The sequence below is a fragment of the Camellia sinensis genome, chromosome 6, assembly GCF_055761805.1.
Source record: "Camellia sinensis isolate YWXY chromosome 6, ASM5576180v1, whole genome shotgun sequence".
NCBI lineage: Eukaryota > Viridiplantae > Streptophyta > Magnoliopsida > Ericales > Theaceae > Camellia > Camellia sinensis.
Window position 1 is genome coordinate 138,501,494 of NC_138966.1, and position 60,948 is coordinate 138,562,441.

General features: G+C 36.7%; 1 protein-coding gene and 1 long non-coding RNA gene across 2 annotated transcripts; both read left to right on the forward strand.

Annotated features, from left to right (window-relative positions):
- Nucleotides 1-39,966: 39,966 nt before the first annotated feature.
- LOC114271993 (uncharacterized) lies at nucleotides 39,967-40,834 on the forward strand (the record flags this gene model as incomplete). The annotated part of the gene is made up of 3 exons (XM_028213666.2): nucleotides 39,967-40,376; nucleotides 40,470-40,673; nucleotides 40,766-40,834. Coding segments are annotated over exons 1-3 (594 nt in total), but the record flags the coding sequence as incomplete, so codon positions are not given.
- Nucleotides 40,835-40,863: 29 nt separating this feature from the next.
- On the forward strand, nucleotides 40,864-42,856 carry LOC114271975 (uncharacterized). Its single transcript, XR_003632507.2, has 3 exons — nucleotides 40,864-41,329; nucleotides 41,601-41,803; nucleotides 42,564-42,856. It is a non-coding gene; the product is annotated as an uncharacterized LOC114271975 (long non-coding RNA).
- The last annotated feature ends 18,092 nt before the right edge of the window (nucleotides 42,857-60,948 follow it).

Sequence of the window (60,948 nt, forward strand, 5' to 3'; positions counted from 1 at the left end):
GTAACATAACACAACATACAATTTTGCTTTCTGAATACATTGAGCTTTGTCTATTTGTCAAGTTTGCTGACTTAGGCATCGGAGAGGTTTCCGGCACACACCCGCCGGCTAGCTCACGTTTGTGTTTTCAGGTAACAAAGCGACGTCGTACGGAGGAGCGTGGACTTAGTCAACAGGATTATACGAGGAGAATTATTTCTTCCCCGTACACATGTTAAACAGAAAGCATTATACATTATTTATACATTCACTTTCATGAACAATGTCAAGGTACACATTAACAACATTTTATTAATTTGTAAATGTTATCAGTTATATTCATATCTACATATGGTAAAACATGCTGGACTTCTCTAGATAGACATGACTCAATTCTATTAAGCTGGAGTTACACTATATAATAAAATTTGTATGTCATTTGATGCCCGAATCAGCCCAATAATATAGTTATTCTAATTGGTCTGGAAAAATTTTAATTCCCAAGTCTATTCATTTAACTTAAGATGTATAATTTTTTTAAGACCTTTGAGAGTTATTAAATGAATTTGGTTGTATTAATAATTATTTAAATTTGTGGCATTACAAGATTTTCGGTATTTTAAAATATGTTTGAAGTTAACTCCTAAAATATGATTATGCTAATTACATTGTTAGGATTATGAATAAAAAATAAATAAAGATGAAATATTTATAATTTTAATACACTTTTTATATAAATTTATTAACTCTTACACACATCAATGCTAATTCCATATATATGCGTATCTTTTTTATTTTGCTAATTTATTATATAATTAAATGAGAGAAAATGATCAAGAATGGTACGATGAACCGCCCATGGGAGATGGGGATGACTTTTACGACCAACTCTCAACAGTAGACCTGGACGACTTCTCTGACAAAATGTATGGGTAAAAAAATAAATAAATAAACAGGGTGTCCACTACAAGACTCATATAATATTTTGAAAAAGACAAAGCAGCAGTTCCTTTTGACTCTTCAATTTTGTAAATATTCCGTGAAGAATCCGCTTTGAAGATTCAGCATCCAAGCGTCAACATCAATAATTGATATTTCAGCAAAAGAAGACAATCCGTAGAAGATAAGGCTTCTCTTCAATTATCAGAAAAATGCGCGCCAAGAAATTCCGTAGATTTTTGTGTCTGTAATTATTTACTTTTGTCAATAATAAGGATTTTTCTTCACTCATTACTTTAATAGAGCAGATGACCCCTACCCTGCTCCATTAGAGAAAGGCTGTGAGAATCCTTACACGTGTCCTGTAATAATTATAGTGTCAAAAATTTTGTCAAAAGGGAAGGCTTGAATGATGTGCGATGAGGTCCAAAGCAGTACCCGGCATCATTATCTAAACCCTTTATTTGTTTTTATCCATAGAAAGTTTGCATATAATTGTATGTATAAAGGTTTGTCTTTATTAGAGTTTTTCAAAATTTAAAGTCATAGGCTTATAGGTTTTGAATTTGGGGAAAAGCCTTTGACGTAGCATAGATTTAGAGTTTCTTTTGTTTTTATCTCTTTTTGAGTTGTATAAATTAGCTTGCATACCAACGGAAGAGGCAGAATAAAAAAACACCCCTTCACTCTGCTTTGTAAAAATTTCCAACCCCTCTCAAAAACCTCTAAGTGTACTAAGTTTTTCAGAATTTCAGAATCTGTAATATAATCTTTGTAAGTATATTTCTTATTAATATGAAGTGTGAGTAGTTTCTCTTTTTCCTTAAATATTTCAAAAGGGTAACTCTTCTATTCTAAAAATTTATTTTCTTTTTGGGAAAACTACGTTTATGGAATGCTTGTTTACTCATTAATATTACATGCTTTGCACCTTCGTAGTATCTGCTATTTTCTATTTTATTAATGAGTGACCTTAGCTGAAGAGCCCGTGTGAACCATGGTTAGGCGTTGGAGGGCAAATTGTAGGCAGAAAGGGAAAAGTAGAAAATGGAAAATAAAAATATACTATGTTGAACGAGACATAGCTTCAAGGTGGGAGTACATGTAATGAAAACAAACATTACCTAAAAATAGTTTTTGCCATAGAAAAGAATTTTAGAATAAAAGGAGAGCAACCCGGGTAGAAATATTGAGGAAATATTGTTCATAAAAGAATTTAAAAAATCAAAATTATACGCCTTTAGATGAAGAACTTAGGATTAAAATCAAAATCAGTACTGAGCTTATACAAGGACTAGAAGATCAAAAATTAAAATATCCGTTTCTTTTATCATTAGCATCTGGCAGATCCTTAGAAAATTACAGTTTAAAAATTTATCAAATAAATAGACAGATAACTGTAAGACAAGAAGCCTTAAAGCTAGCCATACACCAACTTGAAGACCTATTAACATAATTGTAGAATTAGTTAGATAATTCTCACCCCAATTTCAAAATAGTGGTAGGCCACTAACTCCCCAACCCAAATTGGTATCAGAACAGTGTTCGGTTTTAGGACAGTTTAAGTTAGTTTATGCATTTTGCTTATGAAAATAGAGTAGTTTTTTTTTTATTTTTAGACAGTTTAGTTATAAATTTCACGTTATAGTAGCTTTTAATAATTTTAAAGTAGGATTTAATTTTGTATGAAAATAGTAGAGTATCTAGATTTAGAACTCAACAGTCATAATCATCACCTTGACATAGATAAAAATAAATTTCGTTGTAATTTTGAAGGTACTTTTACACATCAGCTCCATAGTGAAAATAATCCTCAATTAAATAATATCATAGATTATCAGATAAATTTTGCAGAAATATATTAAAAAGGATATAGATAAAATTAGTAATCTTTTTATTTCATCCATAGATCATCTCCGTAATAATCGTAGTATAATTAAAGATCAAGATAAAAAATTAGATTATATCCAAGACCAGTGTAGTTCAATTTTACAAAAAAAAAGAACAGATTTAAATTTAGAAAAATTTCCTACTAAGCTAGAAATAGAAACTTTAATTTCAGTTATAAATACTAGCAGCTCAAAACAAATAGAATTAGAATTTAAGCAACTAATTGAAAAAAGTATAGTAAGATAAATCAAATAGTTAAACAAATAGAACAAATTAATCAAATTCAAGATAATTTAAAACAAAAATTAGAAATCTTAGAACAATTAATAAGATCTTAGTTTATGAGTAGTGATAAAAAAGCTAACAGAGATTATCATAAAATTTTAAAACAAGCAGAAGATTTTCATAATATCCCAGAAGGAATCAGTAGCTATCATGGTACAAATCAATCAGATAAAATATCAATAAGACAAAATAACATAGAAATTTTATTTCTAATCAGATTGTGTGAAAAATTTGAAGAACTATCAGAACAACTACATAGCTTAGAAAATCGTTTAGCTTCTCTAGAAAAAAACTATACTTCAAAAAGAAAAAGGAATAGAAGGATCAGTAAATAAATCCCAATCTCAGGTAAACGCGGAAGATATAGCTAGATATTTCGAAAAGCTTAAATTACCAAAGAAACCTGCTTGTAGAATTTACAGAAAATAAAAATGTTTAAACAGCTAATAAAAGGAAGTAGTAGCAAAAAGCGTAATGAAGATGAAGATATTAAGGTGGAAGAATTTATAGATGTAGAACAACAAACAGAAAAATTTAAGAAAGAGAAGTTAAAATTAATTCTAGCTAAATATGTATATAAGCTTGGTAAGGTTCATAAAAAACATTATCTATTTAAACACTACGGTGAACAAATGATTAGTATAACCCAGGAAGATGAAAAAATAAAGCTAAACTTAATAGAAAGAGAAAGCTATAAATATACAGTAAATGAACATTTTAAAATGACTCATTTAGGATTAGTAGTGGTAGGAGTTAAGGTTTTAACCAGAGAAAATTTAGGAACTAAAGTTTTTGTATGTCTTTATGATGATAGGTTTAATGATGTAGAACAAAGTACTTTAGGCAGCTATGAATTAGATATGAATTCAAAATGAGGAATAGTTTATTTTACACCAGATTTCTTATTACCAACCTCGACCTTTCACAAAAAGATAAAAATAGGAATAAAAAGTAGAGGATACAAAATGAAAAAATGATAAAAGAATTTATTAATTTGCACAGGATTTTTAGGCTTAGCAGTTTTAGAAAGTAATACTCACTATAGACTCACAAATGATCAGATAGTTAAGTTATTAGATGCAAAAGGAATAAAGGCACTACCAGCTAAAAAATTTAATTCCGAAGATAATGCAGCACTAGATTGGAAATAAGGAGACTTTTTAGGACAAAAAAGGTTAGCTTCTCTAGATAATTTATTATATCAGACAGCAGATAGAAATTATGCAGTAAGATTTACTCAATATACGTATGTAGCACCAGAGAAATTCAAAGATGATGAATTTAGCAGTATAGATAAGGAAGAAAATCAAGATAATCCTAGTGAAATAAATCAGCTTTATGTAATGACAGAAGAAAAAACAGTATCACAAAATAAAATATATAATATTGATGAGATATATTTAGAGAATTTCACCCTAACTGATATGAATAAAATATTAGATGCCAGATATTATGAGTACTTAGCTAGAGAAGATACCCATGATGAGGCAGTGTCATTTTTAGATCAAGAATTCCATACAAAATATGTAGATGATATCATAGAAGATAAAATACATCCTAGCAGAATATTTAAAATACCAAAGCAATCCAATTTAGAAGATACTTTTTACATGAACACAGAAAGCACCGGAACCAGTAACCCACAACCCACTGTAGAAGATCCCGTAGAACCAATATAGTATGCAGTAGGAGGAAGAAGGCCATTAGCTAGTTCAGGACGTAGTAATGCAGACCCGAATAAAAGTTATAGATTTCATGAAAAACGTAAACAACCAGATATGAGTATACAATTACAGCCAGCTGTAGACGCGCCCTTGGGCCCTATGCTACAGTTCGGACTCGATTTGTGTGTCGGTTCTTAATCTGATCTCACAATGTGTAATGTGAGATTGATAAATCACCAAAGAGTCCAAATCCTGGCAAATCGTTTTGGAAAACAGATTTTTTAGAAAGAAGTGCCAAACATGGACTGCTTTGCCAGATACAGAGTCACCACCTAAATATTTTATTTTGGGAAAATTCAGAAAACCCTGACTCGTTGCCTAAGGCCACGTGTCCGTCATCACTAAAGTTGCCTCGGCTCAGGAACTTGGGTACGATTGGAGAAGGTCAGCTATGAGCACCCCCGCTCGCCCGATCCGAAGATTGGCTTCAACTAACCATGATATCTAGTTTTGAAAACGTTATGTGTTCTTATTCCGGTTATTAGCCTAATCTTACTATGTGATGCGCACAACACAAAAGTATAGACTAGATCGCCTAATTTGGAACAAAGCATCGCATATCCGTTTGGTTGAAAAACAATTTGAAATTTGCTACTCGCAAGTAGGCTAAAACACGGATTTCAATGAGTTGTTCCAACTCAAACAATCGAACCTTCACCCACAAGCATTCAGGCAGTTTATATCACATAAGCATATAGCCACATGGTAAGCATGCTGTCATGTTTAACATTCACACTCATGCGAGATGCTAAAGCATAAAAACACTCACAGTGTATTCCAAGCCAAAACAAGAAACTAGTTAATAATCATGCATGATCCTAGTTCATGTTAAAGTGGCTAATGCATCGCATACAAAATGTCACTAGAATAGGGTCGGCTAATCTATGGATGGCATGTGAAATGTGACAGATAGCATATATTCAAGTTAGATTTGAAATACTATGCAGTTAGCATGATGCGCCGAGCCCGGTGCATGCAATACTGATGAATAATGCATGTATGCATAGCATAAGGTATGCTAAATTGAATATGCCCTAATACTAACCATCAAAAGCTAGTAAATAAAAGGGAGAATGACGTGGGGTTGGAAGACATACACACACTCACGCACGCTTATTACACAATTGCCCTTGCTCGGAGGGTCCAAAAGAATAGCACAAATTAATTAACCTACAAGCTAATTAATTAATTACAGACCAATTAACTAGTTAAGCAAATTAACTAAGCTAATAAAGCGATAAAACCGCTTCGGGAAGAGGGCCCAATGCACGTATGCTCGGCTCCGCTCGGAAACCCACCGCCATGCACAAGTTGCCGTTGTTTTCACTATTTTCCTCCTCTTAAGACTGCACAAGTCCCAAGGTACACCCTCTGAACACTGGGAAATGCCACCGACCATGAGGAATGGTCACCGGCCAAAGGTAAGTGGTCATCGACCATCTATGAAGCCATCGGCCAGAAATGGATAGCCGGCCGGCACTGGAGATGGCCAATCGGCCATATCTTCCTGCAGGAACCTGTTTTGACAGCAGCAGAGGGCAAAACAAGGCATGGCAATGCATTTCAAAGCAATGTTTGTACCACCACATCCCTTATCATGTTTATGACTCAAAGGGGTATGGTACTCGATTCTCGGACCACCAATCGCGCATTTCAATGCGTGATGGCCCAAGAAACCAAGTTGTGCATTTTGGTGTGGAATGAAATACACATAAACAAACAATGGAGGCCCAACCTCTATCATAATCAATTCAAGAGGCAAGGCATGCATGCTTAGTGAAATGCAACCTAGGCATGCAAGCTAAACATGCAACATGAGGATGCAAACAAGCATGCTAAGATGCAAATATGTAACAAGTATACAAGTTAACAAGCATGCAAAGATGCAATGTGAATATGCAAACATGCAAGACATATAACACGTTAAGCAATCAAAACAAGAGGAAATGCATGCCACATGTAATGTGATTCAAACATGCAACACATGTGATAGGCCAAGTATGTAACAACATGCAAGGCTAGTATGTAACAACACGCGAATGAGGGTCTTAGACTAGTTTGGGCAGCTCTCAAATAAGCCCAAAACAGTGGCCGAATGCTAAGGAAATGAAGGCCAAAATACACACAAACATGCATGCACACATGGTTCAAAACTTAAGCATCAAAGAGAAACTTTTAAGCACACTTAAAAGGGACAAACATGGACATATGGCATGCATACTAAGCTCTGAAAATCATGATGTTATAAAGGTGCCAAACCAAGTAAACAAGACAAGCCAAGCATGCAACAATGTCCAAGACTCAAGGGGGCTTAAACCAAAGCTATATGGAGCAAGCCCCAAAGGGCCAGGAGGACCTAAAACAGGTCCAATGCAGGTCTAAACAAGACCAAAGATGTACCTAGATGGCATCTAAATGGTCTAAACATGGAAGCATACATAAAGGTCCAAACATGGAGCATAAGACACAAGCCTTTTAAAGCATTAAAGGGGCATCAAATGCAAGCATACAAGCATACCACAAGGACTGAAATGATGCTATAAGTGGTGCCAAACCACTGAAACAAGCAAGTAAAGCATGCTAGAGGGGTCAACACTCAAGGCTCACAAGGGGGATTACATGGTAGCTATACAAAGCAAAGCATGGATGACCCGAGCAACCAAAAGCAGACCTTGGGCACACTAAAACATGCATAAAAGCTTCACAAATCTAGGCCAAAACAAGTAAGCATAGTGGTCTAAATGCTAAGCACATGTTAAGGCAATTCATGGCATTACAAGACAAGTATGCTAAGCATGCATGGTGTGTCTAAGCCAATTAAAAACAGTGCTATATCATGGAAAAATAAGCACAAATAACACTTAAGACATGGCCAACATGCACTTAAACAAGATGCTCACACATGAGGCTAAAATGGCCAACATTGAAGGCAACAAGGAGAGGGGATGACCCTCTCCTTCTTAAGACCTTAAAGCACCATCCCCACCACTGAAATCCCTTTGGATTTCAGTGGTGAGGAGGCCCAAACAAGGTGGTCTCGGAGCTCACCAAAAATTCACAAAATGGGGACCAAAACAAGGCCTAAGAGGGGTCAAGCAACCCCAAACAACAAAGTGACCTTAAACAACTATTTAGAGCACTCAAAAACAAGACTTTTATTAGTTATACACAAAGTCTAAAAACAGATGCAAGGTAGGTTAAAAGACTATGCAAAAATGGGGAATAAAGAGCAAGAATCTTACCCTTGTAGACCCCTTCAAGGATGGAGCTCCAGCAGACTTCCTTAGCTCGAAACCAGCTCAAAACTTTGAAAACAAACCTTTGGCGCCTCAGAAACCAAGGTAAGGTGTAGCACTAGGTGTTTGTGCACAAAAGTAAGGACAAACACACACAAATACACAAAAAGAGGAAGATATAGAGATAGAATGGATACACAACCCTAACCCTAATCTCAGAGCTCTGGAACTCAACCTTCTAACCCTTGAGAAGGGAGGAGAAGGCCTCCCTTTATAGAGGATCACTCTTGTAAAGCTTACAAAACAAGCTAAGCAAGAGTGAAATCCCTCCATACACGTGTATGGAGGGGGGGCAAAGTGGGTGCCAACTATCACAGCTGTCACAAAATATCTGCCAAAAGCAGATGCACAGTGGTCGACCAACCAAAGATGCCAAATTGGCCAAAACAATAGTCGGCCGACCATTAATAGTGCCGACCGGCCAAACATTTGGCCGATGGCAACAAAACAGTGGCCGGTGGCCTCAAGCCATGGCCGGTGAGGTGTGGGGATGGCCAACAAGCCATTCCTTGCCTTCCAAAGCAAAAACACAAGTGTTTGGTGCAAAACCAAACACAAAACAGTCGAGTCGAGAGATCCTGAGGCAAAGCGCGTGGCCGAGACGTCCGGGAACTCAAGACGAACACAAACATGGATGATTACCGAGTGTTCAAATGGTGATGACCAAGCCTTGAGGACGGTAAAAAATGAGGTGTCTACAGTTGCCCCTCTTTGATAGAACTCGAAAGGTATAACAATGACGGGAGTGAGTGTCAAAACCCAGAGACGACCCATTTTTGACAAGGCCGAAGACTTAGACAAAGCATGCAAGACAATAAAGATATGCGCCCGAAGACGGGGGCAAAATGCAACTAACAATGCACAAAGCCGAGCATAACTTATGATCATGCAAAGAAAGCTGTAACGAAGCATAACATGCGACAGTTTTAAGCAATCAAACACAAATCCAACTACATTATAATGCAGAAAGGATGTAAGAGAATTATGTAATTCTCGCTACGTTTCACGCGGAGAATATGATACATGTCAGGTTCGTCTGGTTGCGCCAGCCTCAAATGAACCGTATATACAATATCGTGCCTGTAAAAGAGAGAAACTTAACAGGTACAATATTGTTTGCAACATGCATGACAATGCAAGTTAAGATCGCGTGACAACGCAAGTGTAGGAGTGCATGACAATGCAACCTATGCGCAAAATGATATGCAATATTTACAAAACTATGTATAAACAATGCCAATGATATGCAATGCATTTGAAACATAATCAAACCATAAGCAGTTCAAAACTACACAAATATCATAAAGATGATGGAGATGCAAAGTCCGTCTACCATAGAAAAGGTGCCGACACCCTCAAACCACAACACCAGCAGTGGAATAGGCGCGTACACATGCAGAACTATGAGTTGTGTAGACGGACACAAGATACAAGTAATTGGGTGAGATAATATAAGTGAGGCATGCTTTGCTGAGGAAAGGCCATGATCCTAAATGCTGGACGCAACAAATTACACTACAATATAATATATACAATGGATAAGGCATGCAGCCAAAACATATCTTGCCTAAGAAAGGCATGGACACATACAAACTGCGTCTAAACACAGGAACGGTGCCATCATCCTCAAACCACAATACAAGCAGTGGAATAGGCGCGTACACATAATATCATAACTGTGCTTCGACGTGAAAAATATGGGCACATACCAAACCAAGCTCAACATGGAAAGGCGCAAGCCATAGATGGATGTGATGCAGTGAATGCATGCGAGCTACAATGCAATATTTACAATATGCAATGGATGCAGCGGATAAGGCCTACGGCCAAACTGTATCTTGCCTAGGAAAGGCATGGACACATACAAACCGCGTCTAACACAGAAACGGTGCCGTTACCATCAAACCACAATACCAACAGTGGAATAGGCGCATACACATAATATCATAACTGTGCTTCGACGTGAAAAATATGGGCACATATCAAACCAAGCTCAACATGGAAAGGCGCAAGCCGTAGATGGGGGTGATGCAGTGAACGCATGCAAGCTACAATGCAATGTATACAATATGCAATGGATGTAAATGTAATATTTACCGTGATGCATGATATATGCACTATTTACAATGGAATGCATGATATATGCATGTTTTTTTTTTTTTTTCAAAAATGCATGAAAATGCAAATGGAGGAAAAATGCATGATAATGCATGTTTTTTTTTTTCATTTTTTTTTTTTAAAATGCATGATAATGCGAATGAAACGAAGAATGCATGATAATGCATGTTTGTTTTTTTTGTTTTTGTTTTTTTTTTTGTAATGCATAAAACGTGCATGATAATGCAAATGAAACGAGTGCGTGACGACGCATGTCTTTGAAACGCATGACAATGCGCATGATTTTGAATGCGCGACAACGCACGTCTTTTGAAATGCATAACAATGCACAATGAATTTGAATGCGTGACAACCCGTGGCTTTTGAGATGCATGACAATGCACATGATCTTGAATACGCGACAACGCATGGTAAGGAAGATGCATGACGCTGCATGTAAGGTGCGCATGACGATGCAGCCTAAAGAAGATGCATAATAATGCGAGCATGATATGCGCTACAATGCACAAGGTGTGTGCATAACAATGCGAGTGAGGGATGCATGACAATGCAACCTAAGATAAAATTCGCCAAGAGTCGTTCGGGCACGACAAATATCAAAGGACTTACACCTTCAAAGGATTTAAGGTCTCCTAGACCGAAATTAAAATGCATAACAATGCAAGTAAGATAATGCATGCAAAGAAGATGCATGACAATGCAACCGGAATGTGCATGACGATGTAAGGGGACTCAAATGCATGACAACGCATGTTCTCTTTGAAATGCACGACAAATTCATGTGAGGTACGCATGATGATGCGTGACAAGGACCATGCATGACAATGCATGTAAGGTGCGCATGACGATGCGGCCCAAGATGAAACTTACCAAAAGTCGTTCGGGCACGACAAACACTAAAGGACTTGCACCTTTAGAGGATTTAAGGTCTCCTAGACCAATATTAAAATGCATAACAATGCAAGTATGATAAGTATGACAATGCAAGTGAAATGACGTATAACTCAACGCGCGTTCGCGACAAAACGTTGTAACGTAACGTATGTAAAGCAATTTCTGAGTCTCTCAAGAGACAAAAGGATACATCTTGCACGTATTTGAGTGTTACGCACAGAAGACACGGCACAGAGACCGGTTAAGCTTCGGAAATACATTTTCTTGCACTATGTTGAGCAATGGAGGCCCCAAACCACATCAAAGACCCAAACAAAGGTGTAAGAGGTTTACAGGCCATATGGGGAGGTCACCGGCCATCCACCGGCCATCTATTTGGCTGACCGGCCAAATATGCCTGAATCGGGGCAGTTTGGTCAAATCGGCACGGGTCTTTAAATATAGGGCTTTTCACTTTCCTCTTGCTCGAAATTTCCTCCTCCTTCTCTCTAGGCTATTTTTCTTCCTTTGATCTGCCATTTTCCTGGGTTTTAGAGCCCGTTTCGACGTTCGATTCGCGAATACCTTCGCGTTTTGAATATTTTGAACCGAACAAAACTTTGTTTTGGCGTCTTTTTCTCGATTCTCACTACTTGGGGTTTGTTTCCCTCGAGTTTACCTCGATTTCTATGCCTTTTCTGCACCCCGACCTATTTGACCATTTTTCACCCTCCCAGGGTTGACTTTTCGATTGACTTTTCATATTCTTGCCCGGTTTTCACTCTTCCGGCCATTTTCGCACCATTCTCAAGATGGCGGACGACATTCCAGGCGGTGGGGCTCCCTCGGAGATAGATATAGACCCAGAGGCCGAGCTCTTGCCGCTTCACATCCGGTCGTCGATCCGGCGGCCTACAGACCGGCGATTCATGTGCTGCCTCCTGACTGACTTCGCCAGTTCAGGAGTTTTGACAGGAGGGTGCCACTAGAGTTGCTTCTGCGCGAGCCAGAGATGCACCTTTCATACGGCGCTTCCGAGGTATATTCTTCCCCGTTTCATTTTCTGCAAAGTAAAATACCTAACTGCCATAGTCGATTCTGTCTTTGACTGTTTGATCCGGATACACTGATATACTATATGCTGTAGTTGACTATGAATACACCTGCATTCGGTATTTGTTTGAATTGGAACACGTGCACATACACTGTGTTTGTCCTGAACCACTCAAACACCTTGACACATCATACACTGTAGTTCACTACGAGCACACCGGCACCCAATGTCTGTTTGAATTTGAACACGTGCACACACGCTGTATTGTTACCAATTCTGAATGCTCTTCAAAACTGTATATTGAATATTGCTTCGCAACTGTTTGCTTTTGAATATAGGGGGATTCTCATGCCTTCCAGGGGTATGGAAATGTTGCTGCCCGCGGATAGTACATGGAGCTACCGGACGCGGTCCGCCATATTGTTGATCAGGCCGGCTTTGGCACTTTCTGTAGGGGACTCTCGCGCCTTACCGCGAGCAGGCCTCTTCTTGCCGCTTTGGTAGAGAGGTGGTGGGACACCACCGACTCCTTCCACTTCTCTGCCACGAGAGACATGACGATGACTCCCTATGACTTCTCGATGCTCACCGGCATCGAGGTAGGGGGTGATCCGATCCCCTTTGACACAGACATGGATGAGTGGGATGCCGCTCAGATATACTTGCTTGGCGACCTACCGCCTCTTGCCCGTCTAGGATTTGCCAGATATTCGTGGTTCGAGGACCACTTCAGGATTCTGCCAGCCTTAGCTGAGGAGGCGCCGATGGCTTAGGAGGAGGCGGAGCAGTATGCATGTGGCTTCCTCATGTTCTTATTGGGGACGACCATCTTCGCCGACCGGGCAAACACCATGCCTCTCTGTCTACTAAGCACTTTAGTGGATGTTACACAGATCCTACGCTACAACTGGGGTGGGGCAGCCTTGGCCACACTCTATGGATACATAAGCTCATCCTCCCAGTGCAGCGGGCAGTTGCTCGGAGGCTACTGGCGGGCTTGGGAGGTACATTTTCTTTCTCTTTTACATTTCTGCTTTACATTTCCTGTACTCTATACACTGCACACACTACGGTCTGCTTCATGTTGACTGTATACTGCACCCACGGTACATATATAATCTGCTTTACACTGACTGTACACTGCACACACTGTACATTTTGCACAATACACTGCACGATACACGATTCTGCGATTTCTGCTTCATTCTGCATTCTGCTTTATCTGATAAGCATACTGATATTTGCTCTACAGTTGTGGGTCTACGCCTACTTCCCGAGGCTTGCGCCAGTGCCAGACGAGGAGACTCCCATCGGCGTTCCATTCTCTCGATGCTTCGACGTGAGATGTGTGCGGAGACCCCGGGAGACGTTCATATTCTTCCGCCGCTACTTCGATACCATTATTGCCGCAGAGGTATTTTCAACTTTAGAGTTTATTTCAAGCTTCGCTTTGCACTGTATTTTCAATAACAGTAGATAACTGACTGCATATCGTTTTCAGATCACCTGGCAGCCCTGGGCTCATTTGCCAGCTGCGGTTCGGGAGCGGTTTGCCGGTGCTGAGGAGACCGCCCGGTTCAGGATCTTGTTGGAGGGACCGATCTGTCAGGCTTGGTACCTGGGTAAGCGCTTCCTGCACCAGACCTTGGGTTTACCAGAGCAGATAGTTCCAGGTCCGCTCCCTGTCCATATAAGGGACACCAAAAGGTTCACCCTTAAGCAGATGGCCGATTACACGATCGGCTGGGATGCTGAGGGCTTCAGGGGCGAAGGCGACTACACAGAGTATGTCCAGACCTACATCATGCGGCTTTTGAGCAGTGGCCGTTGAGCTGAGAGAGAGAGGCCAGCGGCGCCGGCGGTTAGGGCAGGAGCGGGAGCAGGAGCGTCGAGGGTGGCTCGGGTCCATGGCAGGAGTGGGGCCCAGAGAGGACGGGGGGCTAGTTGGCCAGCACTGCCCACGATGATGGCATGCCGAGGGCAAGGTGGAGAGACCTATCAGATCCCCTTCGCTCCCCCTCCGGCTGATCACGAGTTAGTCGGGTTCTACGACTTGCCCTCGGTATGTACTGTTGCATTTTGCATCTTGCATTGTCATTCCATTTCATTTGATATTTCCCAGAATACTGATGTTTCTAACACTTTTGCAGGCTTCCTCCGAGTACACTCGTCAGTCCCTGGAGCTGACCGTCTCTGTGATGGGGATGCTCTAGTGGTGCCTCGACCTGCTGGCCATTTACAGTATTCCGGTATGTTCTTCTGACCACAGTCTCAAACCATACATAAACTGTTTCACATAATCTGATGCATCGCACTGTCAACACAACACTCGATACACGGCCCTCACGGCATCTAATACACTGTAGCCCACAGACTATTCACAGCATTACTCACGGCATTCATACACTGCACTCAGTCGCTGTATTTTGTACCGACACACTATTCACAGCATTCATACATTGTACTCATACACTGCATTCTGTACTGATACATTGCTCACAACAGTCATACACTGTACTCACACACTGTGTTCGACATTCATACCCTGCTTTGCGTAGCATACTGATGCATTTACCATTTGTGCTTTTCAGCCTCCATTCCAGATTCCTACTGCAGAAGGTGCTCCAGCTGGGCCTTCTGTTCCTGTCTGAGATGGCAGAGTATATCCCCGCACCAAAGCGGGGCGCACTCATGTTGGGAGTAGCTCACGGGCACCAGTTCCCGATGATGATGAGTAGGAGGCCGAGGCAGAGACGGAGGCAGAGTCGTTCGAGGAGGAGACTGGAGATGGCTCGGGCTCAGATGACGGTGCTGATGACGATGCTCCTGGACCTTTGTCCAGGAAGAGGACGAGGACAGACCCGTAGGCCTGAGATGATCGATGCTGATCCAGACTTTTGTTGCTTTTTTTCTTTTGTTTGTACTTTTTTTTTTTGCTAGTAGCTTGAGTACCTTGTACTGCCGCGGGCAGGTTTTGTTTTCTCCAAAGCTATGTACTTGAAAAATGGTGAAATGAAACAAACTTTTTGTCTGAAAAAGTGTTACATTGGTACATTTCATACATTGCATCGCATTGCATCATATTACACCTCAATGTAAATGAGATTGATCTCCTATCTGAAAATCAAACACTTGTATTATAATAACTAGATAATGAACCGGCCAACAGCAAAACAACTCAAACAACCCACTGCTCATTCTGAACACTCGGCTCGTAACACAGTGCTTGGTTTAATCTGCATACAGCCCATACACACAGCTCATACAACACGCTGCTTATTCTGAAAACTGCTCATTCTGAACTCATAGCCCATAACACAGTATTCTTGGTTCATTCCGCACACGGCGAAAATAGTCCAAATCTGAAAAGACGGAATACAAAGGTAGAATCGGCAGAAGCTGAAACACACTCAGATGCAATCCGGAACCCATATGTTCACTGTTTCCAAGTGACCCAGGTTGAACCCCTGCGGTTTTACAAAAGAACCAAACCTGTTTTGCAGAAATATGGAGAATGGCACAGCACTCTGAGCACAAAACGATTTGAGAAAAGGGTTTTCAACCGGGTATTGAGCCTATGACTGAACACAGTGAAAAAGACTCAATAACAAAAAACAAAAAGGTAAATAACCTAAACACAACGAGACACGCTCGGAACCGACTCAAAACAAGAGTTGAGGTAAACAAAACAAAACAAAAGACACAACACACAGACGTGTTACAAAGACGAGAGACCTCAGATCACGAGGAGCCAGTTTCTTCGAGTATTGTTTCCCACCCTTCTTATTTGTGATTCTCACATCACTCGGCTCTCAGGCTCGGTTTTTCTCTCAAAACCCTTATGCTCACTTTTCTTTTATCGCACATCTCTCTGTTCTTCAATCTCTCAGTTTTCATCCCTCCTCAGATATGGTCGGTGGATAAGCAAGAGGTAGTGGGTTCGTGCTCAACACTGTTAGCTCATAACTATTTCTTCTGGTGACATTTAGTCGATGCCCAGGATGAGGGAGTGGAGTGTCTTGATCCATTCCAATTCGTGCTTCGCACTTGGTTTGATACCTCATTGCTCGGAGGGTGAGAGAACTTTCAGCCCTTTATAGACAATTCCAGTTGTGCCTTTCTGGCAAGTATGCTGGCGATGGGGGAAAGGCAGGACGCCTGACTCAATTGTACCCCTATTTCATCATTTTGACCATTTTTTGTTTTGGTTTTCTACTAAGACAATTTTGACCAATATGAGAGTTAGATTAACATACTTGTTCGATTTTTGATTTGAAAATCATGCAAGTCAGGCTATGAGCACTAAAAATTTTCCTTTTTTGGGCCCAAGAAAATGGTCTAGTTTTGGAAAAGATAGAATAATTTTCGCAAAAATTAGTTAACCTCAATAAAAATTCTCAAAAATCGTTTTTGCAAAGGGCCACTGCTCAACGAGCACGGAACCTGCTCTCGAGATGCACAACCTCGGATCGGAGGCAATGAAAAATTGCCCTTTGTCTGGATGGCACTGCACGGCAACGGAAAGTTGTCCCTGGTCTGAATGGCGACTCATGGCAACAGAAAGTTGCCCCTCGTCTGGATAACGTCGCAGCATATTGTAAACAGTCCTCATTAGTGATGATCGCAACCGAACTCTCGGATACAGAGAAGACGAAGATGGTCAAAACCAATATATGGACACAATCGCTTTGAAAGTGCGTGTGGCTGGACTTCAGGATGAAGTTGCCTATGTATCCCAAACATGGGAATCAAGCCTTACGTAGTTCAGGTTAAGGTACACTCGTGTATTAACCCTCACTTTTTTACGCTCTAACTTTTGCCAAGGCCGCCCTTCTAGGTTTTCAACCTTGCGAGCTTTGTTTTTCTTTTCTTTTCAATTCTTCTCTCTTTTTTTTTGTATCTTTTCATTCCTTTTTCTTTTTTTTCTTTTTTTTATCTTTTCTCTTCTCTTTTCTTTTGCATTTTTTTCTTTTTTTTTTTTTTTGTATTTTTCTCTTGCTTTAACTTTTGCCTAGGTTGCCCTTCCAGGTTTTCGGCCTAACGAGACTCTCAGGGGTAAAAGTGTAACAAGTCCATGCCAAATGGTTTTAGGGTTTTGAAGCCACCCGTATTCAGGAGAGTGGCTGTTGTATTGAGTTACAGAAAGATCCATCTTCGACTCTTCGAGCACATCGGACATTTTTGCCCCTAGTTCGAGGGGCGCTTCTGATTTAGCTTTGCAAGCTTCTTCTGATGAGGTCTGATCTTCTTGATCTGACTTTGGTGCCTCTTGTTCGAGGGCTGCTTCAAATCCGGCCAGACAGGCCTTGCATTGCGGTTAATCGTTGAACAGTCTGAACCTAAGGTCCAAGGTTTGAAAGCAAGGGCTCAAGTCTCGAGGTTGAGAGCGATCCTAAACTACACAATCTCAAGAGCGATTCCACACAGGTCTTCGCAGGACTACGCAAAACATTTTGTTTTTGAAAGTTTTTAAGAAAGCGACAAATCGCTCGCGCTGAAGATAGCGTGGAACCAATCTGGATCAAGCCAGGGTCCTTCTCAGTACTCATGTTAACAAACATGATTTCATTCATTAAGGGCTTAGCAAGCCTCTCTTTCTCTCAATTGATCAAATTTTTACAAAACCCGAGGAATTCCTTCCTCTTCGTTTTCATCACCTCAGTGTTCAAAAAGTTTTGAAAAACTTAAGTCAATGCAATGAGTTTGGGGTGCAGAAGAGTAAGTGAGATGCTCTGTCGTTTCATTCAAATCCTCTGGAACAACTAGCTCAAGGTAGTAATAAACACAGAAAACATGATAGCCGTAGCCATTTCATTCAGATTTCCCTAGTTGCAACTGGCTCCACAGCAGAGACAGACTCAAAAAGAAAGCAAAAAGATAATTACAAAACAAAACGGTGTTCGAGGCAACAAACCCGGAATCACCTGACATTCTATACAATGGGACTGACTCGATACAACAAGACAGACCCTTGAGCAAAAAGACTGACTCAAGACAATGAGACAGATTTAAAACAAAAACAAAGAACTGACTCAAAACCCAAGCCAAAAATTACAAAACTGCATTCGTAAATGCTCAAAACAGTGCATGCCAAACGCCACATTTGAAATACACCGAGCGTCGCCGGCAGGTGGTCCAACCCCTGATCACATACTTGTAGTATCCTCGAAGTCCAACAGCTTAGTGGTAACAGACTTTGCTGAGGTAGGTGGGAGGATGACCTTATTGTCAATCAAGTCTTGTACTTCGTGGCGAAAGCGGAATCAATTGTCGGTGGGGTGACTAGTTTGCTGATGATACGTGCAGTACTGAGTAGCATCATGGCCTGCTGGAAGATGACTAGGGAGAGGCCTAGGCTCAAGAGGTTTAAGATGCCCCTTTTCAGCCAGGATTTGAAGTGCCTTAGACAGAGGCATGTAGAGAGAGTGAAAGAGTCTGCGCCCTCAGGGTAGATACTTAGAAGTCTGTGGATTCTTGCTAGACGCACTAGCGAAAGGGTCGGCAGGCACTGCCTTGGCTTTCTGATCTCTTCCAGGTGTAGGGTTATGAGTGGAAAGAACTGTTCTGGCACGACGGGGTCTATCCCGATTTTTTGCCTAGTGAAAACTCTCCTTGGTTGGAGTGGGGAAAGCATCATCCACAGTCTTGGCCACAACTGCGAATACCTGCTGCTTATTCATCCCCCTGGCTTTCAAAGCCTCGACTGCCCACAGCAGTTGTTCAACGGGATTGGCATTTGTTCCCACTTTGTTCTTACCTCTAGTCTCAGCTTGATCGAGGGTTTGGGTTGCTATATCAGAGCGAAACCAAGTTGTTGTTGATACGTCATTGCTCTAGCTTGAGACAACGTCTGGTTGGCTGAGCTTGATCACAATTCGCCCCAGTAGCGGGGCTCCTACAGTACAAAATTCTCGACATACGATGTGGTTGGCGGCAAAGTCGACATTTCGTAGGCGAGATCAGCCACAGACCTCTGAAGGTCACCAATCATTCCCATCAACTCAAACGTGGTGGGCTCACGAGCTTGATATAACTGGGGTGTCCAGATCGGGTGTGCAACAGGTGACCTGGGCAGATGCGGTACATCGACATTGGTCTCATCCTGCAAGATGATTCCTTGGTCTAATACGGCTGCCATAACCACAATTTCCTTTGAACCTTGGGTCATCATAAGTTCGCTGAACTGAACGGAGATGACGCAATCGGTGACCGACGGATTCAAATGTCTGCCTTACCTCAGCGGATGAGAACACTAGCTATTCTGTACTAAATCTCTGAACTGAAAAAGAAAACACGCAGCATTTCGGCCCAATCAGAACAGACACAAGCATAGCTGAATAACTGTACTGTACTACCGATCACTATTCCCCAAAATCACTGCCCCAAAAACTGAATCTGATACCCGCAGATATAACTGATTCCTTAAAACACTGATATTGATACCCTCAGGCCTGATACTCAGATTTACAAACTGATATGCGCATTCCCTGTAGAGATACACTCTAAAAGCACATAGCAAGTAAAAGGGAGCCAAAACACCCCTATATTGGGGTAGGGTTTCCCTGTCCTATTTTGTCAGGAGCTAGGGTTTCACTACGCACACAGCGGTTTCAAACAACCTATCGGGTAAGCAACCTATCCTAGCTTGGAATGGTCACTATGGATTCCGAATATGCACTAGGTCGAATGGTCAAAAAGGGTACCCCGGTAAAAACCGGGGTTTATGTTCCCATCGTGGCAGAGCCCGTAACCGGTCAGCCTTATGGCACGCTTTTCAAAGCGAGCCTCTGGCAAACCGTTCAGGAATAACAGACGGCAAACACGGTGTCCTAGGCGCACCGATGCAAATGCAATGCAAATAAACATATAAGTATAGTCAAAACAAGATATAATGAGTTCGAGTCAAGTTCTCTAACTCCCCAACAAAGTCACCAGAAACTGTAAACGCGCCCTTGGGCCCCATGCTACAGTTCGGACTCGATTTGTGTGTCAGTTCTTAATCTGATCTCACAATATGCAATGTGAGATTGATAAATCACCAAAGAGTCTAAATCCTGGCAAATCATTTTGAAAAACAGATTTTTTAGAAAGAAGTGCCAAACATGGACTGCTTTGCCAGATACAGAGTTGGCACCTAAATATTTTATTTTGGGAGAATTTAGGAAACCCTGACTCATTGCCTAAGGCCACGTGTCCGTCATCACCAAAGTTGCCTCGGCTCGGGAACTTGGGTACGATTGGGGAACGTCAGCTATGAGCACCCCGCTCGCCCGATCTGAAGATCGGCCTCTACTAACCATGATATCTAGTTTTGAAAACGTTATGTGTTCTTATTCCGGTTATTAGCCTAATCTTACTATGTGATGCGCACAACACAAAAGTATAGACTAGACTGCCTAATTTGGAACAAAGCATCGCATATCCGTTTGGTTGAAAAACAATTTGAAATTTGCTACTCGCAAGTAGGCTAAAACACGGATTTCAATGAGTTGTTCCAACTCAAACAATCCAATCTTCACCCACAGGCATTCAGGCAGTTTATATCACATAAGCATATAGCCACATGGTAAGCATGCTGTCATGTTTAACATTCACACTCATGCGAGATGCTAAAGCATAAAAACACTCACAATGTACTCCAAGCCAAAACAAGAAACTAGTTAGTAATCATGCATGATCCTAATTCATGTTAAAGTGGCTAATGCATCGCATACAAAATGTCACTAGAATAGGGTCGGCTAATCTATGGATGGCATGTGAAATGCGACAGATAGCATATATTCAAGTTAGATTTGAAATACTATGCAGTTAGCATGATGCGCTGAGCCCGGTGCATGCAATACTGATGAATGATGCACGTATGCATAGCATAAGGTATGCTAAATTGAATATGCCCTAATACTAACCATCAAAAGCTGGTAAATAAAAGGGAGAAAGACGTGGGGTTGGAAGACATACACACACTCACGCACGCTTATTACACAATTGCCCTCGCTCGAAGGGTCCAAAAGAATAATACAAATTAATTAACCTATAAGCTAATTAATTAATTATAGACCAATTAACTAGTTAAGCAAATTAACTAAGCTAATAAAGCGATAAAACCACTTCGGGAAGAGGGCCCAATGCACATATGCTCGGCTCCGCTCAGAAACCCATCGCCATGCACAAGTTGCCTCTATTTTCACTGTTTTCCTCCTCTTAAGACTTCACAAGTCCCAAGGTACACCCTCTGAACACTGGGAAATGCCACCGACCATGAGGAATGGTCACCGGCCAAAGGTAAGTGGTCATCGACCATCTATGAAGCCATCGGCTAGAAATGGATAGCCGGCCGGCACTAGAGATGGCCAACCGGCCATATCTTCCTGTAGGAACCTGTTTTGACAGCAGCAGAGAGAAAAACAAGGCATGGCAATGCATTTCAAAGCAATGTTTGTACCACCACTAGGAATGGCAACGGGCCGGGGCGGGGCCGGGGATGACACTCCCCGTCCCCGATCCCCGAAGGTAAAAAAATCCCCGTCCCCGCCCCCGATCCCCGACGAGGAACCCCTCACCTCCCCCACCCCCGTCCCCTAACGGGGATCGGGTTTCCCCGACCCCGAAACATCCCCGACAAATCTGTTCAACACACAACCAAAAAAAAAAAATTTCTGTAGAATGGAGGCTTCATGGTTCATGATCTGTTCTTCAACACATAACAATCATCAACAACAACAGCAAATATATATAACTTAAAAAAAAAATGTTCTTCAACAACAAATATATATATATATATATATAATGTTCCAAAAGGTACAACAGAGATACATACTGATCTGTATATGTAACATACAGAATCAACATCAAAAAAAAATAAATCGGTATATGTAACATACAGATCTGTGTATCTGCGTCAGAGAGAGAGAGAGAGAGGAGGCCGATTGTGACGCCGCGACGCCGACAGTGGCGATGAGCGACGAAGGAGGCCGATCGGCGGAGGAGGCAGATTTGTGGCTGTGAACGACGCTGTGAACGACGGAGGAGGCCGATCGCGACGCCGACAGTGGCGATGAACGACGAAGGAGGCCGATCTGTGGCTGTGAACGACGGAGGAGGCTGATCGTGAAACCGCGACGCCGACAGTGGCAATGATCGACGTCGTGAACAGGGCCACAGAGAGAGAGAGTAAAGGGGGTAGAGAGAGAGAGACGGAAGACAACTGGTGAGGGTTTGGTTTGGTTTGGTTTCTATGTGTGTCTATTTATATATCTAGGGGTAAATCAGTAATTTTAATTCGGGGAAAAACCGGGCCGGGGAACGGGGACGGGGCCAGGCCGGGTACAGGGTTGGGATACTTATCCCCGTCCCCGGCCCGAATCTGTTCGGGGATTAATTTTTAAATACCATCCCCGTCCCGTCGGGCGTATTTTTCGGGAAAAACCCGCACAATTCGGGATCGGGGGGTCGGGTCCCCATCGGGCCGGTTTTAAATTGCCATCCCTAACCACCACACCCCTTATCATGTTTATGACTCAAAAGGGTATGGTACTCGATTCTTGGACCACCAATCGCGCATTTCAATGCGTGATGGCCCAAGAAACCAAGTTGTGCATTTTGGTGTGGAATGAAATGCACATAAACAAACAATGGAGGCCCAACCTCTATCATAATCAATTCAAGAGACAAGGCATGCATGCTTAGTGAAATACAACCTAGGCATGCAAGCTAAACATGCAACATGAGGATGCAAACAAGCATGCTAAGATGCAAATATGTAACAAGTATGCAAGTTAACAAGCATGCAAAAATGCAATATGAACATGCAAACATGCAAGACATATAACATGTTAAGCAATCAAAACAAGAGGAAATGCATGCCAAATGCAATGTGATTCAAACATGCAACACATGCGATAGGCCAAGTATGTAACAACATGCAAGGCTAGCATGCAACAATACACGAATGAGGGTCTTAGACTAGTTTGGGCAGCTCTCAAATAAGCCCAAAACAGTGGCCGAATGCTAAGGAAATGAAGGCCAAAATACACACAAACATGCATGCACACATGGTTCAAAACTTAAGCATCAAAGAGCAACTTTTAAGCACACTTAAAAGGGACAAACATGGACATATGGCATGCATACTAAGCTCTGAAAATCATGTTATAAAGGTGCCAAACCAAGTAAACAAGACAAGCCAAGCATGCAACAATGTCCAAGACTCAAGGGGACTTAAACCAAAGCTATATGGAGCAAGCCCCAAAGGGCTAGGAGGACCTAAAACAGGTCCAATGCAGGTCTAAACAAGACCAAAGACGCACCTAGATGGCATCTAAATGGTCTAAACATGGAAGCATACATAAAGGTCCAAACATGGAGCATAAGACACAAGCCTTTTAAAACATTAAAGGGGCATCAAATGCAAGCATACAAGCATACCACAAGGACTGAAATGATGCTATAAGTGGTGCCAAACCACTGAAACAAGCAAGTAAAGCATGCTAGAGGGGTCAACACTCAAGGCTCACAAGGGGGATTACATGGTAGCTATACAAAGCAAAGCATAGATGACCCGAGCAACCAAAAACAGACCTTGGGCACACTAAAACATGCATAAAAGCTTCACAAATCTAGGCCAAAACAAGTAAGTATAGTGGTCTAAATGCTAGGCACATGTTAAGTCAATTCATGGCATTACAAGACAAGTATGCTAAGCATGCATGGTGTGTCTAAACCAATTAAAAACAGTGCTATATCATGGCAAAATAAGCACAAATAACACTTAAGACATGGCCAACATGCACTTAAACAAGATGCTCACACATGGGGCTAAAATGGCCAACATTGAAGGCAACAAGGAGAGGGGATGGCCCTCTCCTTCTTAGGACCTTAAAGCACTATCCCCACCACTGAAATCCCTCTGGATTTCAGTGGTGAGGTGGCCCAAACAAGGTGGTCCCGGAGCTCACCAAAAATGCACAAAATGGGGACCAAAACAAGGCCTAAGAGGGGTCAAACAACCCCAAACAACAAAGTGACCTTAAACAACTATTTAGAGCACTCAAAAACAAGACTTTTATTAGTTATACACAAAGTCTAAAAATAGATGCAAGGTAGGTTAAAAGACTATGCAAAAAGGGGAAATAAAGAGCAAGAATCTTACCCTTGTAGACCCCTTCAAGGATGGAGCTCCAGCAGCCTTCCTTAGCTCGAAACTAGCTCAAAACTTTGAAAACAAACCTTTGGCACCTCAGAAACCAAGGTAAGGTGTAGCACTAGGTGTTTGTGCACAAAAGTAAGGACGAACACACACAAATACACAAAGAGAGGAAGATATAGAGATAGAATAGATACATAACCCTAACCCTAATCTCAGAGCTCTGGAACTCAACCTTCTAACCCTTGAGAAGGGAGGAGAAGGCCTCCCTTTATAAAGGATCACTCTTCCAAAGCTTACAAAACAAGCTAAGCAAGAGTGAAATCCCTCCATACACGTGTATGAAGGGGGGGTAAAGTGGGTGCCAGCTATCACAGCTGGCACAAAATATCTGCCAAAAGCAGATGCACAGTGGTCGGCTAGCCAAAGATGCCAAATTGGCCAAAATAATGGTCGGCCAACCATCAATAGTGCCGACCGGCCAAACATTTGGCCGATGGCAACAAAACAGTGGCCGGTGGTCTCAAGCCATGGCCGGTGAGGTGTGGGGATGGCCAACAAGCCATTCCCTGCCCTCCAAAGCAAAAACACAAGTGTTTGGTGCAAAACCAAACACAAAACAGTCGAGTCGAGAGATCTTGAGGTAAGGTGTGTGGCCGAGACCTCCGGGAACTCAAGACGAACACAAACATGGATGATCACCGAGTGTTCAAGCGGTGACGTCCAAGTCTTGAGGACGGTCAAAAATGGGGTGTCTACACCAGCTAATAACCAAGGAACCCTTTTAGACCTAGCTAGATTTGACCCTCAGATATGGCAAGAAGTAATAAAAAGATGGGAAAAAGATGCAGTAAAAGTATGGATAAGCAATCCCTATGAAACCAGTGATATGTGGGAATATATAGAGATACTTTTAGGAGATTCGGCTTTTAATATATACCTAACATTTAAAGGAAAATATGAGGAAACAATTAGACAGCTTAAAGAACTAGGAGATAATCCATGAAATTTCACTAGCTTTATAAAAGAAATACTTATAGGATATGATCCTTCTAGACGAAATACTTACACCCAAAGCATAGCATTAACTAAATTAGATCAGATGACATTAGGAAGTTGAAAATATACTGTGCCTTTCAGTAAAGAATACTTAGCTATAGCAGTCAGAACTGGAAAAAGTTTTGATGAAGAAATAGGAGATAAATATTTTAGAAAATTACCCGGAGAGCTAGGAAGAGAAATAGAAAATAAATGGTCAATCTATTATGCAAATTTACCAGCCCAAATAGCCTCATGAGAAGTAAAAATAAAAGGAACCTTAAGAATAAGACCTAGGATAATTTTTACCTTCCAAAGACTTAAAGAAAAATGTGTACAAGTTAAAATACAGAAAGACTTGAAAAAACAAAATTATGGTTTCTGTAGCAGCGCAATATATACTCTTCAGCAATATGAAGATAAATATAATAGGAAAAAATACAAAAAAATATGAAAAATATTGGAAGAAAAATTATAGAAAACCATGAAAAAAACACAAATTTATTAGAAAAAATAGAACTTTTAATAGAACAAATTATAAGAGATTACCCAAAGATGAAAAAGATAAAAGAAAACAAAGATATATTAGAAACCCAATAGTAAAAAATGTAATTGTTTTATATGTGGAGAACCCAATCATTTTGCAAAAACCTGCCCAAAAAAACAAAGACCTAATACTAATAGACAGATAGAAAGACTACATATTATAGAAGACTTAGACGAAGATATAGTCAGCATAAATAGTGATGACTCAGAAGTATATAGCATAGTCAGTGATTATGAATATCAAATGGAAGCCATAAGTTCAGATAGTAATTCAGAAAGTGATACAGATGTAGATAATCTTTTAAGACAACTCAACCAAGAAATAGGAACTACTCCTTGTCATTATACTTTCTTTATGTTGGAATGTAATGCAGATACTGAATGTCAGCATAATTTTCAAATAGGACTAGGATTTGATACTACCAGATGTAGTTATTGTAATTAGTTTCCAGCTAAAGATAAGAGAGCTCAGTGTTTATTATGCGGTATAACCTATTGTGTAGTTTGTCTAGAAAAATTAAACATGACACATAAGATAACACTAGAAAATAACAGAGAGGATCATAGTATAGAAAGTAGAGAATTACACTTAACAATTAGAGAATTAGAAATACAAGTAAGAGAACTTAAGCTACAAATACGAGAGATAGAAACTAAGACTAGTTTTGACATAGAATGCTTAGAACTAGAAAATAGACAGCTTAAACAGCAGTTAGAACAATTTCATAGTAAATATTCTTTAAAAGATAAACTGATTGAAGAACATATGAATTCTTTAGAATTAGTCAACCTAGTTGATTCTCAACCCTTTAGTCAATATTCTCAAGCAAAGTCAGATAATACATATTTACCATTTAATTATCCAGTTATATCCAAGTCAAATTTAGTTGAGATTGCTTGTGTAATTAGATATGTGGAAAAAACCCTTAGTATAAATGCCATGATAGATACCGGAGCTAGTAAGTCATACATTGAACAACATATAGTTCCACCAGGATGGAATACAGCTTTAACAACCCCAGCTTTAGTCAGCATAGCCGATGGCACTAAACAGACTTATAAACATTGCATCAATGGCGCACAGATTAGTTTTCACCATCTAGGTTCTCAAGATCAGCATATAGAACGGTTCTCTTTACCTCAAGTTTGGATTGGAAATACCCGACAGAATCATCCTTTCGTCTTAGGACTTAATTTTATACTCAGCCTACAAGGAGGCATGTTTATCAGCCAAAACAACATTTGTTTCTTCAAGCGCACTATACACACACCCACAGCATATGCCCTTAGCACCATAGCGCATTCATCAGAGTTACGTGCGAAGTGTGGTGGTACCATAGATTCAGTTCCCGCTAGTTTTTTATTTCCTAGTAGAAATATTTTTCCAGAGTTAGCCCAAAAGTATATACCTAATGAGATAGCAAATACTTCTTTAGAAAATTTGGACATAAAACAATATGAGTTAGAAGAGTTTGACTTTGAAGAAAATGGAGACTATTGGAACCTAGAAGATTTTCAAGAAATAACTAACTTAGAATTAATTTTTGCAAAAATAGGAAAATTAAAGAACAAACCAGTATACAGAAGAACAGAAACTGACTTAGATGAAATAATAAGATTAGCTGAAACAACAGAGATTTTAGGAGAATAGCCCATGAAATATTGGGAAAGAAATAAAATTTTAGCCAGTTTAGATATAAAAAATAAAGATTACGGGATTACATCAGCACAAATAGATCATACACCAGCAGATATAGAAGAATTTAGAACACAAATTAAAGAGTTACTAGATTTAAGAGTAATTAGACCTAGTAATAGCCCGCATAGAAGCGCAGCATTTATGGTTAAAAATCATGCAGAGATAAAAAGAGGGAAAGCTAAAATGGTTATAAATTACAAAAGATTAAGTGATAATACAGAAGACGATAAATATAACATACCAAATAAATACCAGCTAATAAATAGAATACAGAGAGTAAAAATATTTAACAAATTTGATTGTAAGTCAGGATTTTGGCAGATAGAAATGGAAAAGGAAAGCATACCTTGGACAGCCTTTTGTTGCCCACAAGGACATTGTGAATGGCTAGTTATGCCTTTTGGATTAAAAAATGCATCTTCCATATTTCAGCGTAAGATGGATAGCATATTTAATAAATATAGTTTTATACTGGTATACATAGATGACATATTAGTCTTCAGTCCAGATAAAAATAGCCATATAGATCATTTATATATAGCTTTAGAAGAATTCATAAATAATGGAATAATAATTAGCAAGAAAAAGATGGTATTGAATAAGCCTTATATAGAATTTTTAGGAATGGAGTTAGGAGATGGAAAAATTAGGTTACAACCTCATATAGTCAAGAAAATCTTAGATTATCCAGATAAATTAAAAGATACAAAACAACTTCAATCTTTTTTTAGGAATTTTAAATTATGCGCGAATGTATATTCCTAACCTTAGTAAAATAATAGGACCCCTGCATAGTAAGACCACACCCACAGGACAGAAATATTTCAATCAACAAGATATAGCTCTAGTTAGAAAAACTAAAGACATTTGTAAAAATTTACCAGACCTACAACTTCCCTTAGAATTAGAATACATTGTAGTAGAAACAGACACAAGTCAATTAGGATGGGGAACAATATTATTAGCCAAACCTAGTAAATATGATAGTAAAAATAAAGAACGCATTTGTAGATATAGTTCTGAAAAATTTAAAGAAAAAGACACGACCATGACCAGCTTAGATTTTGAAATATTAGGAGTAGTATATGCAATAAATAAATTTAGATTATTTTTACACAAACCCTTTACAATTAGGACAGACTGTGAAGCTATAGTTAGATTCCATAATAAACTTAACAAGCGTAAATTAAGTACTAGAAGATGGGCAAAATTTTTAGGTTGTATAGTAGGACAGGGATATAAAGTAGAATTTGAACATATTAAAGGTAGTGATAATAGGCTAACAGATTAGTTAAGTAGGAAAATTAATTTAGAAAAAGAAAATAACCGATTTAATTTTTGTGCAGATAATGGAGAACAGCAAGACCATGAACTTTGGGGGATTTTCTCTTCCCATTCATGAAGGCAGAAACAAGTTCAGACCATTAACAGGAATTGAGCTAGATCCAGTCCAACAGTGTCTTTTAGATAACCTTTGGACCAATCAAAATCACCCAGCTAAACGTCTGTCAGCCCTCAACTCTCTTAGTATATATTTCTCCAAAATCCAAAACAAGCCCTTGTCTAAAAGTTTTTCTTTCTATGTAGTAGCTAAAGGAACCAAGCCTGGTATTTACCATGACTAGGTAGAAGTAGAACCCTTAGTTAAAATTTTTCCTATACCCCAGTTTAAAGGATTTTATGATTTTGAGTCAGCCAGTACCTATGCCCGAAGACAAATATGAACCAGTTATTTTATCAGTCAGATAGCTAAAGATTACCTGGATACATTGAGCAAGATGAGGTCAACCATTTTTGCTACTAGCGGAGTTTCAGTTAGCTAGATAATTGGAAGCAGTAGTACAGGAAGTAGTAGTTCTAACCCTCAGATAGATTCTCAAAATCCTCTCCAGATTTGCAGACATTGCGAAGGCCTTACCAGAAATTTCAAGAAAATTATGGATAAAGGCAAAAGAGTCAGTGACGAGCTAGACCAGCTCCGAGACGAGGAAAAACAATTAAGAGCCACTATTCGAACCCTAACCAACCAGCTTAAAAAATTAGCTCCAGAAAAGACACCTACCCACTTTCTTAACCCAGAAATCAGACAACTCACTAGTGAGGAGTTTGACCAATTGAGTGCTAGAGTGTATTTTTTCAAACATTCTATCATTCAATCTTTTTGTGAGAAAAGCCAAGAAATAGAAGACCTAAAACCCCACATATACACCCTAGCCGAAGAAAGCAGAAATAATGAGCTAGTCATTATACAGCAATTTCTTCAAGACCTCTCCATAGCAAGAGTTGACTGCCCTGGCTTAGCCTACCAATGGACCTATACCTATGATGATGAAAAGCAGCCCTGCTTAGAAGAAGAAAAATGCAATAAGAGGTCAGAACATTTTGGTAGATGTCAGTGTAACTTAGACTTCAGCATTTGCATATGCCAGATAAATCTAGCTACATTCGAGCCATTGGAGATAGAAATCAGGGGCGAAACGCGTTATCTAGTAGCCGCTAAACTATTAGACTACGGCCTTGTCTCTAGAATAATTTTTACAAATCCAGTTCAGACATATAGTTTCGGAAATAAACTAGCTCATGCAGTACTGTGCGTAATGGAGGAACACCATCCATATGTAGAAGCATTGATAGATAGCAGACTACCAGAGTGGAAGGGAATATTGTACAATCAAGCTAAACATAAAATGTACCTCAGAGGAACCTCTACATTCCCAGGATACCCAAGACTTCTCAATAGGAGACCCTAGCCTTGTAGAAGATTTCCACTAAGAGACCAGCTCAATAAATAGAGGAAATTTGCCAACAATACTCTATTAGCATATAATGGTTATTATGGACACCTAGTCTGTGAAGATAAAAATCAGAAGATATTTTGTAACCTAGCTATCCCAGGGTATCCCTTCAGCAAAGAGACATTCTTCGATGAAAGTCAGTATCCCAATTACCAGCATGGCGTCTTTCATGAGACACCAGTAATGAGAGAAAATGATCAAGAATGGTACGATGAACCATCCATGGGAGATGGGGACGACTTTTACGCCCAACTCTCAGCAGCAGACCTGGACGACCTCTCAGACAGAATGTATGGGTAAAAAAAGAAAAATTAAAAAATATAAAATTTGATATTAATATTTTATAATTGGCCAAAACTGGGCTACACTAGGCTAGGTCGAAACCTTTGACTCGCCGTGAAAACTAAATGAACTCAAAATATTACCCTATCCATCCATGCCAAAATAGTTATACCAAGCCATTAAAAGTGACTTTTTACCTAGAAATTTCATGAAAGTGTCAAAACCTTTGTTGATGTCACTTTTTGGACATCGAATTTTTAGTACATATGGCTACCATTTTGGGTCTCAACATTCAATTCATGGCCTGCGCCCCAATTAGTTGTTCAGGCCTCTAAAATTCTCATTTAGAGGATGTGACTTGCACATCGATAAATTATGCTCAAAAGCGATCTATTTCAGCACTTTATCCATTTGGGCTTGGCAAATTATCAAACTCAGTGGTTGTTAGGGATTTTTTTTTCCCCTCATTTTTTTATTTTTTACAAACAAATTTATAAAAAATTAGAAAGAATAATATGATAACGTGTATAATTTTTTTTGACTTTTTTAATTTGATTCCAAATCAGCTATAAACGTTTAAAATAATTGGGCTAAATTCTAAAAATAAACCCAAGATCATGTGACTTGACATTTTGATTAACTTATTTCGAAATGGTGTATTTCAATATCTTCATCTTTTTTAGGTTTCAATAACAACTCTGAACATTCAAGTTTGTCCATTTTGAATACTTATCATCATGCCTTACCAAATAATAAGTATTGGTTTTCTGTTTGCATAAAATATATAGGGCAAATTACATTTTGTCTTCTTTAAGTTTGATTACTTTTTCACTGTGGTCTTTAAAACTTATTTTTTCTCACTTTGATCTTTACGTTGTGTTTGGTTGGAGAATTTAGCGAGAGATTTAGAAAGAGAAAGGGAAAAGATGTGTGAAACTAAGTAAAATATAGGTATATTTTATTCACATTTCATCTACGTTTTCCATTTCTCTTTCCAAATCCATCCTCAAATCCCCCAACCAAACACAGCATTAATGTTTCAAGTTTTTTCAAATTTACTCCTAAAGTTAACTTATATTCAAAATTAGACATAAAATGTCACAATAATTATTACATAACATAAAAAATATATTATTATTTTAGAGTTTAAGTTTATATCAGAAGTGTGAGTCATATATAATAAAATATTTTTATGTCACATGACTGTTAATGTGTCATTTTCTGTATAATTTTTAACATAAATTAACTTTAGGACTAATGTGAGGAAAACTTGAAATATATGAAGACCCAAAGTGAGAAAGTGACTAAATATAAAATGAATAAAATGTAATTTACCCAAATATATATATATACTATGATTGTCCATGAACTATTCATAAGTATTCGTCTCTGGGATCTGAGTCCCGAATTCTTTATCTGATCATTCGTGGATCGTTAATTGGTTAAATTGTCAACATGCACAAACATATATATTTGAAATATTTTTTCTGGTTTAAATTAAGAAAATTCAAATTCAAATTTGAAAAATACATTGAAAATACAAGCCAAGTAGGCCTCAAGACCTCGCAAGTTATGTACATTCAAATTTGCATTTATTTATTTATTTATTATTCTTTACAGACAACTCTTGGGGATGACCGTGCCGCTGCTGGTTCCACGTGCATTGGCGCAAAATGCAGTTGCTGGTCGATTTTCGAATGTAAGTTGTACGTCTCGCATTCGGATTCCTCTGCACGGGTTACTCAGACTGCAATTGAATGTCACAGCCACCGGGGTCGATGATGTGCCCTTAATGTTGCTGTATGTCACATGACTCACTTTCACTCCAGAACTCTGCCATGCATATGCAACAGAATTATGAACATGTAAATGTACAACCATCACAACAACAAAACAAAAAATTAAAAGGTACCCTTGAGATAGTTTTGTATGGTAGGCAACTATATGTTAAGTACATAAGCAACATGTGCATTATGATTACAGCAAATGTTAATGTCAACATTGCACATTTATGAAATGATCTAATCTATTAAGTATATATGTGAAGCTTAATATCAACATAAAAATAAATTCAGTCTGAATATGTATGATCACTTACTCATCACTGCCATTCTTGTGCAAATTTTGGATCTTCTGTTTGTTGAGTTTGCTCATGTTGGCCCAAACCTTCAGTTTATTGTTCAAGGTTAACTTCTTGTACTTTGTTGGCTGCTTTTTTTGTGGATGTTTGTCTAAATCTTGTACATTTTGGACTGCATGGGATTGCTCTTCAGCTCACTCTCCCTTTCTTTTGACCAGGCAAGTTGGGGTATTCAAACTCATCCAACCAGTGCTCTTTCCTTACCTTCTTCTTGATGCGTTTTACCCTCAATGGTGGGCTGATAATATGTTCCAATGCTGCAATGGGATGCTTCTTAAGGCTGTCATGAGCCTTTTGTGCTTCGACTTGAGTGATAATGTGGAAGGATTGATCATCATAAAGGTCTTCAAGAATTGTTTTTTCACATTCTAAGTTGACGACCAATTTTGTCAACGCTGAATTTCTGTATCTTTCCACTCCATGCAATTCTTAATGTCCATGTCCATATTGGATGGGCCTAATTGGCCAAATAATTTGGATTCAAGGGCAGCAATCACCCTTGCCCTCAACTCCCACGATTCTTCCAACTATTTGTATTTTGTTTCCCATTGTCGTACGAGGCCCAAGCTTTTTGGTTTTCTTTTATAAGCACATCCACAATGTTCGGCTCACTTGGTTGTGCTATGATGATACCTCTCTCAGCATTGGAGGTGTTAAAGATGGTGTTGATGTCATGTTCAACATCATTTAGGTTCATTGCATCACTAGAAATTCTATCGCTGTCGTCATTGCCTTGATTGTCTTTGCTTTCATCATCATTACTTTCATCTTGCTTTGCTGGTGCAGTCGACAAAATCTCAAGTTTGGGCTCCACATTCAATTTGGTATGATGGTACATATTTGATTCAGTTAGGGATGTCATCAACTCGCCGCCATATACCTAGAGTTTGAGACATTATGTTAGTTACATAGTTCCTTGTCTCACTATGTGAATGGGCACAACATTTTTTGTTGTACTTCTACCTCATTTAAACCAAGCTTCACCAAAGATATGGACTTCATGTTGGTATGTAAGGCTGTGAGGTCCCACTTCACACACCGCGGAATAGAATTAGGGTTGCGGGATTGTAAGATTGTTGTATGCTCACACAACCAGTACTGAAACAAATAACAAACATCAGTAATGTGAATGTTCACATTAATTAACACTGATGTGAATGTTTACATCAGTGGCTAATAATGTGTGTTTATCCATTACTGAACAGTAATGTGAATGTTCACATCATTGATGTCAACTTCCACACCATTGCCTAGTAATGCGTGTTCTACATTTGTTGTGGTGCTAACATGAGGAAAACACTGGTGTCAATGTTTACATCAATATATATTGATGTGAGCAACAACATAATATAACTGATTGAGAAATTAACAGCAATGTGAACATTCACATCAATTAACACTGATGTGAATGTTTACACCAGTGGTTAGCAATGTGTGTTTATCCATTACTGAATTGTAATGTGAATGTTCACATCACTGATGTCAACTTTCACACCATTGCCTAGTAATGTGTGTTCCACATTTGTTTTGGTACTAACATGACCAAAACACTAGTGTCAATGTTTATATCAATACACATTGATGTCAATGTTCCTAACATTCCACACTGTCGTGAACATTTACATCAGTGTGTACTTATGCCAACCTTGCCACAAGTGCGTACCGATGTGTATGTCACATTTGTTTTGCTGACAATATGAGTGGGCAGACCCCGTAAATGTTCATATTAAATATAGAATAAGATTTATGAGATTTACTATTAACAACATACACACATCCGGTGACTCGTCCTGGTTTGCCCCAGTTTTGGCCCACTGAACCCATCAGGGTTGCCCGGATGCTCTCAGCCTAGTCATACTCGATCATGTTGTCTAATGGATCCATGTATAAGTAGAATGCCCATCCAATTGTTTCCCCAGATGTCGAAAAAAACAGTTTGACACATGCATACATGCAAATTAATCTTGCAACCTCTTCATTATTTTGTTTCTTTGTGCCCTTTAATGCTTCGTTCAGAATTTCTCGTATTTTTGCAGCACTTAACCGACTAACACCCTTGCACATTTGGTGTATGATGCCGGTCGTTGGTTTTGCATCATAAGAGAGGTCCATCGGCTTGGTGCCATAGTCCACCCAAAACATAAGTGATACATCACTTCTAAAAATCTTAATGCTCTTGTCCCCAATGTAAAACCTCCCACATCATCATATTTCATGCAATGGTTGAGGTCGACTTCATTACTGATCAAATAATCAAATAAGGGCCAAAATGGTGTTTTTCTAAGGCACTTCAATTGATCATTTGTAAATTTTGTATCCTTCAATAGTTTCACCAATTCAGTGATATTTGACCAGTAGTTGACCTTTGTTATGTTCACTTGTTCGGGACTAGCTATTTGATCAGGTTTGCTTTTGGCACACGATTCCTTTCTCTTTCTTTTGCCATCAAATCAACGGGGAAGATCTGTTTGTTCAAATAAGAACATATAATTGTCTGAAAAACAGAGGGTGTGACCAACAACACCAAACAACACCCAACAATACCAACAAGTCTGACATTGATGTCACAATGTGAATATTACATCATATTCCAATACATTATTGAGTGAAGATTGGGGGTTCTATGGACATCAACAATCAACAATATCAACAATGACAGTAATGTGAACATTCACATTATTATACACTGATGTAAATGTTCACATCAGTGTTTACTAATGTCAGTTTATCCAGTAATGAACAATAATGCGAATGTTCACACCATCGATGTTTACAAAATCAATGCCAAAAACAACAATAGTTATAGGGCAATGTAAATATATACATTGGTGATCACATTATGTTATAAGTGGCTGAAAAATAAAGGGTGGAACCAACAATACCAACAAGTTTGATATTGATGTCACAATGTGAACATTCACATCATATTCCCTCACATTTTTGGGTGAAGATTAGGGGTTCTATGGACATCAACAATCAACAACATTAACAATGATAGTAATGTGAACATTCACATTGCTAAATACTGATGTGAATGTTCACACCAGTGTCTACTACTGTGAGTTTATCCATTAATGAACATTTATGAAAATGTTCACATCATCAATGTTTACAAAATCAAATTCAAAATCAACAACAATAATACGGCAATGTAAATATATACATCGGTGATCACATTATGATTGAAAAACAGAAGGTGGAATGGTATTGTTTACTTTTGTTCCTCATGGTGGGTGAGTACGGAAATCTATAGACCACACTTAGTCGATGAAATACACTCAGTCGACCGACGGGAATTTTGGAACAACGAACCACCCTCCTTCCGATGTAAACCTTTGCAGCGGTGAGATGAAGAGGAAAAGCAGTGGCCAACGACGGTGGACGACGACGATTGTGAGGCAATGTGAATCTAGGGCTATGGTGAAGCGATGTGAATTTGGGATTGACAATGAGATTTTGTTTGGGAAATTTTATGGATTGAATAGATGGAATTGGAATGGGTTTGTTTTCAGAATCGATTAGACGCGGGAGAAGCGGAGGGAGGGTTATTTCGTCCTTTTACAATTAATGGACCCAATGAAATATTCAAAAATAGTTTGAATTTTATGAAATAAAACAGTTACAAATAGGATTTATAAAAAAAGAGCCCTTTTTTTTTTTATATACATCACTAACAAATTTGAGGAGATATAAATTTTCGATGGTTTGTTGAAAAAAAGGTAAATTACTCTTCACTCGCCTTATCTTTGGATATATTTCTTACTTTGGCCTTAAAACTTTTATTTTCCCACTTTTACCCTTGAAATTGTAAAGTTTTTCACCAAAAAAAAAAATCAATTTGGTGAAAAAGTTTATAATTTATTTAAATGTTACAACATTTTTCATTAATTCGATATTATTTATTCTTCATTCCACATAAATGATATTTTTCCTAAATTTTATCATTTTTTTCTGCCACATGTAAGTGTACATAACAATTATCACATGAAAAATTTAAGACCTAAAATCCGAAACCATGCTAGTGATGATTATTGTTTAAATCTTATTGACCATAATATATACAAGATATTTATTTTTTTATCGATATATAATGAATATATATATATATATATATATATATATATACAATTTGGCCTATTTTGATATTTGGGTTAAAAGTTAACTTTTTGCTTTTTTGATTTTTTTAGATCACATTATCTCTTTACTTTTTTGTATATTTTTTTTAAAAAAAACCAAAGGCTAAAAAAACAAAAAAACTAAAAAATTATCTTTTAATCTACTTTCCAAAATAAGCGACCAATAGAGAGAAAATTTTACATAGAAATTAAATACAATATCTGAGAAGGAAAAGTCTCATCTGCCAAGTCAATTTATTGATCTTATTAAAAAATTTATTTTTTAAAATTTGTCAACAAGTAAATATAGATATATAATTTCCCTGCCTAGGTACAGATTTCCATTAAGAATTAACCAAAAAATTAGTTTATTCAATAAAAATAAATCAACAAAAATGATAACGTTTAGAAAAAACTACTCCATCGTTCTAAATTGTTAAATCCATTCTCACTTTCCACATCACAATAAATTATCTATATTTTTTAATTTATTATTTTTCAATAATTTTGAAGATTTTATCTATAAAAAAACTAATTGAGATTCTGTAATTGTTGTTTTTTTTATTAAAAATATATTCATTATTTATTAGGTTGATTAAGGAGTGTTTTGAAAAGTTGGTAAAAAATTGATTTTTTGATTTTTTAAACTTATTTTATCTTTTTGTGAGTAAATTGTGTGAGAGGTGATGCGATCCAAAATTGACAAAAAGCTAGAAGCTGACTTTTTACCAGCTTCAAAAAAGAGCACTAAATGGCACAAATATCAAAAGTGACAAATAATTTGAAACATAATTCGTTTGACACATCTATTTATCTATCTATCTATCTTCTATCTATCTATCTTCTATACAATTATAAAGTGAACACCCTTATGATGTCTTGAAGCCTTTATTTCTTATGCTACAACGTGTCTACCTTTTTATTTGAAATTAAAAAAAAAAATTAGATAGATAAAAAGAATGGATTTGAACCTTAAACTTATATCAAATGAATAAGATACTTACCACTTTACTAGCACACAATATATGATAAATATCTTATTTTATTTTTATTTATTTAAATTGCATACGCATAATGTGTGACAATCACTAATTTATATATATACGAACGTGATATCTCACACCTATAAATACAAATTTTATTTCATACAAGTAGCATCTGTGATTGAAATTTTCAGCATTCATTTACTTTTATTTGAAGTTAATATTTTTGGTAGAAAATAAATAAAATTACAAACCAGGGCCCACCATATGCAAAGGGTACGGTAAATAAGGTGCAGTGAACATGGGAGAGGCCATCTATGTAATCGTGGCTCTTATGGTCAACGTACGGCCTTTGTACGTGAGATGAGACCATACGTCATCGGCGCCACTGACACGTGGAGCAATGCCGGAGCACAAACTGGCGGGTTGGTCGCCGATTCCCTCGCTGCTGCCCATCACAGGTGAGTTGGTCATGTATGCGACCTACTACATTTCTACAAAATTATTTAATAACATATTGTTATTTAAAATTAAAATTTTGATTTAATTTTTAAATTCACTAATATAACAATTAATTAAGACATTAAAAATAACATTCTTTTTCATATTTTTTTTAATTATCAATCAGTCATATTATTCATACATTATTAGGTTTAAAAAATAAATTTATATATTATTTTTTTTAATTTAATTTAATAGCATATGTTAGTATTATCTTTAAAGGCATTGGCTTCTCTTTAGTCTTTCATTGGACTAGAGAAGTGTTGTCTGACCTAGTGAGTTCACTTTTGAGTCTTATTTCGGTAATTCAAACTATTCATATTTTAGAATTCGTTGAATACATCATTTTTATAAAAAATCAAATCGATCGGATAACCAAAACCACATATTCAGATCAGTTTTGTATTAAAAAAATGAACAGTGAAAAAATAAACGATTTATACAAAATTAATCTGAACACATATTTTCCATTATCCGATTGATTTTATTTTTTGCAGGACGATGTACTCGATGAATCATAAAATGTGAACGGTTCATATTATCGAAACAAATTAAAAAATTGGCCTAGTAGACTGAACTGGACTGTTCGATCTGATAAAAGAGTAGAGACAGTCTAGTCGTATCTTTAAAATACATTATTTATTCATTCACTTTCATGAACAATGTCAAGGTATACATTAATAACATTTTATTAATTTGTAAATGTTCTCAGTTATATTCATATCTACATATAGTAAAATATGTTGGACTTCTCTAGATAGACAGGACTCAATTCCATCAAGCTGGAGTTACACTATATAATAAAACATGTATGTCATTTGATGCCCAAATCAGCCCAATAATATAGTTATTCTAAGTTTGGGCTAGAAAAATTTTAATTCCCAAGTCTATTCATTTAACTTAGGCCTCGTTTGGGAACAGGCTAATTTAGTAATTTTTTGACTATTTGGCTAAAAAGGTAGGTAAAAAAAAATTGTATGTTTGGGATGACTTTTTGGCTAATTACGAAAAGATGTGCAAAAAGTAGAGAGAAAAGAGAATCTTTGACTTTTTGGTATGAGTTGTTGGCTTTTTGGCTAATTGGCTAAAATAGCCTCTTGTCAAACGAGGCTTAATATGTATAATTTTTTTAAGACCTTTGAGAGTTATTAAATGAATTTGGCTGTATTAATAATTATTTAAATTTGAGGCATTACAAGATTTTTGGTTTTTTCAAATATGTTTGAAGTTAACTCCTAAAATATGATCATGCTAATTACAATTGTTAGGATTATGAATAAAAAATAAATAAAGATGAAATATTTATATTTTTAATACACTTTTTATATAAATTTATTAACTCTTACACACATCAATGCTAATTCCATACATATGCGTATCTTTTTTATTTTACTAATTTATTATGGGAGCTGTTAAGATGTGCACCTTATAAAATAGTGCACATCATATACACATTTATTTTAAACCATTAGATATTTATAAATTAATCTCAACCATCAAATAATTTGATTGAAAATATTGAATACCCTCTCAACCGGTTACAATTTTGTTCACCGGTTGCCTCTTTTAAGAAAATATTGAAGTCGGAGTTTCAATGGAAGAACGAGCCAATTGGGTTTGAACAATGGTGAATTGCCCTACAGATTGAGTCCATTGATGGCAAGTGTGAAGTTGCCGAGAGTTTCGAGAAGTCCTTCTATCAAGGCAGCTGTATCTTCCGTGGGTGCTCAAGAAAACAAGAATTCAACACAAACCCAAATGGAAATGAGGTCGTCAATTGGCTCAGACACAAAATTCAGGAAAGTTCTGGAGTCTGCTACCTCAGATCGAACTGAATTTGCAAGTACTAATGAGGGTTCCTCTGTTTCTGAGAAAATCCCAAATGGCGAAGCGGTGTTGAAAAATCCAATTTCTTCTAATTCCGGGAAAAGAAAAGAAGGTTTGAGGGGAAAATCCAATTCTGTCAATGCCACAATGGTATATGAATTACCAAGAAAAATTAAAAACACACTCTTTTAACTTCTTTTTTCTTTGATTCAGTCGAGAATTCTAACAATTCTGTTCTTCCAGGCAGCAGAGGCAAAGGATGACCCGAACACCAAGCGATTCAAACCCAATGAAGGCAGTGGGAGCGAAAATGATAGTGTTAAAATAGGGGATGAGGATGAGAAACAAACAAAGGCTAACCAGAAGCCTCCCGAGCCCCCAAAGGACTACATTCATGTAAGAGCAAGAAGAGGTCAAGCTACTGATAGCCATAGCCTTGCTGAAAGAGTAAGAATCACAGCCCAATTCTCTCACCATTCGCTCCAATTCTTCCACGGCAAGCTTAGCATTAACGTTGCGATTTTCGGGTATTTGGGCAGGTTCAAAAGGAGAAGATCAGTGAAAGAATGAAGCTTCTCCAAGACCTCGTGCCAGGTTGCAAATCACCTCTACTCATCACCTCTAACAAATCACCTCTACTCATCCTCTTAAGATATCTTCTAGGCCCCAAAACTGTGAACTAGATGATTATCAATCTTTATTTAGATTAGTGGTGGTTCTTTGGATAAATGTATGGTTGGAACCACTAATTTTTTATTTTTTTTTTCTATTTTTGGTCTGTGGACTCTGGAGACTGGGCATTTGATCAAATTTTGAAAATGCCCCAATATCCATGCTGCTTTGATTTAACAAGCATGTAGTAACTTCCATAATACATGTTTTATATTACTGATATGTTAAGTTGAATGCTTTGCATCTCCCCTAGGCCACAAAGAGATTTTAACGGGACTCTCGTATGAGACTTCTCCAGTAGTGTGCTTCTTTGTCTACTAAATTTAATCCTTCATTTGTCCAGGTCTTGTTCTTCAGAATCAGACAAGACAGCAATGGATTGGAAATAAGAGGTCTCAAAACCGTACACAAGTTCCCAAACCCAAACTAAGGTGTTTTACTTCACCTTTCTTATATTTATGTGAAGTGCAAACTTGTCATCTTCATTTGTAGTTCCTTGAAGCTTCTCTTCTTGTTTCTTATTGCAATGTGACTTGATCATCATTTATGATGTTATCACAAGTTTTATTGGCTCATGATATCTATAGTTACATGATTATTTTTTTTAATTTTTAGAATTAATGTTTTCCCTAATTTTTCGAAACTAATGAGATATGCAGTGTCCTATATGTGATTTCTTTGGATTGTATTTTGTATTTAAAGAAGGAAATTACAGCACAGAAACATGAAATTCAAGCACAAAAAGAGAAAATTCAAGCACAGAATAATGTGATAGTGAAGATGAATGAGTCGAGTGAGGAGCATTTGGAGATGACGTCAAGCATCATGGAGTTTCTTAAGAAACAAAGTTTCAACGGACAATTTAGGGGAGGGGGCATCCTATGAACTCGTAGATCGCCTTTTTGGTAAGTCTATCTTGCTTTACTTTTTCATTTTTCTCGTGTTGGTTAGTATATATTGGTTGAAGCACATATGTTTAAGAAAGTTACACTATCAAACTCAATTAGGCTACCTTTTACCAATAAGGAACCTATGTGCCAATCCCTCTTGCATTAACGACATAGCCAGATCAACACTTGCTGAAGTGTCTAAAATCAAGAGAAACTTTGCAACATTGTTTAATTGCTAGTACAAACATTGAAACATTGAAAATGATCATAAGATAGGATACTGAAATGCTTAATTTTATATTGTTTATGTCGATCTATCCTAGTTCGAATTTTGTGAAATTGAAAACCCATTAAAAACAATCAAACCATATCAGTATTTCTCATTTCTTTCTAAGCAAAGTTAGAGAAACAGTGATTGAGATAGTGAAGTTGTATCAAAGGGACATCCACTGGTAGATAGTGAAATTTGTGGAGAAAACTGGAGTCAGTACAAGAGAGATCCAAGTTTCATTGAATCATTCTATATGACAATAAAAGTCATCATGTTGCTTGATTGTTTTCAATATTGGCAGGTTCATAGGTGTTCATATAACTTGCAAGAACTTGCCCCCAATTAGATTAGCTGTTGTTTTGTGATTTAGTACAGATGAAAGTCAAGTTTCGGTAGAAAATGCATTTTTGCTAAATTGGTTTACTCATATATAAAATTATTTATATATAAGTTTAGATGTGATTGATAATATATTAATGTTTTCTTTTTTTATTTTCTTCACAGATTGATTTTTGATGACATTTGGAAGCATACTTGCAAATCAAGATCAAGTGTTAATTTTTTTTTTTGGGCTGATACTTAGTTCTACTTGCAGCTCAAGATCAAGTGTTGATTTTTTTTGTGGACTGATACTTAGTTCATTTAGGGATTTGCTGTGATTTGGTCTTTGTTATAGTTAATGAATTGTTATTAAATTTGTTTGATGGATGTATTTTGATTTATAATATGAATTGTTTAGTGAATTTTTTTGTGGAGCGGTGTATAATAGTTAGTGGATTTCTTAGTACATTTAGAAGGTTATTGGGATATGAGCAGGGATATTTGTGAAATAATAATTTAAATTGAAATATAAAATATGGAACAAGTTTAGGGACGATTTTTTTCGTCATATGTACTTGTTATTATGACAAAGTGATTATTTGTCGCTAATAAATATTTTTTGTGACAAAATTTATCATTACTTATATGTGAGTTTTCATTGATTTTGTTGTTTGGTAACTAAAAAATTCGTCATGTATATATATTTTTGCCACGAAATATATTTTGTCACCCATGTCTGATTTTTGGAGACGAAAAATTTCGTCAACTTTACATCTTACCGTGACGAAATTATTTCCTCATCAATGATCAACATGTGTGACAAATTTATTCGTCAACTAAAGTTATATATACGGTACTAAATAACTATTTGGTGACGAAAATGACGATTTTTGGTGATAAAATGTTGTCTTATTGGTGACAAAAAATTTTGCCACTAAAGTAATTTCATTAGTGACGAAATTATTTTTCCTCATGGCGATTTTTAGTGACAAACATTCAATGACAAAACCGGTGACGAAAATATTTCCTCACAAATATCTATAGTGACGAAATTAGCTCCTTGGAGACAAAAAAAAATCGTCATTCAAGACCCAACTTGTAGTAGTGGATGAAGAACTGTGTTGAATCAAGAAGGGTTGACTTTTGTTAAATCTATTTTCTATAACAGCTTTAGATATGTTACATATGATCTCTATAATTGAAATTGGTTCGATCTGTTTTTGCAGGAATATTATGTATCCTGAGCAGTTGACTCATCTCAGTTGTGAACTACAACTCTTTATGAGTTCAAAAAGAGCATACAGTCTGTAATGTTTTTGTAGTGGAAGTGGATAGAACCATAGACAAACCTGTAGACACTAATGCTTGCTTAAAGATGGGTTTTGAGCCACTGGTTTGGTATTGTCAGCCTATCGCAAACAGACACTTTGGTTGTTTCCATCTCCAATTTGGTTCTTATGGGCCTGTGCTTATATCGAATATGGCTGCCAACGAAAAATTTATCGCTATTTTTCAGTTTTTTTATAGGTATTTTTTTAGTTCAATAAGATAAAATTAGCACAATTTAAAAAAAAAAAAAAAAAAAAGAAAGGGCTATCACGGCGTTTCTAAAAACGTCGCTAAATAGCATACCAACAGTTGGAGTTTTGAAAAAGAGATACGGCGGCGTTTTAAAAACGTCGCTAAATAGCATGGTGACGTTACTGTTAGAAGGAATTTTAGCGGCGTTTTTCTAAAATGCCGCCTATAGTAATATAGCGGCGTTTCTAAAGCGCCATGGAGTTATAGCGACGTCCGCATCTTCGATGTTTGGTGCTAAATGTCACAAAAGGATTTAACGGCGTTTTTGGGACCTATAGTGGCGTTTTTTAAACGCCTCTAAAACTCCAATTTCCAGCAGTTACTGTATCCTTGAAAATTCTAGTTATCCATGATACTAACAATTTTCTGGACTTTTGAACCAATCATTGATAAAAAATGTGCAGTGATTTATCAGGCAACAATCTTACTAGACCTATTCTTGCTAACTTTTTGGGCTTTCCTCTACTTCAGAGATTGTGAGCATTTTCGGGCTTTCCTGCCAACTTAGTCCATAACAGATAATCCTAGAACAAAATCATGTCATTATACTTGCAAATGGCCCTTTTTGTTTTGTCCCCCTAATAGCCTCATTTTAGATTTTTGAATTTGAACTTCAAATGCTTTAGTTAATGCGAAAGGACCATTAAAAATCCTGGGGCTTTTTCTAGTTAATGCTTTTGTGGGTAGTATTGTTATCTTTATTTTGCTTTTTTCTTGTTATCCTAATGGCTGCCTCCTATTAGTTTATTTGTACACTTCTGAATTTCCTTCACCTATATTTTTTTGTAGAATTTTCTAGTACATTAACATATCTAAATCATTAATGTTATAATTGTTATAAATTGAAACATCAATTTTATTGAATAAGTGCTAATGGTAATTTTTTTTTTCTTTTTTTACAGATTGCTTTTACATGGGCTATTGTGGATGTGTACGAAGAGCATTTGTTCTGCATATGGAAGACATTTATTTTGAAACAATTCTCTATTTTGAAAATCCAGTGTTTTTGTATGTAATATTTAATTTAGATGGATTATACTTGCTTTGTATGGATTTATATGATATTTGGAATATGATGTTACAAGTTGATAAAACAGTTCGTCCCAGGTGGATGGGTCGGGCTGATCCAGGCTCTTCAGGTTCTGGTTCAAGGTGATGATTCCACCGAATGACCTGCAAGCAAGTCCAAAGGGGAACGGGGCAGTCCCCCAGTGAACCCTCCGGCGAGAGAATTAGTAGAGGAAGATGATGGTATAGAGAGAGAGAGAGAGAGAGATAAAAGCTTAACCTTCCTCCTGTCTTCCATTCTTGCTTATATCCTTTTGTCCTTTTGTAATCATTTCACTGTCTCTCGTGACGTGCCTCCTTCCGCCGAAAGCCTGTGCCGTAGCTTACCTTGTACAGGGTGAGGGGGCTCTGTTCCGACAGGGAGGTGTTGTCGTAATAAATGCTGTGGTGGGCTGCATTTAATGGTGATGTGTTGTGGCAATAACTCCGCAGATCTTTGTTTGCTGATGTGGCCTGTGTTTCATCTGCCATATGTCCGAATGCTATTGGGCCTCCACGTCCGGGTGGCCTCCAGCTGTCTCGAGCTTTGCCAACCGGGTTATGCTATGGGTCCCTAGTGATGGGTTTGGGGTTGTTTGCTGTGGGTCGTAAGCCTTGTGGGGCTATCCATGTCACAAGTTAAAGTTTTTGAATAGTTGATAATGAAATGAGTATTATTGATAATGGATTTAGATTATAATTGATAGATGTATTATTCTGTATACGTACAGGTTGCAGGTTGCATTGATAATGAAATGTATATAATTTAAAAATTAATGAAAAATATTCAATTTGTGCATTTTAAAAAAATTAATAAATAGAGCTTGAGCTTTTGGCTACTAAACATTTAGTAGCCAAAAAATAAAAAGGAACTTATTGGCGACTAAACAGTTAGTAGCCAAAAAATTAGAAGTTTTTGGCGACTAAAAAATTAATAGCCAAAAAGTAGTGTCACGTTTTTAGCGACTAAAAAATTGGTAGCCAAAAAACTGAAGATGAAAAATATTTTCTTTTTGGTGACTAAATATTTTCTTTTGGGCGACTAAATTTTTAGTGGTCAATTTGTGACTTTTGGCGACTAAAAAAAATTTAGTCGCCAATACCTTTCCCGACAATCATCTTGCGACAAAGCTGGCGACCAAAAAATTTAGCCGGCAAAAATCTTCAACGACTAAAAAAATGACTTTTGGCGACTAAAAATTTAGTCACCAAAAGTGTAATTTGTTGTAGTGTATCTATTTTGAAGTGGGAAAACAAAGTTTTCTAAGTGATCAAAGTAGGAAAGTTATTTTTTAAAATTCTACAGTTATCTTCAGAAGTTAGCAAATCGAACCAAAAAAAAAAGAAAAGACAAATAATATAGGGACTAAGGTGGGTACAATGACAAACAATATATATCTAAGAATAAAATGAGTGATGGTAAAAAGGTAGTGATCGACTACAAAATAATAGGCAAGGACTAATACTGGTATTTGCTACAGTTATAAATGTGTCAAAGTCATTTATACCCGACGTCATCATTTGGACATAATGATAACATGACACTAGTAGTGGCAACAATGCCATTATAATGGCCTAAGTCGACGATGATGGTTGTGTTTCAGTGGATCAAAGGGCATGACTAATTGAAGTTGGTAGCAATAACATTGTTGTCTAATTCACTAATAATGACAAGGAAAGAAAGAGTGAGAGTCGATGAGATAGTCATAGCAACAACATTTCAGGTAACATTAACATTGACGATAATGACTCTGTGTGTGTGTATGTGAGAGAGAGAGAGAGAGAGAGAGAGAGAGAGAGAGAGAGAGAGAGAGAATTGTAAAACGAGAAACGTAGTTAGAGTGTCATGCGTTTTTGTCAGTGATAATGTTTGAGGTAATGAAAACACAACAACAAAATTACATATAAATGGCAACCGATCAACCGATCAATTACTGTTCGAATATTGACTAAATTGATATTAATGATTAGGCTTTTACTAATTGATTGGGAACTATGAATAAGTTGGGAATTAATTGGTTTAGTTTGGCTTATGAAAACTAATTGATTATTGAATCAATTAGGTTTATTATATAAAGGATCCCTACAATCAATTGTGACATTTGAATATCCCTTATATTTTAATGGATTGTACAATCAGTTGTGATAGTTCAAAACTCTGGCCACTAATCGATTGTATAATCAATTGTGGTCTTTCAAACCAATCGATTTTGTAATCAATTATGATTTTTCATTCACTCCAATATGCTATACTAATTGATTACACAATCAATTGTGTTTTAAATTTTAAAAGTTATGATGTTTTGTTAATGTTGTTATGATTTTCTGGACAAAATTACAATCAACATGATATGTTATGATTCATTGATAAAAGTTATGATAGTTTGTTAATGTTGTTATGATTGTGGGAAAAAAAGTTATACTCAATGTGTTATGGTTATAATTCATCAGTAAAAGTTATGACTTGTACCACCAAAAGTTATGATTTGTCATGGTGAATCATAATAAAAAATGTTACGATTCAAATGTTATGATAATTAATTTGAAATAACTATATTTGTTATGAGTTGTCATTATATTGTTATGATATATAGTGTCTTTGTTATGATACTTTGGTGAATATTATGACATTGTTATGATTCATTGTAGTGTTGTTATGATATTTGAAAAACGTTATGATTCTTTCATGTGACCTGTTAAATGACCTGTTTAGCAAGTTACTTTTTATGACGTGGCACAATATGAACCACACAATAAGTGCATATCATATGTCCTTTTAGAAGGTGCACATTGTAGACTTTTCCATTTATTATATAATTAAATAATATAAAAATTGATATTAATATTCTATAATTGACCAAAACTGGGCTATGCTAGGCTGGGTCGAAACCTTTGACTCGCCGTGAAAACTAAATGAACTCAAAATATTACCCTATCCAACCCTGCCAAAATACTTATACCAAGCCATTAAAAGTGATTTTTTACCTAGAAATTTCATGAAAGTGTGAAAACCTTTGTTGATGTCACTTTTTGGACAACGAATTTTTAGTACATATGGCTAGGGGTGTGCATAATACCGCCGAAACCGCCAAAACCGCCAAAACCGCACCAAACCGCACCGCCAAGGCAAATTCATTATTATTTGTCAATCGAACCGCCGGTTTTTGGTAAGAAAAATGGCAAATTCTAATGACACTTTTATCAATCCGCCGGTTTCTATTTTTCTTCCAAACCGCACCGACCCGCACCGCTATTAAATCATGTTTTATAGGATTCTAAAAATTCTTTTTTACTTAAGTTTGCTTATTGTTCTATACCTTAAAATATAGTATTACATTACTGCTCGAGGGGAATTTTATGTATTGTATTTGATCATTGTAGCTTCCACAGATGCTTGTAATGAACTGATGGTATAGTCGTTGATATTATCATGTTGTTGCTATACTTGCTGCATCAGAAGAAAGCTTCACAAGATGCTTAACATTACGATATCTCTCGTCTTTTTTTTACTCTTTGATTTAAGTTTTGTAATTTGAAATATATTTTTTATAAACCGCCAATCCGCCCGAACCGCCAAGGTAAATCCGCCATTATTTGCCAACCGAACCGCCGATTTTCGATAAGGAAAATGGCAAATTCTAGTGACACTTTTATCAATCCGCCACCCGCCATACGGTTTCTATTTTTCTCTCAAACCGCACCGACCCGCACCGCGCACACCCCTACATATGGCTACCATTTTGGGTCTCAACATTCAATTCATGGCCCGTGCCCCAATTAGTTGTTCAGGCCTCTAAAATTCTCATTTAGAGGATGTGCCTTGCACATTGATAAATTATGCTCAAAAGCGATCTATTTCAGCACTTTATCCATTTGGGCTTGGCAAATTATCAAATTCAGTGGTTGTTAGGGATTTTTTTCCCCTCATTTTTTTATTTTTTACAAAAAAAATTATAAGAAATTAGAAAGAATAATATGATAACGTATATAATTTTTTTTGACTTTTTTAATTTGTTTCCAATCAGCTATAAACGTTTAAAATAATTGGGTTAAATTCGAAAAATAAATCCAAGATCATGTGACTTGACATTTTGATTAACTTATTTCGAAATGGTGTATTTCAACATCTTCATCTTTTTTAGGTTTCAATAACAACTCTGAACATTCAAGTTTGTCCATTTTGAATACTTTTCATCATGCCTTGCCAAATAATAAGTATTTGTTTTCTGTTTGCATAAAATATATAGGGCAAATTACATTTTGTCTTCTTTAAGTTTGATTACTTTTTCACTGTGGTCTTTAAAACTTATTTTTTCTCACTTTGATCTTTACGTTGTGTTTTGTTTGAGAATTTAGAGAGAGATTTGAAAAGAGAAAGGAAAAAGATGTGTGAAATTAAGTGAAATATAGGTATATTTTATTCACATTTCACCTACCTTTTTCATTTCTCTTTCCAAATCCATCCTCAAATCCCCCAACCAAACACAGCATTAATGTTTCAAGCTTTTTCAAATTTACATCTAAAGTTAACTTATATTCAAAATTAGACATAAAATGTCACAATAATTATTACATAACATAAAAAATATATTATTATTTTAGAATTTAAGTTTATATCAAAAGTGTGAGTCATATATAATAAAATATTTTTATGTCACGTGATTGTTATTGTGTCATTTTCTGTATAATTTTTAACATAAATTAACTTTAGGAGTAATGTGAGGAAAACTTGAAATATATGAAGACCCAAAGTGAGAAAGTGGCTAAATATAAAATGAATAAAATGTAATTTACCCAAATATATATATACTATGATTGTCCATCAACTATTTATAAGTATTCGTCTCTAGGATCTGAGTCCCGAATTCTTTATCTGATCATTCATGGATCGTTAATTGGTTAAATTGTCAACATGCACAAACATATATATTTGAAATATTTTTTCTGGTTTAAATTAAGAAAATTTAAATTCAAATTTGAAAAATACATTGAAAATACAAGCCAAGTAGGCCTCAAGACCTCGCAAGTTATGTACATTCAAATTTGCATTTATTTATTTTTTTTTTATTCTTTACAGACAACTCTTGGGGATGACCGTGCCGCTACTGGTTCCACCTGCATTGGCGCAAAATGAAGTTGCTGGTCGATTTTCGAATGTAAGTTGTACGTCTCGCATTCGGATTCCTCTGCATGGGTTACTCAGACTGCAATTGAATGTCACAGCCACCGGGGTCGCTGATGTGCCCTTAATGTTGCTGTATGTCACTTGACTCACTTTCACTCCAGAACTCTGCCATGCATATGCAACAGAATTATGAACATGTAAATGTACGACCATCAGAATAACAAAACGAAAAATTAAAAGGTACCCTTGAGATAGTTTTGTATGGTAGGCAACTATTTATTAAGTACATAAGCAACATGTGCATTGTGATTACAGAAAATGTTAATGTCAACATTGCACATTTATGAAATGATCTAATCTATTAAGTATATATGTGAAGCTTAACATCAGCATAAAAATAAATTCAGTGTGAATATGTATGATCACTTACTCATCACTGTCATTCTTGTGCAAATTTTAGACCTTCTGCTTGTTGAGTTTGCTCATGTTGGCCCAAACCTTCAGTTTATTGTTCAAGGTTAACTTCTTGTACTTTGTTGGCTACTTTTTTTGTGGATGTTTATCTAAATCTTGTACAATTTGGACTGTATGGGATTGCTCTTCAGCTCACTCTTTCCCTTTCTTTTGACTAGGCAAGTTGGGGTATTCAAACTCATCCAACCGGTGCTCTTTCCTTACCTTCTGCTTAATGCGCTTTACCCTCGATAGTGGGCTGATAATGTGTTCCAATGCTGCAATGAGATGCTTCTTAAGGCTGTCATGAGCCTTTTGTGCTTCAACTTGAGTGATAATGTGGACGGACTAATCATTATAAAGGTCTTCAAGAATTGTTTTTTCACATTCCAGGTTGACGACCAATTTTGTCAACTGCTGAATTTCTGTATCTTTCCACTCCATGCAATTCTTGATGTCCATGTCCATATTGGATGGGCCTGATTGGCCAAATAATTTGGATTCAAGGGCAGCAATCACCCTTGCCCTCAACTCTCACGATTCTTCCAACTATTTGTATTTTGTTTCCCATTGTCGTACGAGACCCTAAGCTTTTTGGTTTTTTTTTATAAGCGCATCCACAATGTTCGGCTCACTTGGTTTGTTATGATGATACCTCTCTCAGCATTAGGGGTGTTAAAGCTGGTGTTGATGTCATGTTCAACATCATTTAGGTCCATTGCATCACTAGAAATTCTATCGCTGTCGTCACTGCCTTGATTGTCTTTGCTTTCATCATCATTACTTTCATCTTGCTTTGCTGGTGCACTCGACAAAATCTCAAGTTTGAGCTCCACATTCAATTTGGTATGATGGTACATATTTGATTCAGTTAGAGATGCCATCAGCTCGCCATTATATACCTGGAGTTGGAGACATTATGTTAGTTACATAGTTCCTTGTCTCACTATGTGAATGGGCACAACATTTTTGGTTATACTTCTACCTCATTTAAACCAAGCTTCACCAAAGATATGGACTTCATGTTGGTATGTAAGGCTGTGAGGTCCCACTTCACACACCGCAGAATGGCATCAGGGTTGCGAGGTTGTAAGATTGTTGTATGCTCATATAACCAGTACTGAAACAAATAACAAACATCAATAATATGAATGTTCACATCAATTAACACTGATGTGAATGTTTACACCAGTGGCTAATAATGTGTGTTTATCCATTACTGAACAGTAATGTGAATGTTCACATCATTGATGTTAACTTCCACACTATTGCCTAGTAATGCGTGTTCCACATTTGTTTTGGTGCTAATATGAGAAAAACACTGGTGTCAATGTTTACATCAATATATATTGATGTGAGCAACAACATAATATAACTGATTGAGAAATTAACAGCAATGTGAACATTCACATCAATTAACACTAATGTGAATGTTTACACCAGTGGTTAGTAATGTGTGTTTATCCATTACTGAACAGTAATGTGAATGTTCACATCACTAATATCAACTTCCATACCATTGCCTAGTAATGTGTGTTCCACATTTGTTTTGGTACTAACATGACCAAAACACTGGTGTCAATGTTTATATCAATACACACTGATGTCAATGTTCCTAACATTCCACAGTGTCGTGAACATTTACATCAGTGTGTACTTATGCTAACCTTGCCACCATATTCCAACACATTGTTGAGTGAAGATTGGGGGTTCTATGGACATCAACAATCAGCAATATCAACAATGACAGTGTCACGACCCAAACCCGTCCCTATGGGTTTAACACCGTAATCGGCCAGTAATTCGAGATTACCGAAGGCCTGCTTAACAGTCAAACAGTAATACAGAGTACAGGGGCTGGCGGAAGCCAAAACAGTAATAAAATATGTCCAATGAGCTGTGACAGTTTGTATGTAAAAAGACTTTTCATAACATATACACATTCGATACAAAAACAGTATGTACATACAACATATACAGGCATTCGGGTTAGGGACCAAATCCCTAACATAACAGTACAGTACAAGTCTATACAGTATTATACAAAACAGAGACAAAAGGGGAATCTAAAACACCCTAAACAACCTTGGCTCTGTCAGGCTTGGAACCTCTCTGTGAGGCACAGTGGTTGGCTTGACAAAAAGGGAGTTAACCCGACGCCCCTAGCTCCGGTCCGGTGATTGAACACCTACATATATATATGAACAATGAGCTAAAACCCAGTGAATAACATATGCATAAAGAGGTTAAGAATGAATGTCCTTTCAGTATTTAAATCACTCATTTAAAACAGTATATCAGTCATTCAGTTTGTGGCTCATATTTCATGCCAAACCAATCATTTATAAACCATAACAGTCGTATGTGGTACATCCAATAGCAAACAGTACAGTAGGTCTTATCAGACCAACAGTCAGATGATGGCCATTATATCAGTAAACAGTAGTGGTTCCAACATGGGAACCGACAGAGATCTCTGTAACAGTAACAGTAATTGCTAAGGATGCCACGAATACAGTTCGCAAATAGGACAAACATTCATTCAGTAAACAGTATACTCCAGAAAACAGTACAGTTAATTGTTCAGAAAATAATCATCATTGAACATATCTTTATAACATTGTTTCTCACAGAGTTCTGGATTACAGATTAGCTAGTGCGCATCCTCGGATGCTAACCCTACATAATTACAGGATGAACACACACTAAGTTACATACTTGGGAATCGATGACTTAGTCCCTAACTTAACTCAGTGTGGTTCTACATCAATATCCTCATTAAGATGCCTTAAACTATGCCTAGGATGAAATGAGGATGCAAAGATGTACTTTAAACTACTTTTCAGAATTTTTGCTGAAACAGGGGTCCCGCTCGAGCGTGTCTTTATCCACTCGAGCGGTCATGCAGACAAAAGGGCTCCGCTCGAGCGGACTGTAAACTACATTAAAAAGTACTGGATGTACAAAATTCACGCCCGATGGGCGCTCGATACCCGCTTAATCCGAATGCAAGCTACAGTAAAAGTACTGGATGCATGAAATTCACGCTCGATACCCGCTCGAGCGTGAGACACAAGTCCTCGCTCAAGCGTGCATTACCCCACTCGAGCGGACTGTAAACACATGCAAAGTACTGGATATACGAATTTCCCGCTGGAGCGTAACCTTCCCAGCTCGAGCGGACTTCATGAACTCAATGAGTACGCTCAAACGTGGAGTCCCCCACTCGAGCGTGAGTCCAAAATTTGGAATTTCCAGATTTGAACCTCAAGCTCAAAACTCAACTTTAAAGCATCAAATTCGATCCTTTTGGGCCAATTTTCTGAAAAACACTTGTAAAGTCTTAGTATAACATGATTCAAAGCTCAATTTGTAAAATCAAGGCCCAAAGGTGAGTCAATTAAACATAATTTCCAAATAAACTTCAAGAACATACTTTAAATGTAACATGCATGTGTTCAATCAAATTCAAAGCTTCAATTACTTGCTCAAATGAGCTCAATTGCCTCAAAATAGGATGAATTCATGGACTAAGCTCAAGATATGACCATGCATGTGGAATTTCATGAAGAACAACCTCAAAATGCAAGACCATGCACATGCATGCATGGATTAAGCTCCAATTCAACATTATTGGACTAAATCAAGACTCAATTCATCCATAAATCAAGAACCATGCAAGAACTAACTTAAATTCACAATTAAGAAGGTAAATGTCCTACCTTAGGTCTTGAATGCAAGATATACAAGCTCAATTTGCACAATTATACTCAAATTCTTCTACTCTTCAAGCCAATTCTCAATAGAAGGTAAGTTTCCTCTTCTCTCACTCTTTCCTACGGTTTTGGGCCTAGAATGGCTGAGGAAATGTGATTGAATTAAAGCTCAATATGTTATATGGGATGGCCCACTAAGTGGCAAAATAGTGATTAAGGCTTACTATTGCAATTTAACATTATTAAACCTAATTTAGTCATTCCAAAGCAAATTTCAATTAAATTTATCATGAAATCACATAAATTCCAATAAGTATAAAGTATTAATCAATTTCAAGTTCGGCCGCCGATAAGGCCTTCAATTTGCAGTTTAAACATAAAACATGAACAAATAATTTAGCAGTCAAACAGATAGACATGCATTTAAACTATTATATTCAATCAATCAGTCAGAATTTCAGTCAATCAGTCAGTTAACATACTAAATCATAGATTAGCACTAATTAGTGGTGTTATCAGTAAACAGTGGTGAGGGTTGTCACAGACAGTAATGTGAACATTCACATTATTATACACTGATGTAAATGTTCACATCAGTGTCTACTAACATCAGTTTATCCAGTAATGAACAGTAATATGAATGTTCACACCATCGATGTTTACAAAATTAATGCCAAAAACAGCAATAGTTATAGGGCAATGTAAATATATACATTGGTGATCATATTATGTTATAAGTGGCTGAAAAACAGAGGGTGGAACCAACAATACCAACAAGTCTGACATTGATGTCACAATGCGAATATTTACATCATATTCCCTCACATTTTTGGGTGAAGACTGGGGGTTCTACGAACATCAACAATCAACAACATTAACAATGACAATAATGTGAACATTCAATGTGAATGTTCACACCAGTGTCTACTACTGTGAGTTTATCCATTAATGAACATTCATATGAATGTTCACATCATCAATATTTACAAAATCAAATTCAAAAACAACAACAGTAATACGGCAATGTAAATATATACATCGGTGATCACATTATGATTGAAAACACAAAAGGCGGAATGGTATTGTTTACTTTTGTTCCTCATGGTGGGTGAGTACGGAAATCCATGGACCACACTCAGTCGATGAAATACACTCAGTCGACCGACGGGAATTTTGGAACAACGAACCACTCTCCTTCCGATGTAAACCTTCGTAGCGATGAGATGAAGAGGAATAGCAGTGGCCAACGACAGTGAATGGCGGACGACGACGATGGTGAGGCAATGTGAATCTAGGGTTACGGTGAAACGATGTGAATCTGGGGTCAACAACGAGATTTTGTTTGGGAAATTTTGTGGATTGAATAGATGGAATCGGAATGGGTTTGTTTTCAGAATCGATTAGACGCGGGAAAAGCGGAGGGAGGGTTATTTCGTCATTTTACAATTAATGGATCTAATGGAATATTCAAGAATAGTTTGGGTTTTATGGAATAGAACAGTTACAAATAGGATTTATCAAAAAAGAGCCCTTTTTTTTATATACATCACTAACAAATTTGAGGAGATATAAATTTTCGATGGCTTGTTGAAAAAAATGTAAATTACTCTTCGCTCGCCTTATCTTTGGATATATTTCTTACTTTGGCCTCAAAACTTTTATTTTCCCACTTTTACCCTTGAAATTGTAAAGTTTTTCACCAAAAAAAAAAATTCAATTTGGTGAAAAAGTTTATAATTTATTTAAATGTTACAACATTTTTCATTAACTCGATATTATTTATTCTTCATTCCACATAAATGATATTTTTCCTAAATTTTATCATTTTTTTCTGCCACATGTAAGTGTACATAACAATTATCACATGTAAAATTTAGGACCTAAAATCCGAAACCATGCTAGTAATGATTATTGTTTAAATCTTATTGACCATAATATATACAGGATATTTATTTTTTTATCGATATATAATGAATATATATATATATATATATATATACACAATTTGGCCTATTTTGACATTTGGGTTAAAAGTTAACTTTTTGCTTTTTTGATTTTTTTAGATCACATCACCTTTTTACCTTTTTGCATATTTTTTTTTATAAAAAAGGTCAAAAAAAAATTAAAAAAATTATCTTTTAACCTACTATTCAAAATAAGCGACCAATAGAGAGAAAATTTTACATAGAAATTAAATACAATATCTGATAAGGAAAAGTCTCATCCGCCAAGTCAATTTATTGATCTTATTAAAAAATTTATTTTTTAAAATTTGTCAGCAAGTAAATATAGATATATAATTTTCCTGCCTGGGTTCAGATTTCCATTAAGGATTAACCAAAAAATTAGTTTATTCAATAAAAATAAATCAACAAAAATGATAACGTTTAGAAAAACTACTCCATCGTTCTAAATTGTTAAATCCATTTTCACTTTCCACATCACAATAAATTATCTATATTTTTTAATTTATTATTTTTCAATAATTTTGAAGATTTTATCTATAAAAAAACTAATTGAGATTCTGTAATTGTTGTTTTTTTATTAAAAATAAATTCATTACGTATTAGGTTGATTAAAGAGTGTTTTGAAAAGTTGTTAAAAGTTGATTTTTTGACTTTTTTAATTTATTTTTTCTTTTTGTGAGTAAGTTATGTGAGAGGTGATGTGACTCAAAATTGGTAAAAAATTAGAAGTTGACTTTTTACCAACTTCTTAAAAGAGCACTAAATGGCACAAATATCAAAAGTGACAAATAATTTGAAACATAATTCGTTTGACACATTTATATATATAGGAAGGTGGTACCTCACATCTATAAATACAAATTTTGTTTCATACAAGTAGCTTTAGAAGTGTTTTGGGAAGTTAGGAAAAAATTAATTTTTGGTTTTTTTATCAAATTTTTTGACTTTTTTGGAAGCGATTTGAAAAGTTGGTAAAAAGTTAACTTTTTATTTTTTAGTTTAATATTTATTTATGGCGTTAAATCAAATTAAAATGAACAAAATACCTGTGTGGGTAAAAATCTGACCACACTGCCCGTTTAGTGATCAGCAGCTAAGCACCGGCAGAATAGATGGCTCCAGCAACCTGTAACAGAAAAGAAAAGCTCCGGCGGTGGTTCTTCCACCCGGGGGCACTCCGACGATCAAGTCAGTATATCTCTCAAAGATAATCAAGTACTAAATTGAATACTCAAAGTATAAATTGCATACCTTAGACCCACGGGGGTGCCTCTCTTTTATAATATACTCAATCCAAGTCCAACTAGAAGTATGACTTCTATGAACTCCAATCTTAGTGCTTACTCTGGACTCTTTAAGAGATAGAGATAAACTCCCTAAGAGCTTTTATCCTTATCTTAACTAAGTCCCCTCTTTGCCTTAGGACTCTTGTCCCTTATCTTCGGACTCCGACATCTTCGGAGATGACCTCGGCTTCTCCGAGATTACCTCGGCTTCTCCGAGATTACCTCGGCTTAACTACCAGGGCACGTGGCACCTCGGCTGACACGTCGGCGTCACCATGCCACGTGTTGGTATTCAAAAAATATGTCCCCACAATACCCTTATCCAACATAAGAGATTTATTTTTTTATTTTTTTTCATAAGCCCTAATTTATAATTTTACGCTTGTGTTTTTAACACTTACCAAACTAATTATCTGACGTTTTTGACACTTATATTTTTAGACATTTTATCTAAAAACGTGACTTTTTGCAAACCAAAAAAAGTGTATTGAAATTTTCAGCATTCATATACTTTTATTTGAAGGTAAATATTTTTGGTAGAAAATAAATAAAATTACAAACCAGGGCCCACCATGTGGAAAGGGTACGGTAAATAAGGTGCAGTGAACATGGGAGAGGCCATCTATGTAATCGTACGGCTCTTTCGGTCAACGTACGGCCTTTGTACGTGAGATGAGAACATACGTCATCGGCGCCACGTGACACGTGGAGCAATGCCGGAGCACAAACTGGCGGGTTGGTCGCCGATTCCCTCGCTGCTGCCCATCACAGGTGAGTTGGTCATGCATACGACCTACTACATTTCTACAAAATTATTTAATAACATATTGTTATTTAAAATTAAAATTTTGATTTAATTTTTAAATTCACTAATATAACAATTAATTAAGACATTAAAAATAACATTCTTTTTCATATCTTTTTTAATTATCAACCACTCATATTATTTATACATCATTAAGTCAAAAAAATAAATTTATATATTATTTTTTTTAATTTAATTTAATAGCATATGTTAGTATTATCTTTAAGGCCCCGTTTGTTTGGGGTTATAGGGAGGGAATTGGGATTAATAGTGAGATAAGACTACTATATGGGGTGTTTATTTTGAGAGATGGGGAGGGAACTCCTAATCCCTTGGTATTAGTAAAGGCCTTGGAAAGAGGATTAATAAAGAGGAGGTAGAGATGGTATTAAAAAAATAGTGAAGGGATTAGAATTTTTTTATTTTTTTTATATTGGGAATTTTTTTAAAAATATTAATGTTTAATTTTTTATATTTTTTATTTGTTTTATTATTTTATATAAAAATAATTTAATAATTCCTCACTATCAATCCGCTCACTATTAATCCTCTCACTATGAATCCTCTACATTCTACCTCTGAAAACAAACGGGCCCTAAAGGCATTGGCTTCTCTTTAGTCTTTCATTGGACTAGAGAAGTGTTGTCCGACCTAGTGAGTTCACTTTTGAGTCTTATTTCAATAATTCAAACTATTCATATTTTAGAATTCGTTGAATACATCATTTTTACAAAAAATCAAGTCGATCGGATAACGAAAACCACATATTCGGATCAGTTTTGTATTAAAAAAATGAACAGTGAAAAAATAAACGATTTATACAAAATTAATCTGAACACATATTTTCCACTATCCGATTGATTTTATTTTTTGCAGGGACGATGTACTCGATAAATCATAAAATGTAAACGGTTCATATTATCGAAACAAACCCAAAAACTGGCCTAGTAGACTGAACTGGACTATTCGATTTGATGAAAGAGTAGAGATAGTCTAGTCATATCTTTAAAATACATGTTAAACAGAAAGTATTATACATTATTTGTTCATTCACTTTCATGAACAATGTCAAGGTACACATTAATAACATTTTATTAATTTGTAAATGTTCTCAGTTATATTCATATCTACATATAGTAAAACATGCTGGACTTCTCTAGATAGACAGGACTCAATTCCATCAAGCTGGAGTTACACTATATAATAAAACATGTATGTCATTTGATGCCCGAATCAGCCCAATAATATAGTTATTCCAAGTTTGGTCTAGAAAAATTTTAATTCCCAACTCTATTCATTTAACTTAATATGTATAATTTTTTTAAGACCTTTGAGAGTTATTAAATGAATTTGGCTGTATTAATAATTATTTAAATTTGAGGCATTACGAGATTTTCGGTCTTTTAAAATATGTTTGAAGTTAACTCCTAAAATATGATCATGCTAACTACAATTGTTAGGATTATGAATAAAAAATAAATAAAGATGAAATATTTATAATTTTAATACATTTTTTATATAAATTTATTAACTCTTACACACATCAATGCTAATTCCATACATATGCGTATCTTTTTTATTTTACTAATTTATTATACAGCAATGCTACAGACCCCCAGTGGGGGTAACCCCTAGTGACCCCCCAGTGCCACGTGTCGGCCTGGGGTTGGCTGAAAACTCAAAAAAAAAAAAAAAAAAAAAACTATTTTTTTGGACCAATGGGAGGGGACCCCAGTACCCCCACTGGGGGTCCAAAGCTTTATTCTTTATCATATAATTAAATGGCCGAAACTGGGCTACGCTAGGCTGGGTCGAAATTTCTTATCTTTGATTCGCCGTGAAAACTAAATGGACTCAAAATATTACCCTATCCAATCCTGCCAAAATACTTATACCAAGCTATTAAATGTGACTTTTTACCTCAACATTCAATTCATGGCCCGCGGCCCAATTAGTTGTTCAGGCCTCTAAAATTCTCATTTAGTGGATGTGACTTGCACATCGATAAATTATGCTCAAAAGCAACCTATTTCAGCACTTTATCCATTTGGGCTTGGCAAATTAGCAAATTCAGTGGTGGTTAGGATTTTTTTCCCCTCATTTTTTTTTTAATTTTTTACAAAAAATTTATAAAAAAATTAGAAAGAATAATATGATAACGTGTATAATTTTTTGTGACTATTTTAGTTTGTTTCCAAATCAGCTATAAATGTTTAAAATAATTTGGCTAAATTCTAAAAATAAACCCAAGATCATGTGACTTGACATTTTGATTAACTTATTTCGAAATGGTCTATTTCAACATCTTCATCTTTTTTAGGTTTCAATAACAACTCTGAACATTTAAGTTTGTCCATTTTGAATACTTTTCGTCATGCCTTACCAAATAATATGTATTGGTTTTCTGTTTGCATAAAACATATAGGGCAAATTACATTTTGTCTTCTTTAAGTTTGATTACTTTTTCATTGTGGTCTTTAAAATTTATTTTTTCTCACTTTGATCTTTACGTTGTGTTTGGTTGGAGAATTTAGAGAGAGATTTGAAAAGGAAAAAGAAAAAGATGCATGAAACTAAGTGAAATGTAG